General features: G+C 33.1%; 6 protein-coding genes across 9 annotated transcripts in view; 4 read left to right on the plus strand and 2 right to left on the minus strand.

Moving 5' to 3' along the window:
* LOC119832871 overlaps positions 1–7979 on the plus strand; it is an 18663-nt gene extending 10684 nt beyond the window's left edge. The window contains exons 2-6 of the mRNA XM_038356671.1: positions 1–99; positions 1223–1439; positions 5135–5262; positions 5819–6002; positions 6648–7979. The exon at positions 1–99 is cut by the window's left edge and continues 65 nt beyond it. Coding sequence (XP_038212599.1) covers positions 1–99; positions 1223–1439; positions 5135–5262; positions 5819–6002; positions 6648–6700 — 681 coding nt within the window. The 3' untranslated portion in view covers positions 6701–7979. The remainder of the gene's footprint in view (positions 100–1222; positions 1440–5134; positions 5263–5818; positions 6003–6647) is intronic.
* A 3677-nt stretch (positions 7980–11656) lies between these two features.
* Positions 11657–30528, minus strand: LOC119832873 (centrosomal protein of 164 kDa). 2 transcript variants are annotated; one of them, XM_038356672.1, is made up of 22 exons: positions 30345–30528; positions 29601–29712; positions 28475–28622; positions 27359–27803; positions 26885–27098; positions 26311–26588; positions 25784–25976; positions 24663–25584; positions 24377–24554; positions 23825–23982; positions 23368–23520; positions 22485–22585; positions 22090–22258; positions 20962–21058; positions 19862–19933; positions 18619–18685; positions 17742–17875; positions 17214–17371; positions 15324–15473; positions 12731–12875; positions 12216–12280; positions 11657–11782 (listed from the first exon to the last, which is right to left on the minus strand). In XM_038356672.1, the coding sequence occupies exons 1-22, from the start codon at positions 30409–30411 to the stop codon at positions 11699–11701; spliced, it is 4110 nt and encodes a 1369-aa protein (XP_038212600.1). In that variant the 5' UTR covers positions 30412–30528; the 3' UTR covers positions 11657–11698. The 2 variants fall into 2 exon arrangements, with proteins under 2 accessions (XP_038212600.1, XP_038212601.1); XM_038356673.1 differs by lacking the exon at positions 15324–15473.
* A 792-nt stretch (positions 30529–31320) lies between these two features.
* Positions 31321–33066, plus strand: LOC119832956 (26S proteasome non-ATPase regulatory subunit 8). The gene is made up of 5 exons (XM_038356788.1): positions 31321–31530; positions 31629–31804; positions 32087–32294; positions 32522–32692; positions 32881–33066. Exons 1-5 carry the CDS (start codon positions 31423–31425, stop codon positions 33022–33024), a joined length of 807 nt encoding a protein of 268 aa, XP_038212716.1. The 5' UTR covers positions 31321–31422; the 3' UTR covers positions 33025–33066.
* A 445-nt stretch (positions 33067–33511) lies between these two features.
* On the minus strand, positions 33512–49101 carry LOC119832765. Of its 2 annotated transcripts, XM_038356506.1 has the most exons (20): positions 48972–49101; positions 48385–48747; positions 48198–48301; positions 47896–47952; positions 47272–47298; positions 46884–46940; positions 46195–46401; positions 45306–45450; positions 44879–44902; positions 43936–44086; positions 43454–43525; positions 43128–43223; positions 42266–42500; positions 41691–41814; positions 40992–41208; positions 40113–40311; positions 39515–39687; positions 38701–38901; positions 33753–33865; positions 33512–33683 (listed from the first exon to the last, which is right to left on the minus strand). In XM_038356506.1, exons 1-20 carry the CDS (start codon positions 48998–49000, stop codon positions 33590–33592), a joined length of 2688 nt encoding a protein of 895 aa, XP_038212434.1. In that variant the 5' UTR covers positions 49001–49101; the 3' UTR covers positions 33512–33589. The 2 variants fall into 2 exon arrangements, with proteins under 2 accessions (XP_038212434.1, XP_038212435.1); XM_038356507.1 differs by lacking the exon at positions 44879–44902.
* Positions 33976–36946, plus strand: LOC119832766 (nuclear valosin-containing protein-like). The gene has a single exon (XM_038356509.1). The coding sequence runs from the start codon at positions 34082–34084 to the stop codon at positions 36677–36679; it is 2598 nt and encodes an 865-aa protein (XP_038212437.1). The 5' UTR covers positions 33976–34081; the 3' UTR covers positions 36680–36946.
* Positions 49102–51661: 2560 nt separating the features above from the next.
* On the plus strand, positions 51662–64590 carry LOC119832984 (insulin-like growth factor 1 receptor). 2 transcript variants are annotated; one of them, XM_038356830.1, is made up of 8 exons: positions 51662–51966; positions 53014–53202; positions 55931–56141; positions 58475–58615; positions 58942–59150; positions 59866–60012; positions 62037–62199; positions 62625–64590. In XM_038356830.1, the coding sequence occupies exons 2-8, from the start codon at positions 53180–53182 to the stop codon at positions 64473–64475; spliced, it is 2745 nt and encodes a 914-aa protein (XP_038212758.1). In that variant the 5' UTR covers positions 51662–51966; positions 53014–53179; the 3' UTR covers positions 64476–64590. The 2 variants fall into 2 exon arrangements, with proteins under 2 accessions (XP_038212758.1, XP_038212759.1); XM_038356831.1 differs by lacking the exons at positions 51662–51966; positions 53014–53202; positions 55931–56141 and having other exon boundaries at positions 58487–58615; positions 58974–59150.
* Positions 64591–72089: the final 7499 nt, after the last annotated feature.

Below are 72089 nucleotides of genomic sequence, written 5' to 3' on the forward strand. Positions count from 1 at the left end.
TGGGAGGTGACTTGCGGTTGGCAGACCTTGCCTAACGACACTCTGCAGTCCGTGCGTCTGTACAATAATGGCCAGCAATTTATGATATTCAGACCAGAAGTAAGTTGGAGGCATTCTTTTTGAGGATTTAGAGGATAACTATATTTATTTTTTATGTCACAGCGAGAAACTGAGCTAGCGGTTTGTATTATGGTAAGCGATCACCATGAACATTCGCAAAGGTAGTGCCTCCGCGCATGCGCTTCCCGCTTTAAAGGGATAAGAGATAAGTAAAGAATTAAGATTAAGGACTGGACTTGGATGGGTGAGGAAAAGGAAACGAGCCTCCGGCTCCCACACCATACGAAACACAGTGGCATGCCACTATTTCACGCCGGTCTTCTGTGAGAGTGTGGTTATACCCCGGTGCGAGCAGCCCAAAACGTTCCGAAGCGTCCTCGACTCCCACAAATTATATACCATTCTTAATGGAAGAAACAGGACACACGTCACGTGATGATAATGTGAATGTGCTACAGTATTTTTAGTAATCACTCCGTCATGTGGGTATATCCGCTATAAAAAAAGCCGCCATAATAGATGGACAGACGTAGTTATAATGTATAAGCACACTCTACGGGCGCAAACGGGATCAAAAGTAAACAAATAACCAAAATAACCGACGTCAACTACGGCGAAGTATCAAAATCGATTCTCAGATTTCACGAATGTTTTTATCTTGCCCAATTAAAGAAACACGCGTCAATAATTAATTACCTAACAATTATATAAATATCACAAAAAGCTAAATTACTCAAGAGCTTTAAATATAATTGACTCCAACTTTATTATTCCGGCAAAAGAAACATTTTCTAATTGAGTTCTTTTGTAGCATCTTTGGGGCCATCATTTATTCAGTTTTTAAGTGCCTAATACGTCTCATCCGTCTTCCACTGTCGGTTCCTGCTTATTGTAAGAGGGTATGATAGTCTAAATAGATGGGATGCCCACAATTAAGCATTTAAATTGATCATTTAGCTAGTGGTTTGGAAGTCAAACATAATATTATGTTAGAGTAAGAATAGGATCAATAAAATTAAGACGAGATTTCGTTCATTAAAAAACAAGTTGTGTTACAGATATATAGATGTATTAACAAAAATTTAAATTTTATAATGTGTACAACAAAATAAATATCCTTAACAAGCTTGATCAAAGACACTTATCCCATTGAAACTTCCAGAAACATGGGACCTCTCGAAGCGAAGTATTTCGAACGCCAGAGAACTTCATGAACGTGGATTGTACCACAACAGCGGACAGGGGGCAACAGGGGAAGTGTACCCTCATCCTAGAGCCTTACCAGCCACCGGTGTATGATTTCACATACACATGTGAAGTGAGCGGCGAACGACCAATGTTCAGAATTGGCAAGAAAGACTTTTATGTCAGAGTATTAGGTAAGTGCATGTTTATTATTCAAAATTAAGCCCTATATTGAAAATTAAGTTCATTGTTTTCCAAAGTGTGATATTGTGTAGCCTTTACATGACTTTATGTTGAAAGCGAATTTATAGTATATTACAACTACTTTATTTAACAAACCCGAGTTAAACTGTCTCATACATAGCAAGAATACATTTAAATGAAGTAGATTTAGGATTGATATCTCTTTCTGTGACATAAATTTTATATTCTCAGTCGCTCTGAATTCTTAACCTCCCATATACATATATTGAATGAAATTGAAACCATAAATAGGTAATTACCTCGGGCTTTAGCCCTCATATATGAAGCTTAGTTCTCTTTGCGTTTAATCATCATTTCTCCGCAATAACAATTGCACTTCTACATTACCCCTTAGTTAATCCATCATTCAAGCTAGACAGCTGTCTCGATTCACATTTTACCGAGTTACTACTAAGAGATGACTTTTACTTCTTGTAGGAAATGCATCGAGTCGTAAATCCTACTAATCCCACTAATATTATAAATGCGAAAGTTTTTAAGGATGTGTGTGTGTTTGTTGCTTTTTAACGCAATAACAAATGAACCGTTTGCAATGAAATTTGGTACGTAGACAGCTGGACAACTGGAATAACATATAGGCAACTTTTTATCCCGATATTCCTACGGTATACGGACTTACGCGGGTGAAACCGCGGCTAGTATAGTTATAAATTTATACTTTCATAAAAACTTTTAACACTTTTAATTCTCCATTTCATTCAATATCATTCTTGTAAAGCCTTATAATCTTATTTTAATCATTAGAGCATTTAGACATTTCCAAACTTATTAAATTACGACCTTACGCCCTAGAATTATAATCGAATTAATTGTATTGATATTTTGCTCAGCCCTTTTGATGATAGATACGAATAGCTATGAGAGCGAAAATTATGCTTATTTGTTACGATTTAACGCAAAAACTATTCGACTAGGTATTGTATAAATATATTTTATAACTGATCAGATCTTTGATCAGACCGAGTGACATCCTATGTTCTCTTATTTTTCGGTGTCAGTCCGAGTGAAGCTAAGGCGAATTATATTTAAAGCCTTCTTTGTGAGAAAAAAATAAACTTATATATAAAATTCTCGTGTTACAATGTTAGTTACCTTACTCCTCCGAAACGGGTGGGCCGATTCAAATGAAATTTTAGGTTAAGTCCGATAATCAGCCAACATTTATTTTTTATAACCCTAAATGATAAGAAGTAGGCAGAAGACCGTTTGCCGGGTTTGCTAGTAATGGATAAGTAAACAAGATGATTGATTACTCTCATTAAAAATAAATCATCATCATCGTCAGCCCATATTTGTTTCAGGCCCGAATCCACCACGTAGGCTAAGTGTGGGTTTGGAGATATCACATGTGGATAAACTTTTGATTCCATTTTTCTTCGGTTTCCTCACGATGTTTTCATTCATCGTTTCGTGAAGAATGTACAGATAGATACGTTTAAATATCAATTTATTTGTTGCACGCTCGTCTGATTTTGAACCTTAGACAGTGGGGCCCAGTGGACTGACATCGAAAAATCAGTCCACAGGGCCCCACTGTTAACATGATACGATGTAGGAGAGTTCAAAACTTATAAGAGTTATAAAAAAAATACACCGGTAGTAACAAGATCTTTGTTTTAATTTTCTCAAGTTTTAAATTAATGGGAACACAACTCTCAGCAGAGTTATTTTGGGCCTTCAATTTAAATAAATGTTAAAAAGTAAAAAAATCTTAGCAACAGATAATATCATGTTCATCTGCTTCCGACGTTGTTATGTTATACCAAATTTTTTACCGACCACCAATAAAAAGGGGAAGAAGGTCTTAGGAAGTTTGGTCTTCTATATTTGGCTGTGTTTTTTTTTTGTATCTTGAAACTATCGTATTATTACATATTATTTAATATAAATTTATATGAGACCATAAATCGAAAAAATCGATCACGAGGCGAGATTTTCGACGCGGGTTCGAATCTCGCCTCGAGATCGTCTTTTTTCTATATGAACTATAAAATATTTTTCATTTACACAAAGCATTTAAATTATATAACACTATTAATAATCCCTCAAAGGCCGTCTTCCATCGATATGTCCATAAAATTTAGTGTAACTAAATACAATTAGCTCACCTAATTATTTATATTTAGCACCGCAGACCGTATACGATTGATTTAATGTATTGTGGTCTATTCGATACAAATCACGCGGTGTTTACCGCAAAATTCATAGAACATTGGTGTTAAATAGTACTACGGAATATTGAGGTAATATAATGCTTGACTTTGAATCGCGGCTGACCGCTGAACGGTTTGCTATGATATTTCAATATTTTAGGGCTCGTGACAGATGCATGTGCCTTTGAATAAATGTTCAGTTATAGTAGGTATAAGTTGACAATCCGGCGACCCACCAGTTTCTTTGTCAAATATCTCATAAAAATCAGAATGGATGAAGCCATAAATTTACCAGTATCTTTATATTCCACAATTATTATATTTTCTAATTTAATTCTTTCTTAGGACGATTTTTTTCGAAGCAGAGCGTAACGAAATATCCATAAAATTTCCCTATTCCTCTCTCGGGTCTTAAATGCACTTCACTTGTATGAGTATACGTCTCCCGGGTGCTATCATCGCTGTAACCTATTTCTAAACTGTAGGCCAACTTATCTTTTCGTTCATCACATTGAATTCAGTTCAACGCTACCAAAAACTACACACTACGAGGTCAAGACATAAGACCTTCCATTTAAAGAAACTCATATTCAGGCAATCTGAAAGTAGTTTGAGAAGGAAGATATCGGTATAAAAGAGTTACATAAAGCATGTAATTAATTTACTTGTGGGTTGATTGTATAGATTGCAAATAGTCGTTAATTGCATTAACTTAAGCACAAAATAATCCATTTAAAACGTTTTGAAAAAGTTAACAGGTCTCCTACCAAGAGTCTAAATCTACAAACTCTATTCCTCAATATTATCATATCACATGTGACCTTTTGTAAGTCCGAACTCTTGTTACAAATAATATGTTTCACCTTAAATTAATAAACAAATATTTTGCATTTTCTCTCCTTAGAAATAAGGAAGAGAAACTGCACAACAACAACTGCATACAAACTACACTGCACGAAACGTAGAACGATTTGATTTATAGTATTTTATTATTATAAATCGCTATTATAATAGCTTATTATAAGCTTAGTTCTAGTTTTCCACCTGCGGATTTAAACTTCCAACAAATATGTTTACGTTTATTCGATTACAGATTAAGGACCAGTTTCATGATTTATTAATAAATTCATTGATAGAGCATCTTAACACATTTTGAAATTGACTTCATATTTTTTATTTAAAATTTATCATTTTAACTGACGAATAAGATAGACAAATTAAACAAGAAGATTAAAAATTAACATTAAACCGGAAGAATAAGAGGAATTCACTTAATGCGGTGGGAGGGTCAGGCGTAGCCCTCATCAGCGAAGGAAGCGGGTTCGAAGTCCGCCTTATAAGAAATTGGATATATTTCCTTTATTCTTTAAGATTTTTAATACGTTTATAGGCATATTAATGCCATAATGAAAAAAATATATACCAATAAGTTTAATAATGGTATATATCAAATTATTATTATTCATTTACAGTGCCACCATCTGACGCCGTGCTACACGTGAAATCCCCTGAAGACCCCACATCTCCTCGAGTGACTTTAAACTGTTCATCTACTGGACTCCCAGCGCCATCTTTGTTGTGGAATGTTGGTGGTGATAAGGTATGACAAAAATGGCTGATGTAATATCACTGTTAGGATGGCCTGGTTCTCTTCCATTTGAAAAAGATATTTTGTAAGATAATTAACGTCAAATACATCCTAACTGCTTTTCTGAAGACAAAAATAGTTATTTTCTATGCTCTTATAAAGGTTATAATATTAATTCTTAAGGGTCCGTAAGTACAGATTATTCGTTCTTGTAAAAACAACTTTAAAGGTTTTGGTTCTCGTTGTTCCTTCTATTTAATAAGCAATACACATTTTAATTGTCTATTTATTTTATATGTTGCCTGTAAGCTCTCTTGTTTTCTTAAAGTTATGATCGGTCCGTCCTTCGTGGCCTCGCCCGTGGTACACATATAGCCTTGCTCAATAAATGGGCTATTTAACACTGCAATATTTTTCAAATCGGACCAGTAGTTCCTGAGATTAGCGCGTTCCTAAAACAAACTCTTCAGCTTTATATTATTAGAATAGATAGGTATACTAAAAACTATCGCACTACACAGAAAATTTGCCCTTACCACTATTCAAATTAAACCAAAGTCCCTTACAGGTGCAAGCAGATTTTTCGAAACGGGACTGGAACGCAACATCCAAGCTCTGGCAGTCCTGGTCCACGCTATCCTTCACTCGATCTGATCTCTCGTCTACAGCTACTTGCCTGCCCGAAGTGAAATCGAATAACGAGACTATTAAGGGAAAAGCAGCTGTATATAATTCTGCTGAAAGCTTATGCGGTAATTACCTTTGAGATTTTTCGATTTTAATTGTCAATAATTAATTCATCATTATAATTTATTCACAACTACTTTATTCAGTAACCAAGTAACTATCATTGTAAAAGTACTTAAATAAAAGAGCTATTCCGAATTATTGGTATTTGATCATGGTTTATTAATTAATAAATGGGTCTGATAACATGGGCTAAAATACTTTATGCGAGTGTATTACCTTAAAGAATTATATATTTAAATAACGTATCACATTTGGCCGCGATGGACTCCTGAACTACTCAAACGATTTTAATCAAATTTGCACACCATGTGCAGTTTGATCCAACTTCAGGCATAGGGTATTTTATATTATTTTTATATATTTTCAGTTATTAGGCCCGTTTCCTTTTCCTCACCCGTCCTAGTCCATTCCTTCTTTCCAGTCGTTAATCCTTTCCTTTTCCCTTACCCCATAAAAGCGGGCAGCGCATTCACAGAGGTACTACCTTTGCGAATGTTTATGGGCGGTGGTGATCGCTTACCATCAAGCGAACCACCACCTCAGCTGCCCGCTATGACATAAAAAAAAAATTACGATAAATGACTACCCAGGGGGAGTCGGGGCGTATTTCTACTACAATACAATAAGTAAGGCACCTATGTTTTCAGGTATATTAAAACTAACAGTGTTCACCATGATGGCCCTCCACCTACTGAGCTGATGCTAAAGAGTTTCAAACTGGAAGTTACTTAATAAAACACGTTTTCGAGTTATTGTTTTTATTTCGTAGTACATCGTTGTAAACGATTTCAGTTGAAGTTACAGTGGGTTACCAAATAACAGTTACAAAGAAACAATCAGAATGATATTTGGTAAGAGAAGATCCAATGTAACTACAACTTATTTATTATTGCAAAGCAAAATAGAAGAACGTCACTGATGCAGAATAAATGTGAGTAATTTGATTCCAAATCTTCTCCTTTTATGGGTGCTTCTTAGTACGAGAAAATCAAGTAAATTTACAATTTGTTTGTTTGTTAACTTAACAATTTATATTGGCCGTTTTAAATAAAAACTTTGTACAATTATCAAGGATATGTGTCAATACAAGAATTTCACTAGCTCCTCTTATTATCCTGATTGGGATCGCCGGGATTAAATAATTTCCTCTCGTATACTTTGTATAAGAACAAGTGAGACAATTATGTTGATTCCATCATTAAAGCGTGTTTTAATTAGTTTTTTAAGCTATATTTCTTTACGGTAGGAGCATAGGTAAAAATTTTACTTTATCATATTCATTATGCAGTTCCTCTATTCTGCTTTGCTATTAATGGTTATAATATGATATATACATTATACATCTTACATACTTCCACGCTCATGTTTTGTTGTTTGTTCTCTGTTCATATGAAATGTGTCCAAACCTTTCACAATGCAACATTCTATTCTAAAATGCTTTATATTCTATTTAAAATTAAACAATTTATTAAAATGTATCGATTTAATGTACATATTTAAAAAATTCTTAGCATTAGTCAGATCTGTCCTCTACGTATCATAGTTAAAGAAATTGCTAAGACATAGGATAATATCCTCAATATGTTTAAAGAAATTAACATATTATATAAAATTCTATATTGGGTTTCATTGAAAAATTACAAGATACTGAACCTTTTGAATATAAGGTTTAGCTACAGTTATGAAAAGATCAGCTGTTAACAAAGATTTTTTCAAAGTAAGTCAATGGTAAAAGATATATAATCCCACCGAATATAAACGTTAAATTATACTTTACTGAGCGCGAAAGTACATCTACAATTACTTGGCATGTTTTAATATTTTCCATATTACTGTCACTTCACATATTTATTCAAACATCAATAACACAAAACAGAAACGATTTATACAATAGAATATTTCATGTGCGTTATTCGTAGCGACTTAAAATTGTATTAAATCCTATACATAATGTAAATAATAAATATTTTTGGACGAAACGCGTAATTAATTAATATCCTTGTAATGAGAAATTCAATTCTACCTAATGTTTATTGACTAGATTTTTACTACCGATTATCTAAATTCGAAGGAACGATAAATTTGTATTACATTCATTACACGATATATGAAGATATAATTGAAGTTACAGAAGATATAGTTTTGATATATGTACCATTTCATGAAGGTAGGTCAGCTCAAAGATATATATTGATGCTTTTATAAATTAAATTTGGTAGTGTTATGTTTATTTCTTTCTAAATATTAATAAAGAATTACCGAGTTGTTGATGTGGTTATAAATTATGACTTCTTTAATATACTCAGAGGGCAAGTTTTTTTTTTTATAATTATCATTAAATACAAAAAAAACTATTTATCCTTCCATCCCACGGAAAGTTAGTATAACGAAACTATAAATATAAAAGAATGATGAATGAAAAAATATAATAGACGCATCATTTATACACCTTAAGCCAACCTGTCTTCCAGATATAGAATAATTATCAATGAAATTCGAATCATTAACTATATTTATAATATTTACATTTACCTTTTAAATGGGATATTAAATATTATGTTTATAGTACATAGATACATTCGTTATCGATTCTATTGTATTTGAAAATATTAAGAATAGAAAAAAAAACTGGATAGTGAAGTGGGTTCGAACCCAGCCTTACCTTCTATTGTTTTAATTAAAATTTATACCCGTATTACAGTGTTGGAAAGAAAAGTGAACCACAGTTTAAAAAGTACATTGAAGTTAAGTTAGATCTATTTTTTTTGTTTTTATACTGTATTTTCTATTCAACTATTTAAATTTATCGTGATTATTTGATACGATTATTACATTCGCGAGAATAACTCGATACAAGAACGTTATAATCTAATATTTTACACAATTTTACCACATTATATTAATTAGGAATTTTTATTCCACTTATTAAGATATCCGTCTTAATAAATAATATATATATTATATGACAAAAATTAATCCCTCCATATAAAAACTGATTAAAAAGACAATTAGCACCAGAAAGCTGCGTCTGCGCTTGCTGTTGAAAATAACATAAACCATATTTAAAATCCGCTAAATTTATTATTTATTTTAGAATAAGATAAAATATGTATGTATAAAACCCCAATTTACATGAAAACCGACATTTTTAAATCAATTTTACCGGTTTAAAAATCGGTTTCAAATCAACCAATGACAGCTAAAACGTAAGTTGTGACGTTAATGTCACATTGTTTGAATGATTTGATATTTATAATGAACGAACACTACTTTATTATCACAGTACCTTTTCTTTCTATACCTTTCTCTGTCGCACCTGTATTCATCTAATTCATACTTCGGATTATAATCCTGTGGTGGATTTTAATGCCTTTTTTTCTAATATTATCATTCTTTCACAAGTCTTTCGTTTCACATACCTCACTTTTCGAATGTTTAAAACAGATCTAGATTATCTAACTAGCCTTAGCGGGGCTAGATACAAGTCTTTCAAGACAAACATTAAAATAAAAAATGTAATATATGTATATTATGTACCTTTAAAGAACGTACCAAATTTTGTGCGTCACCAAAATATTGATACAGCAATTATCTATATTAATTCTATACCCGTATATAATATTTTTTTAACACAGATAAAGTATGATTACTTAATAATAAAGAAAATAAATGCAGTTGAAAGTTTACAACCTCTTTTGGCTTTTAATGTGACTAGATAATAAGCGAGTTACCGTTTTTATTCGCAAAAAATTAATAACCCTTACGACACACTATTAAATAAGACAATTTCAGAAGTATTTTTAAATTATTTTAAATCGTCCGCAATATTGTAGCTAATATTAATAAGTACAATATGCATTTGCTAATTTTTGTAACCTTAAATTGAGGGTAGTTTCGAAAACTGATATTTCATTCGAATTTAAGCAATACAATCAAAATAATAAAGATCAGAATTGATTATTATTCATAGCATCAGCACCTACATATCTACCAATCACATTTCGATACATTTTTCATCTACCTGCTAATACCCTAAATCATCTTAGTGTATTTGGCCATAGTTCTCTTAATCGACATAAGGGCCTTTATGATATTTAAATTGTGAAGTTTATATGAGTAATTGTATACTCTGGAACAACTCAAACTTCTATAAAAGTCATTATGAAAACACAGTACGTATATACATGATAGTAATTTATATTTAAGATTATTACTATGGGAGATATATTCATTAGCAATACTTGTAATCATTAAGTATACAGGGTGTCCCGCATGTGATGTACTGTGCTCACTGAACTTCATGTTCAACATAAGCTGATAAAGCAAATTATAGTTAAACAACAAAACGACGTTATAAAATTTTAATTTTTTTACTTTAAAATTTATTATTATTTTTTTATTTGTATTTTTTAATTGCGCGGCCACAATTTACTGCACCACCAATGCGGTGTCTATATAAACATAATCTTAAACGTCTAAATTTAATTATTATTAAAGTCTCATTGAGATTAGTCCACCACATGAGGGACACCCAGTATATATATTGTGTTATTTCATATCGATCTCATATTAACAGTACAATATATGAATTAAATAGTATTAAAAACTTAATAGAGTTTTACAACGCACTAAATGACATATTTGCGTTTTAAAAGACTAGAATTACTATTTATAACATTATAAGAAAATGTTCACATCCAATATTAATATACATTTAAACATATTGTGCTATTTAAAACTATAATATAACAAGACGTAAATATAAAATACATCGATTAAAGGACACTTACAAGGAATGTAAAATAGACGGAAAAATATACGAAAGTTACAATAATGTCTCTTTATATGTAAATATGAAAGAAATCTTATTTTTAAATACATATTGTGAATAAATAACGCCAACATGTCTGACAACCAAAACTCGAGCCGCTGTATTTGGACCGGTTTAAATTTTGTGGACTTTTCTTATACAATCTATTCATGGAGTCAAGATAATATTGAAATGTGAGAAACAAATATATTCCTTATAGTTAATAAGGAATATAAATAAGCTTCATCAATAAAATTACTGAAAAATATATTTATATTCTATATTCCCATTTAGTATGATTAACATGGCTTGAATAAAATCAGAGCCGTTCGCTTTTTTTTTTAAGAAAAAATTAAATTTAATCATGAGACGGGATTAAAATTTTTATATTTTTAAGAATTGCTTATTTATGAAGCATTTAAAAGTTATAGAACTAAAAATAATCTGAAAGTCGTTAAAATCAAATGGCTTTGACATACTTTTTAATAAAAAAACTTTAGGTTAGAAAATATAATCTAAGCAAAACCCAGGACGGTTACCATTACGTCTTAAAGCAAAAATAATTCCAGTGTGGGAAAAAGATAGCTGTATAAATTGTCTGCCGCCATCATTCTAGGTACTTTTATGTAATAAGCATATGTGTAATTGGATTTCTTGCCTATAATCAATATGAATTAATACATAATTAATCAACTTAGTTTGAATTGTGTAAATTATTATAACGTCTTAGATTCAATATTAACTTGACTCTGCGAACAGACTATAAAAACATACACACGGATTTATATCCTACAATAAATTTAATTGCCATTGAAACTTCTTTTTATCTTTATCTTTTTTTCCAACTTGTTTGTCCGAATAATGTGCAAAAAAACGTCATTATTTGAATCACGGTGTAGTCTGTAGCCAAGCGCGTAACCCTTTCGCCTTTTCCGCCACGCTGTCTGAATTGTCTTGTATTGTCGGTTCGGGCTGTAATGAGAATGATAAATTTAATATGAAATATTTTCTTACACCACGCTATTAAAACTAAAAACACTTAGAGACTAATCAGCATATGCTGTATGTGCGAGGCAAACGCAGTGCTGATATTCAGTAGTGCTAATATTTTAGGTGGCCTTTATTAGACGTGGCATTTTTGAGCATTCATTCCATGGATTATGCCAAGAGCTGTGAGATCTCGATAATTGTGTAACTAGTCGTACCAATTAGTTTATTAAACAAACTAGCTTTCCGCCTGCGAGTTCGCCCGTGTTGTCAATGGAATTTTTCACATGAGGATGAGATCTTTTACAGTGGAAAAAGTAGACTTACTGTCTTCATAACTAACAAAAATAACATACCTAGTAATTTATATCTTCTGACACATATTTGCATGTAAAGAGATATAAAAAAAAATACTTACGGCTGATAAAGTCATCCTAGTGTGTGAAGTGGTTGGCATATTACAGGAACTAGTTTCAGGTGAAGCTGGAAGGACAATGAATGTATTAAATACGTATAAGATAGGTAGGTTTAATTTTACATTTTCTTTTACGCAACTTTGTAAGGTGTCATAAAACTGATAGGGTAAAAGGCGACGTTTCATATCACGTAAAAATTGGGAAATTTGGATACTTGCAGAATTAAATCAGGCCTGTTTGTTAAACCTGTCTATAAAGCTAAACCTCTCAACCGATTTTGGTAACAGTTGGTATTGAGATAGACTAGACCCTCAAAAAGTACTTAGTGTATTATTTGCAACGCGATTTATTCATTATATTATTAATCCGACTTTTCGAACACTTTACAGCGAGCATGACACGGGGTGACTAAGTCTTTAATTTCTAAATCATAAAATATCATAAGCCATAAAAATGATATCTTATGACTTATGATATCTTATGATTCATAAGTCATAAGATATCATAAGACGGTCACCCGTGTGCGGGCGGCGCACGTCGAGCGCCCGCCAGATGTCGCGCACGTCGGCGTGCAGCGCGCGTAGCGAGCGCAGCACGGCGCCGCCCGCCTCCGCCTCGTTGCCCGCTTCGCTGCCCGACGATGCTTCGCTCGTCGTCGCTTCCTGCAATTATTTCTTTGTATGTCACTATGTGTATTGAAAACGCATTTTCTGCACATAAAACAAACTATGTTTTAGACTGGTTATATACTAGAGCATTTGGTCGAACTAATGCTCGACCAAATGCTCTATATCTCTCAATGTAACATTCTTGCGAACGCTCTACGCTCTGTTCGGTGTAATGCATACAGCGGATGGTATTCAAAAGCCAGTAATAATAATAAAAAGTAATAAAACAGCTCGAAAGCCACTTCGATAAAATTTAATTGCGTCGAATGCTCGATATTCTGTTACAAGTCAACGCTATAGTCTAATAGTAGATAATATATTCTAATAAAGAAGCAAAAATTCCACACATAATGCATTCATGCATGGTTTTATGAAATGATGTGTGAAAACATCTAAAAGCAAGTAAAATTTTAAATATCAACAATGGAATTTTATAATATAAAAAAATTGTGAAAAGTAAATCTCCAAATACACAAATTAAATGTGGGTCACAACACAAAAATAGACACGTAATAAGTTTGCAAAATCGGTTTTTGTAAAAAATTTTTTTTTAATACGACAATTGCACAATTGCATTTGTCAATACACCATAAAGTTCACTAGCACATATTTATACATATGCATAGTACTTGTTATAATATTAACTATAACTTGCGCATTACACGTAATATTTTTAAAAGATACGAACAAATTTCTAGCAAAACAAACATTTACAATGTTTTCAATTAAACAATCATAATTATAATTGTTAGATTTAAAAAAAGCAATGCACAGAAAACGTCCAATGATGTATAACAAAACCAATTGTAAAGTAATTTTAACATTAGTATACAAATTAAGACGGATTCTCAACAATTATATAATTAAACAACAGCGTAAAAAATAAATAAACATTCACCGAGGAAATATAAAAACATACATAACATAATATAATTAAAAGAACTTGGTCTGCAAATCCATTCAATATCTGTGTAAAATTAAATTCGATGTAATTTCGAAAGGATGTTATTTATACATCATTCTAAATCACGCTCCGCGATTAAAATAGACATTAGTATAAACTTTGAAGCAACTAATGTAATAATTTATGATAAGAATTTAGTTTCTAGTTTTATAGAATTTAAATACTTAAAAAATCTGAAGTTTTTAAATAATAGAAAAAAATTGATCACAAGGCGAGATTCCCTTGGGCACATGAAACCGAAAGAGTAGAAGAAATACGATTGCTGAGGCGGGACCACGGGTGACCGAGAGGTTAGCGTTGCCATGTTTCGGCTAAATAAAGAAGGTTCGAATTTTTTCTATTCTTTAAAAAAATCTTATTATGATGAGCAGTACAATATTTAGAGAAACAATTAATCTTGTTCGTGTTTTAAATAGTTATTAAACGTTTTTTAAGGATAAGTACTTATACATAACATTAATAAAATGATGTTCTATAATGCTTAGGAATCATCTACAAAGAATGATATCGTGCATGATACAAGATCTCAACATCATAAATAACATTTAATAAAAAGTACATAAAAACAATTATTATAAAAGGCAATGAGTCGTTAAAACATTCAACAAAATATGACAGAAATGATAAAAAAACGATCTAACATCGAGAGCCAATATAAAAAATATTTTAGCGCACTGCTCCTTATAACTTTTTCAGTTTAGAAAAAGTCTACAACACTCAATGTGACTAAAATACCTTTTATAATATGAATTTCTAAAGAACATCAGAAAAGTAAACATTGAGTAGAAGTGTAAAAAAAATTACAAAATTAAAACAAAGCACTAATTATATAAAGGCTTTGTTAAAGAATGCGACACAGCAGGATTTTCCTTAGGTGTGGTACCTTTTTGGTCTGTGACAAATGATTCATATCCATAGTGCTTTATCCACTACTAAAAGGAATCTAAACCCAGTTTAGCAATGGTTTAACTTGTAACTGAAGAGAGGGTGCATCTGCTCGCTAGCTACAGTTGAAACCATATCTTTGCTAAAGCAAGCCATTGCTAAAGGTTGTTCCTTAGCGTAGAACATAAAGACAACAAAAGCGCGTAAGCATCACCTACACGATAGCAGCATTAGGACAAAGAGTTCCAAGTATCCATCCCATCCCTTAATCCGAACCGCAAGGAATTGGAACACGCTTCCCGAATCTATGTTCCAACGAGAAAAATGCCCCGGTACCTTTTTTTATAGCTAAGCAGGCAAACAAAATCTGATGGAAAATATTGTCCGCCGCCCATAACCACTCGCGCTGATAGGTGCATCACGAATGTGTTGCTGGCCTTTATATTTAAGCCCATCTTTTAATGTTTCCTTGTCGAAAACTAAATTATAGGAAATCGCGTCCCATCTCAGGCCGTATCCTAGTACAAGCGTTCATTGAGCTATAAAAGAAAGCCATCAGGTGTAAAATAGTGCACGGTGAGGCGCACGCGCACCTGCGCGGCGGGCGCGGCGTGCGCGGGGGGCGCGCGCGGCGCGAGGCGGCGCAGCGCGCGCTCGATGTGGCGCAGGCGGATCTCCTTCTCGCCGAGCAGCGCGCGCGCGCGGTGCAGCGCCACCTCCAGCTCCGTCGCCTCGCGCTCCTCCTGCCGCCCCACCACACACGCGTCACTCTCTACGCTTCGGCCTTTCGTTACAACTCTAATTCGAACTCAAACTCAAACTCAAACTTAAAACTCAAACTTAACTTAAAATTCAAAGTTAAAATTATAACTCAATCCCTATATCAAACCCAAACTCAAAACTCAAACTCAAATGTCAAAGTCAAACCCCAACTCAAACCCAAAATCAAAACACAAAGTTAACTTAAATCTCAACTCAAACTCAAACTCAAAACTCAGAACTCAAACTCAAAAGTCGAACTCAAACTCATATAGATAATTCAAAGTCACAATTCGAACTTAATATGGAAACTATTATATCAATGTAAACATTTACAAATGTAATGTAAAAAAAAACGCCAAGATACTCAATAATTACCGACATCAAAACGACGTTGTCGATCTTTGAGTATTCACAAAGTGGATATTATGTGACAAGTATCGGAACACTATCCTAAGACGCAGAACCCCCGATATTTTGGTATCCTATTGAGGGAATACATTCGACTAAGTTTTTTTAGATATAATATAAATAGAATTTATTTAAATGGTCGTGTTCTATATTTAACAATAGAACTCTTCGAAAAACAATACCAAACGACAAATAATTGCGCGCTTGAGAAATGAGCACTTATTTTGTATTAGATAATTTTTTTACGATTTGTTATCCCATTGCCATGTCTCAAGGTTGCAATAAGATTGAACTTAATACTGTTCAAAGCATTTCTCTCCCTTTTCTAAGAAACTAAATTGGTTTTGATTATGTACGTGATCCTAAAGTAGTTGGTATTGTCGATAAAAAATCGTATTCTGTATTAAACAAAAGAAATGAAAAAAGATAAAATCAAATTATCATTGTAAAAACTCAAACAATATAGTAGGATAAATAAAGGCGGATCTGCAAACATTCTTCAAAATAGAATAACTCTATACTTACCCACTTTTTGTTTCATTAAATTCTATATTACTGTTTCAAACCATGCGAGTGTGGGACAGGTTATATGAACTCAAATATGTCAATAGATTTCTCAGTTATTACATGAATGTTTAAGAATAATATGAATATTCATGAGGTAGCACAGTGCATACACCAATTCAAATTGCTATTGGTATAAAAATATAAAATACTCGGATAAATCTTTATCCTACGCTAACTAATTGTTTTGAAGTCTAATAAATACTAATTGATACGATATTCCAATAGCTACTGACGACTTACCAACATCAAATTGCATTTCTGCATCTAAAAATAATATGCTGTATTATTTATGATCCACATAAAAATGAGTAGTCATCTAGTTATGGACACTTCGAATAAACAAGAATCAAAAGTAGCCATTTACTTTTTGAGCTTTTTTATAATGCATAATTATATTTAAAAAAAAACTCTACTTTTAGATATCTTAATTCACTATCCACAGGCAACACATCACTGCGTAGCGCGAATTTAAGTCCTTTTTTCCTCCTGCTATGTAATCAAAGTTTTCTCTCAGCTTTATTAAAAAGAAACGTCAAATTACATTTCAGTTTTACAAGAGTTCAGAATCGAGCAAGATAATAGAGATGATAGAGATAGTAGAGGCGAAAGAGTAGTAGAGACGGTAGAGATATTATAGATTCTAGAAACAGTATATCCAGTATAGAGAGTGAAAACGGTAGAGACAGAGGAAACAGTATAGACAATAGAGACCATAGATAACAGTAGAGCATGTGCTTTACACTCACCGAGGGCGCTCTATGCGGGGAGAGCTCAGCGCGCGTCTCTTTGAGAGCAGCTCTACGACGTCGCAACACAGCACGCGCCCGCCGCATCCCCTCGCGCTCTACCACCGCACGGTGACGCACGAACTCTAGCTCGGGCGTATCAGCTCCACCTACTGACCCTGGAAAACGTGGAAAAATTCAATGAACTAGTTGATTATATGCATCGATTTAAAGTTAACAAATTTTCATTATTTAACATTGACAAATGTAACTGTGCAGATCTATTCGACAAACTGCATTCAAATGAGAATAAGAATCAGAATCGAATCCAGAATCAGAAAAACAACCTTATGCGAAGGATCTATCAATCTATCAAAGATTTTGAATTAATAGTTATTAGCGTCTGTGTGTTATTAATAAATGCTTTATTAATTGCACTAGTAACAAAAACTAAAACGAATTTCCATAGATATAGTTGTAACCCAGAAGAGACTACATAATATAAATTTTAATCAATGTTTTGGAAAAAGCTTTGTAAAATTATCTCACCCAGTTCAGCGAAAGGATACCGCAGGCTGTACGCGGGCTGACAAGCCAAATCCGGGAACTGATCTTCCAAATCGTCCAACTTCCTCAGCTGTTGGCGGAGCGATTCCAGCGGACTTGCCCAGCCCTCCCCGCGTCTATATAATAATTATTTATACAAATATATAGTAAATACTCAATTATATGGTGTATCTACAATAATATTATAAAAAGGAAACTTTTGCATCTTTCATGCTAAAACCACTGGACTGATTTCAAAAATTCTTTCATCGTTAGAAAGCTGCGGCTTCACTGAGTGACATGACACACTGAGGAGCGAATAACGTAGTGTATAATAAACATTAAATTACACAGAATATATGAATTTGTAGATATAATTGTCACATGCATTACCGGTTATAATTATGCAAGAATTTAATGGTTGAATATAATATCGCTCCACTTTGAATCGGGGCACATTCGTAGCGATTGTGCCTACGTGTTCAGACGTCGAATAAACAAATTCGACATCCGACCCAACTCCCCTCACATTATTCATAGTCTTTGGGCCAGTATTAATTTCCAGCACATAGCAATGTGAGAGAGAAGACCGATTCACTCTTATACGATTGTGCGTACGTGTGAAAGGGACAGATATATGAAACTTTAATATACGGCCAACTTATGTAAACAAGGTGATATCAATGCGTTCTATAATAAGACGCAGTGATGTGGTGTATGTGGTGTGGCCTCAAATAAGACATATCACTGAAAGTAATGAAAACAATTAATATAAATTCCAAAAGATGCTTATGGGGCTTATGATGAATAATTAATTCTGATTGTAATAAATTAAAATAGTTTGGTATGATAATATATATTTAAAATAAGAGCTACTCACTTGGGCGAATAATTTAATCTGGACGTTGATGCTGATTTTAATCTTGTAAATCTACGACGAAGGTGACCTGTAAAAAAAATCACATTCTCACTATAATACAATAAATGTGAAAGTGTGTTTGTCTTTCTTTCACATCGTAACGAAGCGATTTAATGATATGATAGTGTATCTAGAGATAGTTAGTAGCCTGTAGAGTGTTATAGAACACTCTTTATAGTGGCGAAGCATCTCATTCCTATTGCAATTTCCTTGGACTACGCGGGCAAAGCCGCGGTCATACACATGTAAATCATACTAACATTTAAAAGTGGAGTCCCGTGTCCCCTAGTGGGGTATGGGGCAGATGATGTATATCTGTTTCACTGATCGATTTTCTTTATGGACAAGTAGGTGATCAGCCTTCTGTGTCCTACCAGACCGAGACTTTTTTTTTTCGTCCCCACCGGGAATCGAAACCAGGACCCCTCGGTTCTAAGCTCACGCCCTAACCACTGTACCAAGGAGGCGGTCATACTTACATTTAAGTGCGCAATATTTAAACTCTTTAGTGTTCTGCATACAAAACGTAAATGTTATTGTAGAAATTGAAAAATTGTAAGCACATTTATATTATCCTGTTCGTATTCCGTCCAGATAAACAATATTAGATCGTTTTTTTGTTCTCCTAGTCGAGTTGTGCAAAGTTATTCTACTTTTTTGTTCTCCTAGTCGAGTTGTGAAAAGTTATTCTACTATCTTTAAGAATTGGTATATAAAATTGTAATAAATATGGACCTTCGAAAAACACTAATGCATTTATTTACTTTGTGTTGATATATCTCTAGCATTCGATATCGCTCTATTTCTAAATATATCATATTTTGGTGATTTCTCGTCATACCCAATCAAATGTATGGGGTGCAATGAATATAGAAATACATAAAACAAAGTAAGTTTACGATAAAAACTAATATACACGCAAATAAAAAACAAATATAAAAAAATATAAATAAAATATCGACAAAATAATTTTAAAAAGTATGCAGGTAAAAGTACATAGAAAAATATTCTTAATATATATAAACTACGTATCACGTTGTGTGTCCGCGATGGACGCCCAAACTACGCAACCGATTTTAATAAAAAATTGCACACCACGTACAGTTTGATCCAACTTACAAGAGAGTTTACATTATTTCCATTAGGTCTAACGACTACCCGGGCGAAGCCGGGGCGCGCAACTCGTATACATATAAAAACTCACCGTTAACGGCCTCTTTCGACTTCTCGTCAGCGGTGGTCGCGTCGGACGAGTCTTGGTAATCAGTTGTGGCGCCTGTGCAAATATTACGGTGTATGGTAAAACAATCTAACTAGTTTAACATTCCTTTAGCTCTGAAATTGCAAGCATATTTAAAAGCACAGTTAGTTAGACAGTGTTGGGAGAATCCGGAAACGGAGATGTTTAAAATGGACTAAGGTACCACGTATAGCTAGGCGATACACTTATTCGATATTATGGAAGTGATTTGTGATTTATATTTATGGAATAAATCAAACGAAACTTAATAATTGTGTTAACGTTTGGATTCGTCTTTATGCAGTTTTTTTTCCCCGTATGGGATATAAATATGTAATGAAATTATTAAAGAATCATAAGAGGAAAAATACGATTAGAGTTATAGTCCATTCGCGTTAAATGTTATTACATTACTGTTGGTAGTCTCATCTATGAAATAGATATATTGCAGGAAACTGTTAACTTTCTTATTTCTAGAATTCTAATTGGGTGGGAGGAGTGGCTTCACCGATAACTATTTTATTAACGCGAAAAGACTAAAGAGCGATTTAAATATATTTCCACGAGCAGAAGGCCATGCTTTCGCTTGGTTGTTACGAATTATATTGAGTAAATATTGAAGTCTCTACAAAATACGAAAAAGAAGTATAAAATACGACAAAACATTGAACTATTGAAACTGAAATATAATCAAAGCTACAATGGCTTAGTGGTATCTCTAAGTAAGAATGAGTAAATGACTTCGAAAAGATAACTCCGCTTCCATGCATTGTAAAATGAAACCTTTGTCATAGAAACTTAAATATAAACACAGATTAGTATTGCATTATCTTAACAACACTATACATTCACACGAATACATTATATACAGGGTGTCACATAAACAACAACAAACAAACAAAAATCTCGTAACTGATACTGAGGAAGTTATTTATGTGCATTGAATACATGACCAGTTCAACTATCTCCCCTTAAAGCCTGTAGTACCATGTCCCGGACACCCTGTATACATATTCTAAAAGAGAGTCACACAAACAAAAGATATTACATAGATATCAACGTACCAGTTCTTGTATGTCTAGGGGGTTCGCGGAAAGCAACGCCAGTGCGTCTATTACGAGACTGCTTCAATGCTGATGTTAAAGACGACACACCCGTTTGCTGCTAACAATAAATTCTATTTAAACATAACGTAATGGTACCTGATTGAAAATTAAGACGTTTTAACGGATTTTAAACGCGATTTATTCATTATATTATTAACCCGACAACGTTTCGAGCACTTTACAGCGAGCGTGGTCACGGGGAGACTAAATCGCGTTTTGAATCCGTTAAAAAGTCTTTAATTTCTAAATGTATAATGCTCGCGTAAAATCAAACGGATATCTGACTGACTTATCTATCAACGCACACTTAAAACAACTGGATCGATCTGGCTGAAATTTGGCACGTAGATAGCCACGTTTGGCACATGATGTTAAAATCCGCTACAAAAAGGGGACCTCTACCCCCAATAATTGAATAGGGGATGAGAGTTTGTACCATGAAAATTTATTTGGACCAGATGGGCGAAGCTGCGGGCTGTTACCCGTTAACTAGTTATTATGTTGCTAGATGAAATATTATCTACTAGCTGCGCCCCGCGGTTTCACCCGCGTCAGTCCGTATCCCGTAGGAATATCGGGATAATTTGTCTAGCTGTCTACGTACCAAATTTCATTGCAATTGGTTCTGTAGTTTTTGCGTGAAAGAGCAACAAATACACACACATCCTTACAAACTTTCGCATTTATAATATTAGAAGGATATTAGTAGCATAACATTAGTTGGATAGCAGGAAGTAGGATTGTCGGATAACAATTGTATTTTAATATTCTGTTGGATAAATAATTGTCATTTAATATACACATGTCGCTTTTCATAACTTGTCAAAATTCGTGTAGCAATCGAATGTTATAAAATGTCGAAACACTTAACAGCGTGGCGCGATCGTACGGATTGTGCCTTGATGTCTAAACATTGATTATTCTATGTTAATTAACTCTAAAAACTCTAAAAACTTTTCGTAATTTAATTTATATCCTATATGTGCATAATCCTAGGAATCTATTAACATACCAATTATTGTAAGTACATTGTTATCGTGAAATTCACATTTGAAGTCGTGAACAAAAAATGGTCCATGAACTTACATTATCTCGATTCTTCCATTCGTCATTATTATTGTCCGTTCTCTGCTGATTGCTCTCCGAGTATGACGTCTCATTGTCATTATATCTCATTGGATTATTGTTCAGTCTGAGACGGGGCGGTTCCGTTTCCACTATAGCACTGACTGATGTCTCGTTTACTTCTTTACATCTGCAATTATTGTTTGAATAATAAGATATTTAAAATTACCAGGTAAAGACATAACATTTATTTAAACATGATTTTAACACAATTTCTCTGAATAAATATTATAGAGAGATTTTTTGTCCCTTTTCAAAACGGATGGATATTCTTTAGTGCTGAATAAAATACAGAAACGAAAATTACTGAAGTATCAAAACATGCAGCCAATATTAATTAGAGAAATAATACTAACCTCTCCAAGGATTGATTAGCTTTGTGCGAATTGGACTTCTCAGTTTCCGAGCCTGTGGTCATGCTCATCTCGCGCCTCTTGTTGCGGCGTTCTATTGACATCTGCAAACGTATTACTTTAAGTCATACGTAACCAGGTATCTTCGAAATAACTCACTCCGGAAATGTCCCTTAACTACAAAACTATAGGTCAAACAAATCTCACTCTTATCAAACACTGACATGACGTAAAGCCTCTCATACTCTTTAAGGTAACGGTTGTCACGTATCCTTCACCCCACATACGTCACCGAGCAACTTCTAATTAATTCACTGAAGAAACTCCCCCTTAACAACCCAAGCTAAACCGATCTAGACCAGTAAAACTTCCTCTTTACGAACCTTAACGAAATTTTTCAACATCGCATTATTTATCTTTAAGGCAGTGATACTTGCCACACATCCAGCGCCCGTCATACGCATCTTCAAAATAGGACTATTCTATTCACTTAGGAAAGGTCCTTTAACTACTGAACTATAAGGTCAAAATAAACTACCCCTTAACGATCCAACCTTAAACGCTCAAGATCATAAAAACTTCCCCTTAACAAACCTAGCTAAACCGCTCAAAACCACAACAAAAAACTTCCCCTTAACAAACCTAGCTAAACCGCTCAAAACCACAAAAAAAAACTTTCCCTTAACAAACCTAGCTAAACCGCTCAAAACCACAAAAAAAACTTCCCCTTAACAAACCTAGCTAAACCGCTCAAAACCACAAAAAAAAACTTCCCCTTAACAAACCTAGCTAAACCGCTCAAAACCACAAAAAAAAACTGCCCCTTAACGAACCTAACTAAACTGCTCAAGATCACAAAAAACTTTCAACTTAACCCTTAACGAACCTTAACGTCATGCTTGAGTCTCGCATACTTTTCCTTAAGGCACCGATACTTGTCATGCAGCGCCCGCTCGTCGTGCCGCGCCGCGCGCTCGCCGGCGAGCCGCGCCCGCAACTCCTCCAGGTGGCACGCGTGCTGACTGCGCAGCCTTTCCACCTGCAATGACAGGAAAATCCCTTAAATATGGGGATTTTTCCCGGAAATTACTCATATAAAGTAGATCGAAGTTTCAGCCAATCTAGAAAAATAGCAGCCAAAACACCTACAATATACAACTATACTGCTTTAAAACCTATTTCGTAATCACAAAATTAGGTTTATTAACACGCTTATACTAGTTTCACGGTTTGCTTCACTTTATCGGATACCATTAATTATTATTTTGAACACTTGTCAAGGGTCGATGACAGCACAAATATATTTTTATTTCAAATATCATTTAAAATAAAAATAATCAAACCTCAGCTCTATAATCATGTCTCAGGTCCGTAATCCTAGCAGTATGTTCCTCTCTCAGTGCATCAATGGTAGTTCGATTTTCTTCGATAATACGGGATTTTTCACGGTATAAATTCATTTGGAGTTGATCACGAACTTCTGATAAAGCGCGTTCGTTTTCTGGAAAAATATAAAAAAAATAATGGCCTCTCTAAAGCTTCTTACACCGCAGAACACTTACACTCTTAAGCAGAGTGGCGCAGTGGAAGCGTGCTGGGCCCATAACCTAATAAAACGACGTTTTCTTAGTATCACTGCCGATGACAGATAAAAATTTATTCTAAAAACCATAGTTAAGTCACAGACAAAAGATTACAATTGAACGATAGTTGTCGCTAAATACATGTTTATTTGATGTTACCAGCTTAAATAAATATCTCATTCTAACAAGCTGGCTGAATAATAGTAAAATCATAAAATGCTATATTAAAATTTACATATTATATAATAGTTTTTTTTTGTTTGTTATATCATAATAGATATCCTTGATTGTTTATATATTTTATCACATTACCTATTTCCAATTCTTCCTTTTGCTCCGACAGCTTCCTAGCATAATCTTCCCGTACTTTCGCCATGTTGCTTTCGTGTTGCCTTTGCGCAGCCAATACGTCACATTGATACTTATTTTCTAAATCTCTTAGAGAATTTTCTAAAGCTTGCTGATGATTATTCTCACGTGTCGATAGAGTCTGAAAGAAGTTTGCTCTTGTTTATCATTGCATCTCATAGAAACAAATAACAGTTAAATTGAAAAAAATGTGTTTTTTTTTTACAAAAGGTGTAAAAAGGCACTATACCTCCTCCATTTCACGTTTATGTCTTTCCGTTTGCTCTGATAACCTCATAGACTTTTCGTTTAAAAACTTTTCTTCCGCTTCTCTCAACTCTGTCTGTAACTCTGCTCTCATTCTCCTCTCCTTTGCAGTAAACTCTACCCTAATCATCTCCAACTCTTTTTGAAGATTCAATTCCAGTCTTCTTCTCTCATCTGCTTTATTCCTTTCTACCATTTCTCTTACTCCCATATCTGGGATAGGCGACTTTATTTTAGGACTTTCATCTTGCGTTTCAAACTGATAAACAACAACTACATTATCTGAACTTGATTTCCCTTGAGACAACATTACTCCATCTAATCTAGGGCTTAAGCTTTTGCCTAGGCTACACGCTGAGTCGGATGATTTTAATGGCGCTATCACCGCCTTATTTAAAGGTTTAAAAGTAGATAAGGGACTAGACCACGGTTTATTTAATTCTAATCTAGGTGACCTCTCGGCACCTAGGCTGGGGGTGGGTGACAGCTTTAATTGTGGTCTCAAGTCTTTTGGAATGTCTATGCTATTTGATCTAACACTACTCTTTGGCTCGTCCTCTTTATTAGATTTCCTAGAATCTTCACTATCGGAATGTGCAAATTTTGTTTGTTTTGTAAAATCTAACTTTGGAATTTTAATTGATGGGATTGGAATGTTTAGATTTCTTTGTAGCGAATCTGTTTTCGAATACGACTTTTCGGAGGCGTCTTCAATTTTGGGTGATTTATCTTTTTCTATTTCTTTAGATTCAGTTTCTTCTACATTTTGGTTTTCATTTGAGTCATCAAGATCGTTGAGATCTAAGTTCGCGAATTCTCTGTCAGGTGAGTCAATCGACGTTTCAGATTCTATACTTTCCATCAAATTTATTGATATTTTGCTTTTCTGTGGTATAAGCGGTGATCTAAAATGTTAAAAGTCAATAATTTGAATATAGCATAAACTGCATTTTTTCTGTATAACATAATATCTTCATTAAAAACTAGCAAATTATAAATATGAGAAGATTATAACTTTTAAATATTATAAATTATCATAGGCAATATTATTATAATGGCAGTGTTAAATTCAGTTATAACAAAAACATTACGTATCATCCTTACCGTGGTCGAACTTCTTTATCAGAGGTTGGTTCGTCCAAATTAACTGGAGTTGGTTCAATATCACTCCTGCGTACTAGATCAGAAATCTTATGAAAGTTTTTCTGAAACAGCCCAGGTTTTATATAATCCGACGGTGGCGGTTTAACTAGTCTTCGACGTGGGGATGCACCTCGATTGTCACGATTTTCACTTGCTACAATAAAGAATTATTGGAAATCATATAATGATAATATTATGGTTAATTGTACTTATAACGATTGAGCTGGGAATTTGAATTGAATTGTTATTAAGACGGTACACATATTATGTATGATTTTTTTTAAATACATATATTGTAAAATTAATTATTTCTGAAACACAATATTAATCAAGTCCTTTTTACCTCTATTTATATTCTTCTTAAAATGACAATATATTTCAACAAAGCAGAAAGAGAACACACATCACCTATTTACATCGCTAAAATTATTAAAACACGCCCACATTTATTATTAAGTATATTAAATACATTAAAAATAAATACATACCCAAAGATTCCTTCTCAGATCCAGAAATGCTCTTAATCTCCCTGGGACTATCAATACGGGGTGGGATGGGGGGTCTACTAACTAGAGGGGACAGAACAATAGAATTCAAAGGCACAGTGGGTGGGTTTAGTGGTGATGTATTAGTGTTTGTGATGGGATTGAGCGGTGATGGGATTGGTGCTGGCGCACTTATGATGGAACTCTGACCGTCGTTCTGTTCCGACGAACTGTTAGAGCCGGGACTCACTGTCGGTTCGGGGAGGTTCTCCAGCTTGAATCTATGGAAATTCAAGGATTATTAAAAGAAAATAGATATACTGTTTATTGGATTTGGATAAATCTGTGTTATATATAATTTTTAAGTTTTTAAAATTAGCTAATTTTATATTCACTTAACGGTAATAATAAATAGATATTAATAAATTAGAATTCATTTCGTCTATATCGTCTATAATATATCTAAATATCGTCATATAAAAATCGTCAAAGATGACGCCCTGTAAATATAGTCTAAGGTTTTCTCAAAGTCTATTCAGAATTAAAATAAAAATAACATCTATTTATCTATAATTACCTAACACTCTTTTTATCTTCATCAAAGCTTGATGCTTGCTTATTTTTTCCAGAGACAATGTTTTCGATCCTTCTCTGAATATAGTCTGATGATTTCTCTCGTAAGATTCCCTTAGGAGGGTCACTTTTAGTTACAGAATCAAGATTCAAAGATTTCTCCGTGTCTGGACTTGGTAAATTAGACCGTGATATTCTCAGGAACATGTTACCTTTTCCTAAAATTACAAAATTAAATATAATTCACATGTACATTCAAATATTTGTGTCGAGTCGTTTTTGAAATTTAGAAAAAAGATTTCAATGAATTAAACATCTGAATTTTAAAGCGCATTTAATATACATGCGTTATAAAAACTAACTTGAATGAACACATTAAGATATAAGGCATTTTACGAAATTATCTATACATTGAACATATTTGAAACATAAGATTAAAGTTAAATTGTAGTAGTTATGCAAAAATTTGAAACCATACCTGTTAGTGGCAATCCCTTATCAACTTTAGCAGAAGACAACAATGGACTAAAATTCTCTTCAGGGCTGGACAACACGTGCATTTTCAAATCAATAATCTCTGATTGCTGTTTAAATAATGTTTTAGGCCGTTCAAACGTAGGACGATTTAGAATATCTCTATCGGATATATTTCTCACGAGATTGGGTTTAGACGATACTGGACTGTCTACGCTACGCCGTAAGGGAGAGATTCGTAAGTCACTTAGTTTTCTATCCAATCTCGATAATGGGCCTAAGGGTGGTCTTCCTAATGGACGTTTGCTACCCGCAGTTAAGGTTGTGTTCGCGTCTTTCACATCTGAAGGATGTTGATCACTGTCCGTTGTCAATTCATCTTCGTCACTTTCGACTTTAGTCTCGACTCTTTCAAGGTTTTTCGTGTTCTCTTCAGACGTTAGTAACTCCTAAAAGTTTAATTACAGAGTTTTTTTAAAAAACATTACGTTATCCGTTGGAGACAGTGTTTGCGAAATACTTTTAAAGAAAATATCCAGAGCTCTGTCTACATTTGTTTTTTTTTATTATACTTAAAATTCAAGGACAACAAATATGATTTTTTTTATGTCATAGCGGGCAACTTAGCTGGTGGTTCGCCTGATGGTAAGCGGTCACCACTGCCCATGAAGATTCACAGAGGTAGTAGTAGTAAGAGGTAGTGCCTCCGCGAATCTTCGCTGCACTGTCGGCTGCCCGCTTTAAAATATTACTAATAAGGAACATGGATTACTCTTTCGTCATATTATTGTAGAAGATACAATGTCAAATCAACACAATCTTTTACAGAAGAAACATTATTTAATAATAAAATATAGTGTTTTAATACTAATACACCTTAATGATTGAAATTTAAAATTTAATCTTGTTCGTATACAGAATATAAATAAGGAATTTTAGTATAATAATAAAAGCTCATGAAATTATTGTATAGAAATCAATCCTTGATAAGTGCAAAAATTTTGAATTAAATCTGTCCTTTTAAAGGGGGTCAGAATCGAGTCTAAAGAGGTTTGTTACATACAAAAACATACAGGTAAAGCTAATAAAAAATTAGTCAAAATATATTAATTAAACCTACCTGTACAGATGCACAGGTATCATCCAACATAGACGCATCTCTAGCTTTCTTAACAAGCTCCCTATAAACATGATCTAACGGATGTTCCCACTGTGTCTTTTTCGTTTCCTCATTGTAGTAATAATGACTTTGCAGTTTTTCATCATAGCTTTAGATAAAGTAATATTAATTAATATTTACATTCTATATTCTACAGTGCTTTTTTGGTATTGATTAGAAATAGTTTATTTTTAATTTAATAATCATATATAAAAGAAAATAATTGTAGGAATTCATATAAGATCTTTTTGCTAAAGAGAAATTAATATTTTGAGAATTAATTAGCTCAGATAGAGAACCTTTAACTCCGCAATTTGTGGCTTCTAGTCTATAACATCTCATTGATAAAGACAACATTTGTGATCAATAGTTTAACAAAATTAAGATACTTATTATACGTAGTGGTGGCTCAGTGGTGAGAACCTCGACTTCAAAATCGATAAGTCAGGGTTCGAGACCGGGCGAGAGTGCAGGAAATAAATTGATTTTTCAATTTATCTGCGCATGTGGATAACATCACCACTGCTTAAACGGTGAAGGAAAACATCGTGAGGAAACCGGCATGTCCAAGAATTAAAAGTTCGACGACATGTGACATCTACCAACCCGCACGTGGCCAGCGTGGTGGATTATGGCCTGAACCCTCATAGGAGGCCTGTATCCCAGCAGTGGGAACATATATGGGCTGATGATGATGATGATGAAGATACTTATTGCTGCAGTGAGATACTTAATTCCCATGAAAAAATATTGTGACCATGCGGGCAAAGCTACGGGCAACAGTACTAACTAGTAATATTATAATTTATGATAAATAATTAGATAATTACACTTGAAGTGGGATAGCACCCTATTGGATATGTATACCAACCAAAAAAAATTTTGATTACAATTTGTCATTATAAATTTAAGTAGCCTCAGAGATCAGGTCTAAATCATAACATCAATTGCATGACAACGTTTTATAAGATAAATTGATTTGATTTTTATTTTCATTCAAAATATAGTTCATTTACTAATTTATTTGGGACGTGATTTAGACAATTTATTTAAACAATATATCAACACCCTTCTACTTGGTACTTACTATGCTTTCCATGGTGGTGGTAGGGCTTGCATGAGCCCATCTCTAGCCAATGGCAACAAATGGGTTTCACTTTCAGGATCAATGCCAAGTTGACAGGCATATTCAGATATTTCTACAATTAAATTTAAATCTTTACATATATAATCTAATCTATAAAATTCTCATGTCACAGTTTTCGTTGCCATACTCCTCCGTAACAGCTTGACCGATTTTGATGAAATTTTTTGTGCTTATCCGATATCTACGAGAATCGGCCAACATAAATTTTTCATACCCCTAAATGATATAAGGCAGAACAGTGTTTGCCGGGTACAGCTAGTTTTTTATATATTTACACTGAAATATTTCAGAACATGGTAATTGATTTATTTCTTCTTGAAGGATTTTTATTTAAGTAGAACAGCATTCTTTTTTTTTATTTATGGTAAAATTAATACTTATCAATTATTTATGATTCATTACTTGGAAAAAATTGTGACTTAACTATATGTTCATTCTTACACGTTGTTTGTTATAGAATATTTAAGATGTTCTTTCCTAAATTCCTTAAATTAAATTTAAATAAGTAGTATTTTATTTAATTAAATAACCGATTCTAATAAGAACAAAGGAAATAAAACAGACGTAAATTTATAAAGGTAGTTATTATTTATACATATAATATCAATTTATAAATTAGCAAAAAAAAATCCTAAAAAAGTTATCGATTATTTTTATGAAATACAAAGTACAAACAAAACGAACCCTCTGCAGACGGTTGACTGTTTTCATCGAAAATTTCACGGCACGCCACTATTGATGGAGAATTCATAGTGAAAGCACATATTCTAATTCATTTTTAATGAGTTGCTTTTAATATTGCAATAAAATAGTTGAAAAGCCATTGCTTATTCAAATTGGCGAAAGACACCAACACCCGTAACCCGGCCGATTATCAGAATCGAATACCTTGAAATTAAAAATTTTGACATATCGTACTGTCAAAAAGTACACAGATAAACGTAAAGCTTACTACTATTTTCAAACAAAATAATTTAATAACAAGTTAATTAATAAGTTTGACCAAAATCTCAAAATTAGTATGGGGTACTTATAAAACAAATCAAATTTTGTTTATCTATGTTATATAGGTCTATTCACGTTCAACTTTTACAAGTAAAATATATAATTTAAAAATTTTACAATTTAATTCATTACAGCTTGGGTGTGTGGTTACATATTCTTGGGACTCTCCTGATAAGTTAAAAAAAAAACAAAACAAAAATGATACGACAGCTAAAGTAATTTTAATCAGAATATAAAATAGCACAATAAAGATAAATCAAAATTCCCTAGTAATACGCTTTTAGTTTTATTTATTACCTTTACCTAAATATTTGTACGTAACCGACTCTTTTGACTCGATTACATGCACTAACAAGTACCTATTAAGGATCCCTGACTATTTGACGATATATTATTTTCTTCTTTTTAAAACATTATTCTGGATTTAATTATAAAAAAGTTATATTATGATATTAGTACATATAAAATACGTCTTCATTTCAATTCCTCTATATGAAATGCTTATAAAAACTACCGATTACTCCATTAAAATTTTCTTTTAAAATACATGTAGGCAGAGAGAACCAAGTTGAAATGTTAGCAAGTATCTTTAATAAGTCAATATACGTTGAATATTCTATTTTTTATTTAATCTGTCTACGATTGTGTGTCTAATGTCAATTGTCGATTTGTCAAATCATCGTTGTTCTGCTAAAAAACTGTACCTACCTGTCTGAAAATAAATTTGTTATTTAAATAGAGAAAAAGACATTCAATAATGGCTTGCATCAAAGACGCCGCTACTTTATATCAAAATTTAAAAACGGAATGGGCGAAAAAACCACGTAAACTAGATAAATGCGGTGAACTTCTGAATAAAATAAAGGTGATGACTGCGCGATTCCGAATTGTTTACAGTGCATTGTTTTAAGGTTTAAAAACATTCAGATTTATCAACTCAAAAAATTTATTTATTTATTTCAGATTGCGCTGACAAATCTCACATTTCTACCCAGTAACAACACAGCAGCAAATCAAAAAGAACTGATATTGGCCAGAGATGTTTTAGAAATCGGGGCACAGTGGGCTGTGGCTGCCAAAGATGTTAAAGCTTTTGAGCGGTACATGTCTCAATTGAAGTGCTATTATTTTGACTACAAGTAAGTTCTTATATAATTTGGTTCTTATTTACATGGATTCAATGATTGTTCACTTCCTCCCACCTTCTTTGTTTGTTGTTTACTGCAATATTCAATTTTGTATTTATTGGTCATCATAACTTTTAAGACATCCACATTAAATGTTAAATTGAAAAAAAAATGATCTTTAATATCCAGTACTGTTTCATTTTTTCATTTTGCACCCTAAGATTGTACAGCATAGATTGCCATAGGCAAGCCCAAACTTTTGTCACATAATTTTCATATAAAAATTTTTTACAGAGATCATCTCCCAGAATCAGCCTTCATGTACCAGCTCCTGGGCCTGAACCTTCTATTCTTATTGGCACAAAATCGTGTAGCTGAATTCCACACTGAGCTTGAGCGTTTGCCTGTTGATGTGATCCGAGCTGATCCTTATGTGAAACATCCTTTGGCACTGGAGCAGTATCTTATGGAAGGAAGCTATAATAAAATCTTTTTAGCTAAGGTATGATACCTATTATTCAGTATGCACCCATATTTATATTACAATTGACTTCAAAGCTTGTTTTTCTAGCTTTTACCTAAGCTGTTATACTGGAAACATTGAAGAAAACTATTTTGGAGTTTAAATTTATTTGCATAAAAATAAACCTGAATAATTTAAATAAAATAAAAAAGTGATACTCATAGGCTGCTGTCAAAATACTAATATATCTACTTGTATCTCCTTAGGACAATGTACCAGCAGAGAGCTATACTCTCTTTATGGATACACTCCTTGATACTGTTAGAGGTGAAATAGCAGCATGTATTGAGAAGGCCTATCAGAAGATACCTTGTGCCGAGGCTGCAAGAAGGTTGAACTTGTCTTCACAACAGGCTGTACTTGAATATGGGAAGAAGGTAAATTAAACTTTGATTATAACATCCATAGAGCCAAAATTTTAGATAAATCCTTCTAGAGGAAGTAGTAAATATTAGTATTATGTACTTTGATGTGGATGTCAATTCTGATTTAGAACATTGGTATATTCAGTTTTAAATACAAGTTACAGTTTGTCATATTATTAACAAATTATTTGATTTATCAGCGCAACTGGGTTCTTGGACCCGACAACAGTTATCACTTCAACACCATAGAAGAAACCTGTGCAGCTGCCGCTGGCGTATTCCCCTCATCAGAACTTGCAGAACAAACCATTGAATATGCTAGACATCTCGAAATGATTGTGTAAACATTGAAATTAGTAGTAATAAATTTGCTTTCTATAAGAGAATCTTACCATATTATTTGTGACTTTCAAACCCATATGTTATGATGCATGACATGATACTGATTGAACTTTATGTTATTAAATATGTTCAATAATCTCAGCTCAAACCCACCTGAGTTGACTCAGGAAAAAAAATAAAATGAATTATAGCATGTGACAGATTCAGTAGATCCAGAGATTATCCTCTGTGATGTCCCAAATTCAGAAACTGTACCTCTTTATGATATTATTATAAAGAAAAATAGACAGAATAGTCTTATTCGTTAAGAATACTTTTTGTTCATCACTACTTTCCTTTTAATTCGAATATAATATTATTAAAACAAGAAATAAAACATTAATAATCATTTGCTTAAGGTATGCTTAAGCTTACTTGTATCATAAGAATGTAGTAAGGTACCTATTTAGATGTTAAAAAATAAAAAATTAAATATTATTTTAATCTTCATCACTTTATTATCTTATATTCGAATAAACCAACTGTAGTGAATGTATTTTCCGTCAATTTACACATATTCATGTATTATTATACTTTTAAAATTGCTATATTATCTAGCTTCAATAACTTCATGAAGTAGTCTAAAGCATTCTTTAAGTCCCAATTTTTTTCTTCTAAGCACCTGAAAACATACATTATATTATCGAGGACATCATAGTTTTAATTGCCAAAAAAAGAAATGCACACTTACTTTTTACTATGTTCCCACTTCAATTCAGTCAATTTCATGAAAATATTAATAAGACTCTCTTTGGTTTCGTCATCAAGGGGAGTATCAAAATTTAAGCTTATTTTGTTTTGGACCTGAAAAAATTTATTTCATCTTATTATGCAGTGTTAATTTCAATAATTATTCAACTGGTATCATCCATTTTGTATCTGTTAGTTACATAACTGTCACTCGCGTTAGTGACAATACACTGTCAATTTGTCAAATTGTCAAACATTAATTCGCGACTGAAACGGCGTGGGGTTCATTATTGTACCATTTTAATTAAATCTAAAAGAAACCAACTTGTTATGATGAAGAAACATCAAACTAGACAAAAGACGTTCAGCGATCCAGTGATTGTTTCGCGTGTTAAGAATTACCTAGCTGAAAATGTAGACAAAACATTTGTAGATGTTAGTCAAATGGCGCGTTCTCTCAAAGAGCGCTATCGTGAATACAGTAATAGGAGTGACAACGCTTTCTGTCAGATGGTTGAAAGTGCTTACAAAGTAGTGTTACAAAGTTATGGATTAGACGGAGCATCGACGTCCGAGGGTTCAGAGGAAGAATCAGACTTAGAGTTATTAGATGAAAATAACAGCGCCTTGAACGACCGTTTAATGGTGATGTATGGAATGGATAAAAAGCGGCCGGCGGCCTCCCGCCGAGCGACAGACAAGTCTGGTGAGCCTATAGACATAATTAGTAGTGACGAAGAGGGCAGTGCCGCGCCAAAACTTCCAAAAATAAGTGATCAAATCACCATAACCCCACATATTCCAATTCGAAATACGAATAATTCAAATGATAACCCCTCTAAACCTGCGCCCGTACAAAATGCGACAGATAAAAAGCGCAAACCAGATGTGAAAACTGCACCTGCTAAGAAGAAATATGAGGTAGGGCCCAAAAATGTTAAAGTCAGTTTTGAAGATGTTGGTGGTATAGCAGATATGATAACACAAATTTGTGACTTAATTCTACATATGAAACACCCAGAAGTTTATGAAAAATTGGGAATAAGGAGTCCCAGGGGAGCCTTATTACATGGACCTCCAGGTACAGGAAAGACTTTGTTAGCACATGCCATTGCAGGAAAATTACAGCTTCCCTTTATAGCCGTAAGTGGTACTGAGCTAGTAGGTGGTGTGTCTGGGGAATCAGAAGAGAGAATTAGAGAACTCTTTGAAAGAGCAGTTATGGAAGCTCCGTGTATATTGTTCATAGATGAAATCGATGCTGTCTGTGGTAACCGAATACATGCTCAAAAAGATATGGAAAAAAGAATGGTTGCTCAGTTATTAGCAAGTTTAGACAGTTTATGTGAAGAAAGCACATCAGTCCTGGTTCTTGCAGCGACAAACAATCCTGATACCCTTGATCCTGCCTTAAGAAGGGCAGGGCGCCTTGAACAAGAAATTACTTTAGGCATTCCATCATTAAAAGCAAGAAAGGAAATTCTCTCGATTTTATGTAAAAAATTGTCTCTCAGTGAAGATATTGATATGAATGTGTTAGCTCAAATTACACCAGGTTTTGTCGGAGCAGATCTACAGGCGTTAGTAAACAAAGCCAGTACTTATGCTGTTAAAAGAATATTCAGAGAAATTCGTAATATGGAAAAGGAACAAACAATTAAAGCTATTGAAAGTATTAAGCCTCCAGAAGATACTGTTGCCATAATACCCAATGGAGACAAAGAGAGTGAAGAACCAGTCAAGGAAGTAGAAAACGATACAGATGCTGTTGCAGTTCAAACACTGCCCACAGAAAATCCTGATGTACCTGAGCCAGAAGTGACTACAGAAAATGTGATAGAAGAAACCAATAATACTATTGCTCCTGAACATGTAGATGTAGATCCAACTGTGGAAGTCATGGAATTACTAGAAAGCACTACTGCTTATTCATTTGAGAAGCTAAAAGGGCTTGCCATTCGGCAAGAAGATTTTTTGAAAGCGCTCAAAACTACAAAGCCTTGTGCAGTTAGAGAGGGTATTGTCACGGTTCCCGATGTTACATGGGATGATGTTGGCTCTTTAAGCCAAGTCAGGAAAGACTTGCAGTTAGCTGTATTGGCTCCCGTCAAGTACCCTGAGTTGATGAAAAAATTAGGGTTAGCAGCGCCGAGTGGCGTATTGCTCTGTGGACCACCAGGTTGTGGTAAAACCTTACTAGCTAAAGCAGTTGCAAATGAAGCTGGAGTGAACTTCATTTCAGTGAAGGGTCCAGAGTTACTCAACATGTATGTCGGTGAGAGTGAAAGGGCAGTTCGTACATGTTTCCGACGGGCACGTAATTCAGCCCCATGCGTTATATTCTTCGATGAATTTGATGCCTTATGTCCAAGGAGAAGTTCACAAGATAATAATGGTGCAGCAAGAGTAGTTAATCAATTGCTTACTGAGATGGATGGGATAGAAAGTCGTGAAGGCGTGTTCGTGCTAGCAGCGTCGAACCGACCAGATATCATAGACCCAGCCGTATTAAGACCGGGTCGATTAGATCGCATTATGTATGTTGGTATGCCAGCGAGGGAAGACAGATACGACATATTACAGAAACTAACGAAAGGTGGTACAAGTCCTCAGCTAGGGCCTGATGTTGATTTACAAGTCATTGCAGAGTTAACAGAAGGATACACAGGTGCTGATTTATCTGGTTTAGTGCGATCTGCTGCTACAAATGCCTTAACTACACACATATCAAATGGCTCTATGGAAGGCGAGATATTCGTAACATTCGACGATTTTAGAGCAGCATTAGGAAAGTGTAAGCCTTCTGTGTCATCCAAAGAGCAAGCGCATTACGAGAAGTTGCGATTAAAGTATGCTGGAGGTATTGACGAAAAGGAAATGGAAATGGAAACTGAACCCACAAATGAGGAATCTATGGATACTGTTTAGCAAAGTGATTTAATTTCATACATGAGCCACGTCCTGTATTTTTAATGATAGATGTAATAGTGCCAATATGTTTCATTTTAAGCTAAAAAAACATTAAGGCGTCAATGTTTTACCTTAAGATTAAAGTTCAATAAAATTTGCCTTATATTGTACCAAATTAAATATTCGTTTTTTTTATGCAGAATAAATAAATGCAGTGATTGTGTACACTTGTAGGTTTAATGGTAATCTTAATTTGCATTATGAATAAACTATTTTAAATAACAATATTTTTATTTTAACTCTATAAAAAGTTTAGATGACACATACTAATAATATAGAAATCCTATAGAAGATTAATATAAAAACTAAGAATGATATTATAAATAAATGTTTAAAGTAAAAATATTTATCTACATATTACATTGATTCTATTAATCATTATTATTCCAATATTTAAATATATATAAATTAATAATACTTTATTAAGGTACCGAAGTAAAAAAGAAACTACATATTTAAAAACTCAAATTAGGACATAATAATATACGTTATTAAATGCCTTTATATAATATGGAATGAGAAATTCAAGAAGCTCAATGAATACGTTAAAAACTTAATATCTGTGATAGATAAAATTTCCTGAATAAATAAAATTGTGACTTTCAATAAGTTCATGGTTTTATATGGGTAAATATAGTTTATTGAAATTTAATTATTTTCTGAAAATAATTCATACAACTAGCTTATTCATTCATAGTTGGATTTATAGTAATGAAATTAATGTTTATATTTTCCGATTCTATATAGATGGAGCTTGTAAGTTGTTTTTTATTTTTTTTTTAAGTTTGCTCAGTGTTTTCCACCAAATTATTTTTGTTTTTGACATAGTACCCATGTCATTCATACAGACAAAAATTGGTTGCTGGATGCACATTCACGTTACTATTATTTAGAATTCTGTAGTATAACAGCTACATAATATACTTTGTGTTACTGTTTTTATCAAGTGTACCTACTCGTCCTATAGGATAACGTGTGCAAAACAGGCCATTTTCCTTATTACATATTATTGTCTATGAGTTATATTCTTGGTTCTGGGTCTAAGATGGCCTAACATATTGTAGTAGCACCATCCCTGCATTGTGCTTGAATCAAGCCAATCGTATAATTACAATAGAACTACAATTAACGTGAGTTCGCAAAATCATAGATTTATTTATCCTACAGTCATAGCCTATTTGCATTCATGTTATATTAATTATTATCTTATATTTTTCTTTCTAATTAAATAGGTGACAAGAAAATATTAACCATGGTATGGTTATATATAGGCATATTATGAGTATTACTCGAGATGTTAGGGTGCAGCTATGTATATTGGAGAAGCATATGAACAAAATATGAAGTAAGTATTTAAATACCTTTTCGAATATGGGAACTAAGATCATGCGGTAGTGGGTTCACAAAGAAATGATAATAGCTTCTATTGACGCAGTAAAAAATTTAACAAACTTTTATTAGCTTCACCTGTACGTTTTTATGTAAGCGACCTCTTTAGACTCGGTTTTGACCCACTTTAAACGGACAATTTGATTCAAATCGTGTGCACTTATCAAGGATCATTTATAACAATAATCTGTATATTATGATCAAGTTACATAATTTACTTGATTCTATAACTAAAGTGTATTTGTTTTATATTTCTTACTACATTTATTATTTAAAGTTGTTTTTAAAAATATACAGTAACTGTGAGTGTGATTTAATTTTAAATAACTAGTTCAGTGTGCAATAAATTCATCTCATAAATATACATCCCATATATAATTATTTTGCCTATTGGAATTACTGAATACCTAATTATTCTCAAGTACCATGCCTTTTTATAATATTTCTCGTGTGTATACAATTCTAAATGCATATTAAGTTAATTTTTTGGATTAGACCAAAAAATACCCGTCGGGCTCAAATAACAAAAATTCAGGATTTTGTTCCTCTGACTTAGACTAAATTAAAAACATACCAAAATGTATACTTACCAAAGCTTTCTTAAAAGCGGATCTCGCGTATTCTTTAGTGGGCTCATCCCAAAACAACATTTCGTGACCAATCTTATACTCTACACCATTACTGTTCACTAGAAGAACAGTTCTAGTGAATGCTATAAGATGTTCATCTTCCGCCAGAGACGTGGATGTTAGTCTCAAAATACCCCCAATTCTAAGAAGAGTTGTGTTTTCCTAAAATTTGGGATCAGTAGATAGATGAGACTTTCTGATAAGAGATTGTCAACTATAAGTATTATATGGTATGCTACAGGACAGTTTCACAACAACCCACATGAGTACAAGGATCCTTTGGCACTTGGACGACACTGGCAGGAAGGGTCAAAGGGTTAAAATAAGGGTTGCCAATTCAATGCTTTTATATGATCTAGATCAAGCTTATCTCGTTGTTATATGCCCCTTTTTATGTTTAAGCGACTCGCCTTCCAGTCAGTGTGGTTCGTCTGATGGTAAGCGATCACCACCGGCCTGGAACATTCCAAGAGGTAGTGGCTATGCGAATGCGCTACCCGCTTTTTAAGGGGAAAGGGATAACAAAAGGATTGGCGACTGGAAAGGAGGAATGGACTAGCAAGGGTGAGAAGAAGGAAGCGGGCCTTGGGCTCCCTCACTCACTGAACGAAACACAGTAGCATGCTATTTCATGCCGAGTTTCTGTGAGTCTGTCCAATTCGTACCGAAGCCTGCTCGTCTTCCACAATTCTCTCAGTTAAAATGACAAAAAATGTATGATAATTAACGAAAAAAAAGCGGTGATACCGGATCAATATATATATCAAATACATACATCGTGCTGCAATACATCCAATGTGAACGATGTGGGGTCGTGTTGTATATTCGGCCACTTTTTGTACAGTTTGACTATTTTATCCGGCCCCTCGATTATGTCAATTTTGTCTTCTTCCAGACTACTCACTCTCAGGAATAAGTTGCGTATATCTTTCAAGTCTTGGTCGTAACCTGTATAATATGACCATTAATATTTATTAGTGTTGGAAGAAATAGATTGTTTTATGACAAGTTAGATTTTTAATGAAAACAGCAAAAATATAAATTGTTCCATTTATAAATTAGAAAAAAACTATTTTAAAGTTATAAAATAATTATAATTTAATTACCGCAGAAGATATTAAAAACAGATTTATTTTATTTCAGTTAGATGGTTAATGTCAAAAGATAACTTACTAAAGTTATAAACGCGAAAGCTTGTATGTATTGTTGTTGGATGTTAAGTCACACAATTATTAATAAAGTAAATTCACAGAAAAATGTCTGCATTCTACTCACTGCCAAGTACCATCAAAATCCGTACAGTGGTTTTCACGTTTTCACATTCCTACAAAGTTTCGCATTCATACTATGAGAAAAAGAAAACATATACTCACGCAACTTCCGCTTGCACGTTATGCTCAACGCTGCATTTTTATGATACAAATGCATTAACTCCACCCGGTCTTCCGGTTCCTTGTCCAACAATCTAAAGAATACGCCCAGGAACCTCTCCGCGATGGGTTTCGCATCTTTCGGACAATAGTTCCGCTTGAAACTTGGTATGTCGCCTTTCAATGTTATTGGCACGCCATCCTGTAGGAATATAACTGTGAGAAAAAATCCTACTTATATTATAAATGCGAAAGTTCGTCAGAATGTATGTGCATGTGTATGTTAGTTACACTTTCACGCAAAGGTTACAGAATCGATTGCAATGAAATTTGGTACGTAGATAGCTGGACAACTAGAATAACACATAGGCATTTTATCCCGATATTGCAACGGGATACAGACTTAATAATAATGTACCAAAAATATGATTAATACAGCAGTACATGTTCTTTTATTATCACATAAAATAAAACGAAATTAAAAATATCTCTCGTCATCTTGCTTTTAATGGAATGCGACATTCGTAACATTGCGTGGTTTTGTTTATGGATAAAAATTGCCTTTAGTTTTCCAAGTGGGCTTGAATACTATTCGTACTAAAAAATTATTATTTACTTATCACAAAAGATTTAACCGAGTATAAATTTTCAAAATTTAAATAAGTAAATGGTACCTCACGGGAGGCACCCGCTATCAAATAAAACAGAAATCATCAAAATCGGTTCAGCCAATCAAGAGTTTTGAAGCAATAAATACAAAAAAATTGAGTCGAATTGACAACCGCCTCTATTTTTGCAAAGCTAGTTTGTAAAGTTTGTTATTTTTAATTTTTTTTCGATCATCGTTTCCATATAATAATCATATTCTGACGCGAAACTTACCAATACCCTCAAACTGGGGAACATAGTCCTGGCAACTTTAACATAATAGTCTCCGTCCACATAGTTCAGACACATGGGGTTGCCCTCCAAAACCAGAGACCGTAACGTCAAATCGCGGCACGGCATCAGCACTTTTATCGTTTCAAAATGGTTATACGATACGTTCAGGTGTTTAAGATGAGGTGTGTTGTGGAGAAGATCGAATCCTTGTAGGGATCTGTAAAAAAAATATCTCAAAATTGGTCAAGTGCGAGCCGCACTCGTGACTTCCGGGTTCACGGGTTCCCTTCAAATAAAGAGCAGGTGCGTAACAAATTCGTCACCCATCCAATTTGTGACCGTGCCAACCGCTGCTTAACCTTGATTTTGTTTAAAACAGTATGCAAATTTATTATGCAGTTATAGCGGAAAAAGAAATACACGATCTCTGAAAATTTCAATAATCCCAACTATCACGGTTCATGACACAGCTTGGTGACAGACTATCTGACGGACAACGTACAGAACCATAAAAGTGATTCAGGTATTTTTGATGTAACAGCCATACATGCAAATTAAATTGAACACAATATAAGCAATTATAGGCCATTGTTCACAAGTACAATTTTCAACATAAATTACGTCTTCTTAAAGTAATTTATAAATAAATTAATAATATATGGCAACACAAAAAATAAATACAAAATAAAGATCGCTCACGTTAATCTATTGTACGAAAGGTCCAATTCTTGAAGATTATTCCAATCCTTAAACTGCAGTAGATCCATCAGTTCCCGTTGATTCGAGAGACGGTTCAGTGGAAAGTAAATAAAGTGGCTCACATCTGAAATTATCGAGTGAAATAATCTATAATAATGTTATAATTAGCTTCTTTAATTTATGATTAGCTTTTTTTGGAGCTTCTTCAAAATAAAATTGGTTACTGATTTCAATATATTATATATAAATTTTCATAATAATCGCTTGATGTTCATTTTTAATAGTAAGCGATCACCACCGCCTTTGAACATTCACAGAAGAAATGCTTACGCGAGCAGAGCTTGCTTTTAAGAAGTAAGGGATAAGGAAAGGATTGACGATTGGAAAGAAGGAATGGGAAGGGTGAGGAAGAGGAAACGGGCCTCCGGTTCCCCCATTCACCGTACGAAACACAGTAGCATGCTACTATTTCACGTCGATCTGTGCGGGTGTGGTGTTTCCCCGGTGCGGAGCTGACCCAATTCGTGACGAAGCGTGAAAAACCAATACAAAGTAAAAGCTAACACATATCTTACCTTCACTCAGAGTGAATCCCGAGAGATTCCCTTTCCCATCCTCAATGCACATATCCAGTCTGTTCCTCAAAACCAATCTAGGTATAAAGCTCAATTGTTTAGTATTCAACAAAGTCACAGTTATTGTGATCATAAGTTCAACATCGCCTTTACGTATCGAGAAACCTAGATGGTGTAGCGCAAGTAACGCCGGGCGACATCTGTTTACGAGGAATTTGCATTGTTCTTGTGTAAACTGTGGAAATAGTGGGCATATTTTATTTATTTTTACATACAATATTGTAATTGTTGAAATAATGTTTCATATTGGTTGAGATGGTTCTTAATCATCTCGATAGGTGGCGTGGGGTGCCCCTTAGGCACATGAAACCGAAAGAGTAGAAGAAATTCGATTTCTGTGGCGGGATCACGGGTGGCCGAGAGGCTAGGCGTTGCTACGGTTTGGCAAAAAGACGCGGGTTCTCGCGAGAATTAGAATTCTGCCTTATGAGATATTTTTATGATTTCTACTTCGTTGTTCTAGCACCCAATCTTGCAAATTTCGTTCTTATTCGTATTATAAAAAAGCATACCATTCATAGGAAAACATTATTTTTTTTTATATTATATAACGATTTAATGTTACACACCAAATCAAAAATGTTAAAAGAGCAAGCAAAGGAGCAGATGGGCCACCTGGTGTTAAGTGGTCACCATCGCCCGTAAACAACAACAATACTAGAGGTGTTACAGGTGTTTTGCCGGACTTTCAGAGACATAAATTCTTTCTGTGTTAAATAGCCCATTTATTGAGGAAGGCTTTCAGGTACTACGTGTGTAAAACCGCGAAACACAGCTAGTATAACATTGAAAATGAACATACCTCGATGAAACATGGAATGAAACTAGATCCCTTTATGTTTTCTAGCAGCGTGTCAATGACGTTTTCCTTTGTCCACGAAGGCGGGTATCCTTTAACCTATAAAATAAAAAATAAAAATTATTTTATTATAACTACATAGTATAAAACAAAGTCGCTTTCTCTGTCTGTCCCTGTGTCCCTATGTATGCTTAAATCTTTAAAATCTACGCAACGAATTTTGATAACGTTTTTTTTAAATACACTATGGCATGTATCATTCCCTTTTACCTAGTAGGAAATATTTTGGAGTTAGCATTCTGTAAATATTAACTTTTATGTATACTTACCGCAACTATGATAAATGCGACATTGTTACTATAATCCTCCTCAATCTGTTCCTTTTCCATCATCATTACAGTCTGAAATAAAGTACAATGTAAGATATTTTTTTATTAATAAAATCTATAAAAATAAACAATTTTGGGTTAAAAGACAACTTTAAATTAGATTATATTCTTCTACTCCAGTTTAAACATGGGTTTTCAACGCACAAACGACTGACTTTTACAAGTTGGAAGTATCGCTGTGTGTGTATCTCGTCAGCGGCTCGTAGCTCGCGAACGGATTAACCGATTTTGATTTTGTTTCAAAGAAGAATTAGTCAGGAGTGTTTATAGCCTATGTTCTATAAATCGATCTAAGCAAGCCGCCGCCTCAAAATTGTATATGAAATATTTATTCCCAAGTCCCTCAATATGGGTATTAAATGAAAGACCTTATATAGTTCGGAAGTTTTTTTCTTATTCAAATTTATTTATCTTGCTGTTACCTTAGAAGATCTAGCAGTGACACTGCGTTTTGTTAGAATCGTTTTCTTCCATGGCCACTGATCACGATGTTTGACTACCGTAGCATCTGTACTATTTATTATATCCTCTCTCTCGTGCACTGGTATGGACTTGGCGATTTCTATAACCTCTCTGAAAGAACCAATTTATACCATATTTTTTGTATTTTTATAATTAAAACACTGTTATATCTGTATAGTAATCTGATGTAGAAAATGTAAAGTGCAAAAAAATACTCCTACATTACGAGAACACGTCATGGTGACAATTTCTGAATCTAAAACTTTATGCAAGTCTATAGAAATTCTTGATTCTTGGCAATCTGTATTTATAGCATACTGATTAAAGAATTTTGGACATAGTTCCATACTATCCTCGCATTGACACGTTATAAAGTGAAACATACTACTAGATATAATAAACCAGTTTTAGCCCGCGGCTTCGCACCTGTTAAATTCGAAGAAGTTTAATAGATGTTTAGACGTTCCTCTTAAATCACTCTATATATTAAAAAAAAAACCATCAAAATCCTTTGTGGAGTTTTAGAGATCCAAGCATACGTACATCTAAGCGACTTTGCTTTATACTATGTAGTGATTAATGTACGTATAAAATCTCCAAGTTCAATAAAACAAGGCATATGTAAATACGTATCTAAGTCTTATAAATATAATAAAAGAGTTATTATACAATAAAGCTTATATGAACTGAAAAGATGAAAAATATATTTTTTTTACAAAGTATAAGTAGTTCACGTTTTTATCAGAAGTGTTAGGGAAAGACTGATTATTGTAAAATGAAATGGCATTTAACCTACAGTTAAAAATAAAGGTCACTGCAAATATGCATAAATCAAGCGATTAATTAAATTTAACGAAGCGAAGCGTTAAATTTTGTTTCAGCAATTTTCGAATAAGATTTTACCTATTTGGCGTAAGAACATCTTCCCTGAAATCACAATTATATTATTGTAATTAATAAGAATTTTATAATAATACTAACTTATTTAGTTATAAAAATTTTCGTTGTTGCATGATAATTTTATCTGTATTAGAGATTTATATATAAAAATAAGTCGGGTTTTCCTTTCTGACGCTATCACTCCAGAACGCACGAACCGATTTCCACGGTTTTGCATTTGTTGGAAAGGTCTCGGGCTCCATGAGGTTTATAGCAAAGAAAATTCAGGAAAAATTTCAACAGAAAAGCGGGAAAATCATTTTTCACATACAGCCATCTGGTGGCGAAACGGAGTTCGCCGGGTTTGTTAGTGACTTATAAAATTGATTAAAATCTAAGACGATTTCGAATTCAACCTCAAGGACCAACAAAAGTGACAAACACACTGTACCTTGTTTCCTGGTCTCTATTGAGGCATAAATTTATAGTTAACTTGGGTTTCTTGGGTTGCGTTTGCGGTCCCAATCTTTGAAATGCGCTCAAACGCTTCTGTTTGTTTTCTAAAGCATCTGGAGATTCTGAAGCTGGACGCACTTCTGGAATTGAAGTAATTCATTGGGCATATTGCAAGGTTTGCAATGAAAATAATATGATAGTCTGACCTCCTTGTATCTGGTATTAGGTGCCTTATGTAAAATATCCTATGTCCTTTTTCGGATCTCTAACGATATATGTGCTAAATTTCCTCCAGATCAGTTCAATGGACTAGGTAAGGAGAAGAGTGAGACAGACAGAGTTACTTTGGTTTTTATAAAATTAGTAGGGATTTCTTTATTTATTCATTTGACTTCAGCCAACTTGCAGTAAAGTTAAAACATCTTAAAACTATCATCTATATAAACTTAATACTAAAACTTTGTGGACATTAATTATTAAATGTACCGTTTTATTTTTGTTTAGGCCAAGGTAAACTATTTATATGTTATGTAAAGTATGTTTTTAAAGGGACCCTCAAGCTAAATTAATATTATGTGAAAGACAATAAATGCGATCGCTTTAAAGTTAAACGTTTTCATACATTGTACAGGATTGAAAAGTTATCATTAGCTCAAACAGAAGCATCTTTAAAACTCATCAAAAGCCAGTGCATTACAGTTTTAATACACTTCAGTTCTAGTCACAAATCAACCAATAAAATGCAATTTTTTTGTAGTAAATAATGTTCATTGAGCATATTTAAAACAACAAAATACATACAACACGATACATGTCATACATGTCACGATACAGTCCATATGCTTACCCCACCCAAGCATTTTGCTCTGGTTTATTATACATACCTTCAATAACTTCATCATACGCTTCAGTTGGTGAATATTGCTCTTTGGGAACATTGGTGTCCTCCAAATTTACAAACATTTCTCCACTTGGATAGTATGGGTATGGATTCGGTAGATGACCTGGGGCATATGTGTTGGCCATTGTGTTGTATGGATTGGCATTCTGGATTTGTGCCATAACAGGTTGCATTTGCATTTGGTGTGGTACTATACACAAAAATAATATATGTAGTTACTTTCTTTTTTACTTACAAACTCTTCCTTCATCTTCTATAGGTATTGGTGCATTTTTGTATTTTTGTGATGTTATGTATATACGAAAATTGAGGTAGATAGGGTATATGTTTAGAGAAAATGGGAAAAACTTGGACATTGACTTCTAGATCTGAAGCTAAAAGATAAAAGCAGAGAAAAATATGGTTGTAAGAAAAGAAAAATAGGGGGCCATAGGGACGGCTACAGAAAGCGGGTAAAAATATGAGTGGAAAAGTTAAGTTGCAGCTTTCAAGTGTTGAAAAATTTTGAAATCGGTTCAGTGGTTTTTGTGTGTAAACGTTACAAACATACAAAAGTCACACGTTATGCCTAGCAAGTGGTGATCCTCTCAACGTTCAAAAGTTTATAAAAATAAATAGGAGTTGTGGTTTCTTGTGACACACATCCAGAAACATTAAATGCTTCTAACTCACCTTGTTGTGGTCTGATAGCTCCTATATTCTGACGAGCTAAAAATGACATTGGTATACCTGAAAATATAAACATTTTTACTAGAATCCTTAGATTAATAACATATAAATGAATACAGTAATTCTAGTCTGATGGTTTGCCCACGCGAATAAAGAGTATTTAAATATTTAAATATATATACCACACCAATGTTTGAATATAAATATAAATACCATACAAAGTTTGAAATTATAATTGTATGTATATCAGTAGACTATATGTATATCAGTAGATCAGTAGAGTCATTGCAACGTGAAAGAACAACAAACAAAAAATTTTTTTCATTTGACATTAATAAGGATTTATAGTTATAGTATGAATTCAATAACTTTATGTATTATAACCACTTACCTCTTGGTAATGACTGAACTGGTTGAACTAGAAAAGAAAATAAAAAAATGTTAAATTGAAAAGGAATGTATGCAGTACGATTCACAAATTGACAATTGAATATGACTATACTATAATATTATCATTTTACGGCATCAGGTACAGGAATTTTCGTCAATTGATTTCATTTCAAAAACTAATATATATTCTCCACTATTACTAATATGAAATTACTAATATTACTAATATCATTCATATTTTTATTAGTCCTTGAATAGTCTTTAAAGTATAATTTATACATACATATATACAGTTGTTTATGGACTCCAGGCAAATTACCAAGTTTGGGAGCAGCAATGGGTTAGTGGTGAGGATGTGAGACTTAAATCGCAAAGTTAGAGGTTGGAGACCAGACGCGCATGTGTAATATTTTTTTTAATTTGGTTTGCTGATGTTTGAAATGGAACTAAAACATATTGAGGGAACTGGCATGTCAAAGAATCAAATATTTGAAGACAGGTGACATCTGCCAACCTGCATTTCGTGAATGTGCTGCATTATGGGCTGAATCCTCACAGAAAGCATGTGTTCCTGCAGGGTAGACATATGGATATGATGTAAGTTTAAATAAAACTATTAACTCACCAGGTGCAACAAAATCAGAACTATAAATATCGCTAGTTAGTTCTGGAGTTTTTGATGCTGAAAAATAAATAGCAAGTATATTCTTTAGGATATAGTATACTTTTAATGATTATAGGCTAGAAATTTACGAAACATATTGCTTTGATAAATTATTTTGTCTCAAATAGCTTTTTATAAATACAATTAATTCCTCAAATAGATTTTGTTTATCAATTAAAAACAAGCTTACGATAATTTATGATTTTATGTAGACATAAATACATAGAAACATAACACATTGAATTATCAAATATAAATACTACCTCCTTGCTGTTGAGTTTTAGCAGTATGATCCAAGATTGTATGAATGTTTCTTGATACTTCACCAATTCTTTCCTTTTTTATTGGATACCCCCTCTGTCTCGGTCTGTCAATATTCATAGATAATTAACAATTTTTTTTACTTACGAATGCATTTTCATTATAACTTTTATCAAGAATTATTCTTACTCAATTGTATTAATTGTTCCTTGGACATTTTTCTGTGCCACCTTCACTTGAACATTTGGTTTCTCATTCGCATTTGCTTTAAGAATATCTTTATTTTTAAGTCCTCTCTTATTCATTGGGACATTATCGTTACTATTATGAGGTGCAACCTTGTCACTACTACTAGCTGCATCTGTTTTAAGCACTTCATTATGAAATACAAGGGTTTCATTAGATTTTATACTTGCCATATTGTCTTTGACTATTTTCTGGGGATCAGCTTTCTCAAAGTTTAAAAACGGATCACCGGGCACTTGAATGTTTCGATTGATTTTTTTGAATGCTTTGCGTTTTCGTTTTTTGCCCTTACCGGTTTTTCCCTGGCTGGAAATGTAACAAATCGTTTAAAGCAAGCATAATCCGCAGTGTTATTTTAGCACAGAAAACGCTACATATATTATGTCAATTTTAGAGATTCAATAAAAACATACATCAATCATAAAAATGACAACTATTTTGTGTTTCAACAGTTTTATATTATAGGTTTGATGATTTATAAAACGTATTAGGTTAAAATGTAAATTATTTGTTATGAAAAAAGTTCTCACGTTTTTACATCATTATCTGCTTCATTCATAATCTTAGCAGTATCTTGATATTTCGTAGGCAATAGATGTTCCTAAAAAAAATATAATTTTCAATCAATGATATTAGTAAACAATCATCTATCGTACATTTGACAGCTTTCTGACATTCCATGCTGTTGACATTGACATAACGTATATAGTTTAGAAATATTGCTTTTTATAAATATAAAATTGATTTCTTTCTATACTTTTGGCGGTCACTCACGCACATGCAAAGCTCAGCTTACACCTTACGGACTGTACCCATTGTCTAGACCGTAAAACAGCAAAAACCGCGAAACCGCACCAGAATTAATTTTATAGAACTTATATTGACGGTACACAGATTTTAATATTTAACCGCAGTGTGTGTCTTTGTGCAGCCTCAACCTTTCGATGAATTTAAGATATATAGGACTCAGTGTGTTGGACACCCTGGACTATGGCATGTTTTATATGAAAGTTTTTAATTGTATTTACAATAAATTTGTAGATATAACTAATGTAATTATTTATCAATTGCTAAAAACTTTAAATATGACATGGAGGTATTAGTGAGTATACTAGTTGTAGTAGATGTGAGAAAATACTTTTCAAAAAGAAATTTTATATGTATCATAAATAAACGCGCTTTAATGATAGTTAACGTTCATTTGTTTCACTTGCTCTTATACAGAGTCTGAATCAGAATGAGAACAAATAAACTCATGAAATTATTGACTGATCTTTGATAAGTGCATAAACTTTGAATAAAATTTTTATTTTTTTTTGAAATATATGCGTTTAAAGTAAGTCAACATCGATTATAAATCAATCGCTTACAAACACACAGGTCAAAGGTGAACCTTATAAAATCCAAATCACTGCTGCACTATTTTATGCATAGTTCTCTAACCCTAATCGACCTTGTTATAAGACTCTCTTGTAGAATACGTACTACACATATTTTTAAACCATGCGGTCAAAGTCGCGGGCAAAAGCTAGTACCTTCGTGACAGTGAACAGGTACGTTCTAGGGAAGCGCGCTTCATATCAGGCCACATCTAAGCGTATAAGCAGGTGAGAGCTTCTGTTTTGAACAATAAACAAAAACAGTTAATGATTAAATAAATTAAGTACGTCCCAATGTAGAACTAACAATACCCCATAGTTTTATTTGTATTTCATTCTAAAACTTTTATCCCCTAGGTCCATTTCTATACTAAGAATAAAGAGCTTAGGATTAGTTTGTTTGAACGCGCTCTCTATCTATTCTATTATTCTGTTCTATCTTTTCTCAGAAACTACTAGACCGATTGAAAAACTGTTTTACCGTTCAATGTTATGTGCGTGATCCCTGATTGCTAAAGTCTATATACATATAACACACCGTTTAAATATACTACATATTAATACTCAATGATTTTTTTTTCGTAACTTCAGTAGGTTTTGTAAAACTAGCCTTGCAACAGGATTTCATTTTTATTTCATTCAGAAACTTGCATCCCCTGGGTAAATTGGCACTAATTTTCATCAAATATTTGTATTTCTAACTTCATTCAGCTCTGAACTTAGACTTTCATATTTATAACATTAATACGGATGCTTTCCGTTCTCCAGTAATTAATTATTACGGGCTGCCTTCAGTTTTAGCTGTGCTCATTGTTCAGTTGCCCGTAATAAGACGAGTTAGTTCTTGACGTAGATTATTATACAACAGGGTATCATAAGATGATGCTTAAGCTTCCAGCTATATCTTTATACAAGCATGCACTCAGCGCTTTATGTACAGCGTACAAAATGCAATATTACTTGTTAAGCCCACTTGACCTGCGGGCCTTCGTTATACGGGATGCTTTGTAATCGCTGACTTAAATATATTTATATATTTTTAAAAATGCAACATTGTTTCGACTATTTCTTTTTGATTTTGTTTTATTTCTGTATTTGTTGAGCAATTGTTAACACGATTAACAATCGATTCATATTTTGTACTTGTTTTTAAAATTGCCAGCTAAATATTCAACTTTTTTCTTTTGTAAACATAGGGAAATTACCTACTTAGTTGATGCATAGGTTGTATGGAACAGAATTAGAACAAGGTCAAAGTGAATTTTTTATGTACCAGTACCTAATTGGTCTGCCCTGAATTTGGTTCAATCTCAGGGTTCAGTTTACTAACTAGGAACGGCAATTAGCTCTGCGTTTTCTCATTCAGGTAAAGTTATAGTTTTTAGCAAGAAATCTTAGGATTTAATATTTTAATATTCCAATATTTACATTAGTTAAGGAACTTCGATAATGAATATTAATCAAAACAAAATTAATGAATCTGGAGTATTAAGAATTGTTTTTCATTTATAAGGAGAGCGAAGTAATATTCTTTAAAAGTGCTTAAAGGGTTAAAAGAAAAAAAAAGTCAGAAGAATTAAGCAATCAATCGGTTCGTTTAAATATCTCGTTTGTGCTTCCAACAATAGGTATCACAAAATTGTTGTTAAGTTTAATAATCTTAGTTAAACGAATTGAGACATTTAATGGAAAAAATTAATGGGGCCTTTAAATCCCATCAACCTGTATAATATCGGTGACCTTTTTAAGGTCACGGTCCTAAATTAAGAGCCTATCGAATCTTCACGAGCATAATTAAATAATTTGCACTAACTCGATGTAACGTTAGTCGCAGTGGCAACTCTAATTCGTTCGGGCGCATTTCATAAATTCAGTGTTATTTTCCTTGTAGATAAGTTACATTTATAATTAGACTACCTAGATGTAGGTCTCTCTAAAACCAATCCTTAGATATCAATAACAAAGTTGAAAGCACCCTGTGCACGAAATTTTTCGCAATTTGGGCGCCATCTTGTTTTTATTTTTTTTGTGTCGAAACGTCTGTAATCTTTCTCGCTTTTACTTACCTACAACGTTTCAATCTTTTGTTCGAAATTTTAATTGCAATAGCGTAATACGCGAGCATTTTGAGCTGAATATATAGAGGGTAAGTAAATACCACGTATTACTTGATAAAAGCAATAAGTTTTGAAACTTTAAACGACGTTATTTTGAAAGCGGCAAACTGGCTAAGTGCAGGTAGGTTGTTTTTGCCCGACTTGTTCCGCCAGATTTGGTTAGTTACCGATGTTATTTTGTCTTAGCATTTGATGTATTTATGAAGTAATATGACTCAATTTGCATCTTTTAATACATAGTGTGTTTCGGCATAATCTTTATTAATTTTTGTAATAATTCCATGTTGTAATATAATGAAAGTGAATGACGATACATACCTCTTCATAAATATTGGTTACAGTTATGAGTATTTAGAATATCAATTTTCTAGGTATGTAAAATTATAAAAATATATTATATTGTGGAAGTGTCTCTTAAATTATGATGACAAGTTTTAGTATGCAGATTTTTTTTTAATTATTTAAGGAAGTTACTATAAAGATATTATTTTTGTGGTGTCTTTCGTAAACCATCACCTAAACTTACCATCTAAGAGGTATATCTACGCAGAGGAAAAACAGAAATTCCCTTCTTAAGCTTGAAAAATGAAGACTAAATCCTCTGATCCAATTTAGGCATAGGTCCACATAAAACCGTGGAAAAATATCACAGGCTAAAATATTTTAGTTAAAGTTCGAATTACTTATATAAAGAAAGAAGTTTAGAAAGTGCCTATAACACTTTTAATCAAACGGGCTTCGATGAAAAATCGTAAAGATTTTCAGGTTTCTACTCTATGCTTAAGAAACGAAAGCTTTATCCCGATAAATAAAATATCTTCTTAAACACCGCAAAAGCTTTTTGGAAAGAAGTTTATTTAACTTCCATTGATAAATTATATACACGTTTTTGTACGACACGCCTTATATAAAAAACACAGTTATTGTGAATTATTTGCCTCAATTGGATAGGTTTTCAATATAATTCAAAATCAATAGAAAATATCAATTAGTCGTATATATACTTCTTTACTTGTAGTTTTACGTGTATAAAGCATTACGTAACAAAGATAAATATATCAATATCTTATAAACAGGTAGTAAAGGAACAAATGTATCAAGAGTCTCAAAAACAATGTGCCTTCCGTGTGGATCTAATGTGTATTTGAAGCTCCTTCGACGTTCATTGTTCAGAAAAAGATTGAAGGCGCGGAGTCAGAAAAAATACCAAAAGTTCGGTGGTCGAGACAAGTTCAGAGTATTATGGCGTCGTCAGCGGTAATTTGGTAATTACTTGCTTTTTTTATTGTAATTATAAATAATGATCGAAGGGGAGCTCGGTTGAAATGCATGATGGGGTCTCCTTCAACGAATCAAGCATTGCGAAACATGGCGACGACGGTTAAAACATTGAAAAAGTGCAATAAGTTTCAACGTAGTTCTTATTAGTCTTATTATGAAAAACCTCCATAATATTTTGGTTGTATGTTCTAGATTTTTTAATATTAATCTTCTATACTAAGAGCTAAGAGTTTATTCGTTTGAACTTATCTCAGGAACTACTGGACCGATTTCAAAATTTGTTTTACCATTGGATATTATGTGTATAATCCCTGAATGCTGTAGTCTATATAGTACGGTCGAAGCCAATGTGCACCGCTAGTCACTGTTACTGTACTAGTAGCTCTTTGCTGAGCCGATGGTATCATGATCGTGTATGATAAGCCAAGAGCCAGAAATTACGTCCCGCGTAATACAGAGGATTGCACGTGCTTGATCGCTCTGAATGACGATTTATTTTTTTATTTCGGCTTAAGATAATTTGGTCCAAAAATTAACAAGTCAATCAATTTATATCACGTTTTTATAAGTTTCACATGTATGATGGTATGTAACTAGTTATGATAGAAGATAGATAGAAGAAGCCTAGGCTTCTTTTAGATTCGATTTTAAACCGCTTTAATCTGATTTAATTCAAACTTTCTACACTTGTTAAGGATCAATTCAATTACTTCATTAACGTATTTTATTTTCCTGATAACGATGAAGACGATTCTATCAATTAAGTGTATTATTTGTTTTCTTTTGTATTTAGGTCTTATTGATATTAAAATTAATGGGTTTATATAATATATTGATATTCAATCATCATCATCATCATCAGCCCATATATGTTCCCACTGCTGGGACACAGGCCTCCTATGAGGGTTTAGGCCATAATCCACCACGCTGGCCAAGTGCGGGTTGGCAGATGTCGCATGTCATCGAACATCGAATTGATATTCAATAGAATTATTTATCTGACCATCGTGACCTCTATCGATTTAACATGTTTTATATATCTTAAAGGTACCAAATATGACGATCCTTATTATTGTATGATACGATTTATTGTCTGTAGATATTTAGGAGACACGGACACACGTCGTCTGTCTACGGACACAACGTGAGTGACATAGGCAACTTTTTACCAAGGTGAACACCTCATGGGTATTTCCCTTGATAACGCGAGCAATGCTATGGATGGGAAGCTAGTTCATATTTACATACATTAATTAAGGGAGGATTCCCTTGGCATCAGGATTTATTTGCGAAAAATCACTTAAATTTACATCATTCAGTGTCCGTGAAGGACAAGCAATTAATTACAATTATATGAACCGTATTATTACGATAGTGTTATATCTACTGATTACTCATACAAGAATTCTATTAGAAACGGTTTCGCAATTTATTGCATACCTGGAAACAGAATAATCTTTGTAATCGCAATATTGTCCTCGGATGCCACACACGTTTGATGTTATGTGAAATGTGAATCATGCCAATCGATTATGATAACAATATTCTAGCAGTATCGCAAAAACCAGCATAATAAGAGCTCGCTGTTGTATGTTGTATCATAGAGATCAAACTATAGCCCCTAATATCAGACATTTTGATATATTTTTAGATACAACCTTAATTCTCTTGATGCAAACTGAATAAAGAAGGAAAACGAAATTGTCAATAGAACTTTAAATTTTATAAGTTGTTTTTATATGGTTACTTGATTTCTAGAACCATTTATATTAAATGATATGGATATATTTCAAATAATACATTACGTATTATAAAATATAAAAAAATACTTTTATATTTCTCGTCACAATCCTTATCTCAATAAAACCAGGATATGACGAAGAAACATAACATATCAAAAGCACGTATAGTTTCTAATTAGCTGCTGTTAATATGAAACACATTCATTTTAATATTTTATCTTTAGGTAACCTATACAAAAGTCGTTGAAGTCTCCTTATTATTTATTCCGAGCTCTAGTTTTGACCTTAACGGGTGAAGAAAATTCAATTTGTAGGCAATTTACGGAGCAAAGGTCCCGGGTATCAATAAGTCAATGTTTTGAATTATGGTTAACGAATCGGTATCCTCTATACTAAAGAGAGGTTGGTACGTAAGCGATGGTACCTATTAATTATGTATTACTTCCAGGCCATGTTATGAATAACTTTTTATTATAAAATGAATATATATGAATAAAACTTATCGCAGTATAGTGCTGGCATAATATTTTCATTGTATTGGACCTAGGGCGTTCTCATTTTTTTGTTCTATAAAATTATACAAATTAAAAAAGAGTTTTTTTTATCGTAACATAATTTATTCAAAATTAATCTCGAAACAGTATACAAATTTAGTATCTTGATAGGAATTTTAAAAATTCCGTGAAGCGATGTTTATATTTTTAGGAACTGACGTAAGGCTGGCGTTGTGCACCAATACATTTATAAAGAATCCCGTTAAAAATAAATTGTAGAATAAACACTGAATATTAAATCTAAGACTGCATAATAGGAATTGTTTTGATCACAAATCGTCATCGTAAAGCGCCTAACGTCTTATTTATTTGACCTTTGTTCGCTTCAAAGAAAAGTGGCTACGTTCCTAAATATTATACAATGTTTTTATTCTTTTGATCCACCACACAAAAGTTATCGAAGAAGGTTATTACAGGCTCACATTATGCACACTCATTGGATCGTGCTCTTCTTTCAACTTACCATACGAATACCACGGTTATTGTACAAATATGTTCATTAATAGACTAAGCTTACTCCACAAATTGCAAAACTGTACGATAATACTGGGGGATTTGAAGATAACATTACTGGAGAGGACGAACAGGAGTCACTTTAAGAACGTCAGTTTTCCAAATTTGAAGGAGGTAAGTAATTCCTTTTATCTTTTGACATCCATACAGATAGCGCCGTAGCAGAGCTAATTTCGAAGTATGTTATGAAATGAAACAAAATTCTAAAGTAGAAATATTGCATTGATTGTTTATTATAATATTTGCATTGCAATCAGTTCAGTACTTTTTGCGTGAAAGAGCAATAAACGCACACACATCCTTACAAACTTTCGCATTTATAATATTAGTAGGATAGGATATACTAGTATATTGGAATAATTTATTAGAATATTACGTTTAATTTATTGTAATATTATGTTTACGTTAGTAATTTCTATCATACATTTTTTAGCACAAATGACGCTATTGATTTGTATCCAATTAATATGAACAATACTTACCTTTGACTTTTACAATCGGAATTTTTCCACACGTGTATACTTTTGTTATGTATTCCTAATCTTGTATAACTTTACCTATCCATCTCTTTGGTTCAATTTCAAGGATAGTATGAACCATAAGTTCCTCAAGTAATTCTGTTAGCATTATTACTGGTACACTGGATGAATAAATTTCAATAAGAGTTCCATTGTGGGAATATATTGCGTAAAGTATATTGTCGGTTATATTACGAACTCGTAAGATTGAAGATGTGAATAGCTATAGTATGGAGGATGAATATTGTGGTCGGTTTTGTGATTTTATTTATAGAATTTCACCTACATCTTAATGAAAGCCGTGTTATTAGTAACAATCTAAAATATAGAGCGTAGCTACCGCTGCACGGGCCGTATCAATGATACGAGGGCTCAGGACGAGGCGTATAGTATCTCTGTTCCTATCGTATATTAACAAAAAGTGCCTAACTTTCCATTCGAAAAAAAGATTAATGGTTATTACTTTGATTATGTTGATAATATAATTCAATTTGCCAAATATTTAGGAAATGTAACTAGTAGTAGACATACAGTCCCAGGATCTTACTGCATAGTTTCCGTTCCCGTGCGATTTCTGAGATAACAACTATCCTATGTCCTTTCTTGGGTCTATAAGTCGTATCGTCCACATCGCTTCAGTGGTTTAGGTGTGAAGAAGAGACAGACGATGTGTCCGTGTACTTTCACATTTATTATATTTGTAGGAACATTTTGAGATCATGAACATATATTATTTAAAATGTTCCTTATACTTTATATATATAAAAACAAATTTGATCGAAAAAATATTATTCAGCCTCGAATTCATGACAGGGAAAATAGTTCAGCATTTTTATTAAAAACGCACATGAAAATATTAAGACAGCTATAGGAAATTGTTATTTTGGGGATTAATCCAAAAATAAAACCGTTTGATCCCGATACGGGAACTTTCACCGATAAAAGGTGAACGATTTATCAAAGCTGAAGCGTTTAAATCGTTGATCCATTTAGTTTTATAAATCGTTTCCAATTCAAACGGAATGTGCATTGGAAATTCTAGTGAAGTTAAGTTTCTAGCGTCTAGGTTTCCTGATAGGTTTATTGTCGGATTTGAGCGGTGAATGGAAATACTTAGGGCTCAATGAATTGGAATTGGGTATAAATTGGGAGTGTTATTCCGTATACGTGTTTGTACATATTCAGAACTAATAAATCCGCTTTGTATATGAGGATTTTCTTGCACAATGCCGGCGATGCTAGAAAACTTCACGTAGTTTACCGTATCTGGGTCAACTGATTTTACCACACGCTCCCTTAATGGTACTAGTTTATAGTTCAATAGTGGAAGTTTAGCTTCAACATCAATGGGCAGTCTTCTCTGAAAAACTCTTCTATCGAATGATGTCGAATAGCAATTAGCACAATACTTTTACAATTTTACGTAATGAGAGAGTGTATGCAATATATATGAGCAATTATTTTGATTAATTACTATCCTCTTGTTGTCATTCAAAACAGCGCGATTTAAGAGCTCTCATATTGGGAAATAATATGACACTAGTAGTAGTTGCCGTATATGCTTATGTGTAAAAAGACTATTTATTATATTGAGTGATATATTATCTTACGTGAAGAATGGTGGAGGTCTTATATATCATGTGAATATTTTATTCAATGAGCAAAGATCGTGGCGCACGAATTACATTTCTCTTTTTCCCTTTTTCCGAGGAGTGATGAGATATGTGTAAATAGATTGTAATATTTTAGCAATACTTGCTAACTGTTTTGCAAGGATTTGATGCAAGTCTTGTCTTTAATATCGCTGTTTAAATCTGTAATCTATAATCTTAGTCACTAATATCAAATTTGCATAATATGTTAGTGATTGTATCTTCTGTGGTGCTATTACATGCTATTTCTGTGTTTTGACTATTTATGTATTTACAGGTCACAGGATTCGTAGTGATGTATAGAGTTTTTGGTTTAGAGTCAGTGGGAGAACTGTTTCCCAATCTAATGAGGATACGAGGCAACACGCTTATAACTGACTATGCTCTGATCATTAATGACATGCCCAAACTAAGAGAGGTAATATTAAAACACAGAATAATATGGATTGGTAAACAATATGAAATACCTTGTATTGACTAACAACTCATTCATATTACATTTTAAACTATGCTTTAATATCACACCTATGCGATTTCTCAAATTAAATCGTTGGGTTTCGCTTCGCATTGAAATAAATAATGGTGCCTTTGTCTGTATGAATTTAATTACATGTTATTTTTTGGTGCAATGAATCAATTAAGCAAAATTCAGCTTTTCCATAAAAATTTAATAAAATATGGGCAAAATTGCATATCGCTTAGAAACTTTTTTTAAGAAAAATCTCTAAGTACCTTCTTTTTCAGATAGGTCTTTCAAATCTGCTTAAAATTGACAGAGGCGGAGTAATCATATGGACTGGTCCGTTGACATGTTACGTAGATTCCGTGAATTGGGGTGTTATTGCCCCAAACGCAAGACACGTTCTTAGTGCCATGGACCCTTATAATAGCTGCAAAACCATACCTTGCACATGTTCAACTAATACCTCCACCAACTATTGCTGGAATAACAGGTAATTTTGGATTGTATTAGTAATATATATGAATATATAGTTACACAACTTGTGGATATGGTATGAAAATATATTTCTAACAGTGTTGAAAATGCTAGTCATGAAATTAGCCCTAAAATTCATCAAAAATATTTATATTAGTAAGGATAATGTTGATAAGAGGTTGACCGAAGTAGAATGCTCAAGGGAAGCCCTTTTATCGTTGCATGATGTTTGTCCAAAAACAGCCCATATCACTTATCCTCCTTAATAAAAAGTATTAGGAACATACATGACTACTGTTACTTTTATTCCATCAAGACTATGCAATTTCATCACCAATAAATAATTGGTGATAAATAGATGAAATTGCCAAGTCAATAATGTTGCTTTGATTATTATCGATAGATTTTCACTTGTTCGAATGTGAACAGGCAGCGTAGAATCCAAAAAAAAAAAAATTAATATGTTTCTTTGGTTTCTGGTTCTTCTTTTATTTTATTCTAACAGAGAATGGCAATTGATACATATATTGTTCATATTTCTAATATCATATCAAGGATCTATATTCTTTTAGAAGCGTTTCCATATGGGTGCTTTTGACCCCACTATGATTATCCTCGCCCATTTGTCCACTATACAAGTGTTCCAGAAACTTACACATTATCATTAATAATACAAGCTAGTGTAAATTTCAAACATAATACATAAAGATATTCCCACTCCCCGTTGACAGGAAATGTCAGCGTTTCCTCGAAGGGCCCGAGGCTGAACAGTGTAGCCCCGAATGTATTGGATGTCGCAAAACTGATGCTAAGAATTGTTCCTTGTGTCGATATTTTACGTATCGAGGGATGTGTGCGCCAACGTGCCCGGACGGAACGTGAGTATTCATGTGTTTGTGCGAATTTTACACTTGTGCTTGTCACGTGATTTGTTTATAAGTAGGTGAATGTTTTGGCGCCTGGTCGCAAGCAGCGTGTAGTCTTAGTAGTCAAAGAGCAGTAATCTAAGGTACGGTTAACATATGGTTTTAATATATTTATTACCGCGCCCCGCGGTAGGAATATCGGGATAAAAATTACCTATTCCAGTTGTCTAGCTGCCTACGTACCAAATTTCATAGCAATCGGTTCAGTAGCTTTTGCGTGAAAGAGTAATAAACACACAGATGCTTACAGACTTTCGCATTTATAATATTAGTAGAATTATGTATATGATGTTGCTGATGTATGATGTATGATGATGCTCAATTACGAGTCGAAAAACAACAACAGGGCCAAAATATTTATTAAAAGAAAAGAGTAATGTTACTGAATGATATATTAGAACACATGCACAAATATAAACATTGTGTTTATATACATGTGTGTGTGTTGTTATGTAATAATTACTACACATACACACACTATTTTAAAATTGAAACACTAATAATCTTTCCAATGCGATCATAATTCAATAGATTCGTCCAATAAATTGCTTTAATCGAAACCGTTTCAACTTGACTAAGGAAAAAATAAAACATGATCACGTACACCGAAAACAAGCAATTCTAAGTACCTCATTTAGAATCGAAACATAGCCATTATTCAGGATTTCACTTGGATATCGGATGTCGAATTCGAGAGAATTACTTCGAATTTGGATACAGATATAACGTCTCCGTTGTTCAAAAACAAAGTATTTTAATTTGTTGCTTGTATTTCGTATCAATCGTTTCATCGCTTCTCTGGTTAACATTTGTTTTAAATGTACGTTTTGTTGAAAAATTAGTAGATGTAACATTTTAACAGAACATTTTTTAACAGTTGAGTAATCAGTTGTAATTATTAGTATGTTGTTTAGGAATATATATATACAGTGTTATGTGTAGCACATACTGAGTAGTTACGCTATTTAGCGCACACTAATTAGTTATTGTATATAACGAGTTGACTGGAATTAAAAGTATTGCATTCAGAAGATTGGTTAGGCTCTGCCAAGCTCACAGCTCAATGTGTGTAATTTAAAAAATTAAGGACAAAAAAGCTGTTGGGTACAATTTATGTAATTATTTTCTTTTGGTTATTTTTTATTTGTCTACAATTTTAGTTATTAAGTACGAAACAAGAAAATATAGCAAAATAATATATTTAATATGTAATTAATATAATTTATATATTTATATTTTTAGGTCAACTGATTTACCATTAGTGAGATCGTGATAATACGTACCGACGTAGTATGATACTTTTGCTTGAAGTTAATTTTATCGTCCATTTCAGTATACATATTTTACTTATTTTCATTCATAATTATTATTTAAAATGCTGCTAATAAGTTATGCAGCAGTTAATTTCATAGCCGTAAAGTTTGAAGTCGGTTCGTTACGTTGTTAAAAAGTTTCCTCGTTATATTCCATTTTAATTTTTTACATTTAGTTGAAGGTATATCGTCATATTAGTATATTCATAACAACTCTTAAAAATAGTGTCTTCTGTCCAGTTCGTTGTGATATCTTATTTGAAATAAATTATATCCGATACTGTAAAGTTCGTTTCTTGCGAAATCTTAGGTTTTACCAGTATATTCTAAGATTTACCGAAATCATTTTTTTGGACATTTACCTTTACTTTATTGATATAGAATTTATTGGTAAACGCTGATTTTGGGAATACTGTTTATCTACTAATTATATTCTTAATTTTCTTGACTAATGAACTTGTATTTGACTACATATATAAGTATTGTTGTGATAGCCTAAATCTCTAAATAAAGTCAGTAGAGGAAATAAGGAGAAGTTAACAAAATTATTTTTCAAACTAATGAACCTTCATTAAATGGTAATAAAATAATCTGGGTTCTAAATTTATTCATGCAAAAATTAAGACTAGTCAGGACAAAAGTTAATTGTGACGTTCATTTCAGGATTGTACTAACAGACAGTAATTACTGTGTGACAATAGATGAATGTAGACATTTGGACCGCTGGCCGTGGAGCAATAAATGTGTTTCCGATTGTCCTGAAAACTATGTCAGATTTACTAAGTCAGGATTGGTAACTTGTAAACCATGTGATAATTGTCATAAGGTAATTTTATCAACTATTATTTTAAGCGAACATATTTATTATCGAGGTTAATAGTTGTTTTATTTACAATATGTTCATTAAAAATTTTAAAAAATATTTTATTGTGTGCCCAAAAGGCAAATATCAAATGCGTTACCTAATGGTTACCGACAATGAGATCCGGAATATTTCTCTATGGCTTTGATGTTTTAAGGCATTTTATAACATCAAAGAACCATATATGAATCGGGGTTATATCAATGTTATGTTTGATTATTTTGTGAATAATGGGTATGGTTGTTGAGATGATATCGTAAGAGACGACATAAATAAGATACAAGTATTGGAAATCTTTATTATGTTGTACTTCAATTTTCAAATATTAAATCTATAAGAAAATTAATAGTATACATCTTCTTTATGTTTAAAAATATATTTCTTTCCAGACTTGTTACAACTTAACTGTGCAGACTTTAGCGTCGATCCAAGCAGCTGCTAAATGCGTCTACGTAAAAGGCTCTTTAACTATTCATATAAGAGCTTTACCAGAGGCTATGAACGAGCTTAGATATTATTTGAGGAGCATCCAAGAGGTATCGGACTTTATAGAAATACGAGGCTCAATTGTTGTGACGTCTTTGGAGTTCCTTCCAGCCCTGAGGCGTATTCGTGGAGAAAATTTGTATAATAATAAATATAGTTTGGTGGTTCATGATATGCAAAATCTTCAAACGTTGTTTCCTCAAAACGTCACGGAAAATTTAAAAGTAGATAGAGGCACGATGTCATTTTACAGAAACCAGATGCTGTGTATGAATAAAATTGAAAAACTAATTCGTGTGTTTCCGAAAACGCCTAGTTTATTGGACATACCTCAAGGGTTAAACGGTTACAGTGGGAGCTGTGATGAAGTGTCTCTAAACTTGACAATAAACGTGAAAAACGAGACTGCCGCCATAGCCAAATTTTACCCCCAAGCTGGAGCAAATATTCACTATACCATTTTATACGTAAAGGTTCCTCATGGCTTACACAGTATAGCCGTCCCTGAAGCTTGCAGTGAATCCGACTGGAATGCTGTTAGCATTCACACACCTGTCGACCATGTAGTAGAATTGGAATTAACATCTCTTGCTCCAGCTACAACCTATGCTATTTGTATTGAAAAATACGATCCTACGCATCGTCACTTGGCAAGAAGTTCAGTAGAGAAGTTTACAACGCTAGTTGGAAAACCCAAACCACCTTTCATTATTGAATTGGCCGCTTCACTATCTGAAGTTGTCGTCATCCGATGGGTAGATCATTTAGACTATCTTCCATACATTGTTAGATATGAATTAGACGTAATGTTGATTGATATACATAATGCTGATATTAATTCGCGAGATCACTGTTCGAATAATATATACGATTGGGAAGAAGATTATTCAGTACACGCAAGAGTGATGAGGCCTCCAAAGAATTATGACAAGAGTTGTGAATCAATGTGCGGTATGTTATCAATGGTCACCATTGGGGCCATGGTAGATGAATACTTTGATGTGTGTCATATTCTTCGTGATTGTGACTATGATACCGAGAGACCAAAGAACGCGACAATGGGCCCGTATATTAAGAGTTTAGTTTTAAATTTGATTGGTACAAGAAAAAGTTTTCAAATTGGGGGATTGGCGCCGTATAGGGATTATCGTTTTCATTTGAGAGCATGTACGAAGGACGAGTGCAGCCAATCTGCCCGGAGCGTTGTTAAAACATTGAAGTCGATGAATGCTGATATACCTACTATTACATTTCTCAGTGCAAATGAAGTCGGTTATGTTTCTGTAAAATGGGACCCACCTAGTACTATAAATGGTATAGTATTGTCTTACACAGTAGAAGTTTCCCCAGCGATTAAGTTTAATGATTATAGTTCCCTCCTTCCACATGCCGTCTGCGTTCCTGGAAACATAACAAGTTTGGTAGTTGAGTCACAAATTGCTAATAAATATATTGTGCGACTGTGCGCTAAAACCCTTGCCAATAGTTATTCATGCGATGAGAAGAAGAAAGTAGTTGTTCAAACGCTAGTGAGCCCGAGCTGGTGGTTAACAGGCGTTCTTTTTGGAATTTTTATAAACGTGTTTTCTTTTATAATCGGTTGGCGATGGAAAGTTAGAAGCAATGTAACAGATGATGTTCCACTGGTTGATGCTACATCTATGTATCGTAATGAAAGTGAACCGCCTGCTATAATGATGTCAGATTTTGCACCAATTTATAGTATACCTCTAAGAGATACTGTTCTAGAATAATGTGTACCAAATGGTAAACAATGATAAGAGATTTCAACTATGGTAAGAGTTAGGATAAAGAATATAATGACAATAATGTATTTACTAGTCTTAACTGTCGATAATGAATAAACACACTGTATTTATACTCTTATACTTTTATTTTACATAAATCTTTACAGCGTAATGTAATGAATAAAGATTATGTGGTTTAAACATAATCACGCTACTAATAAAATAATAAACACACCTACGTATTAAATATCACATGAAGATAAATCACGTATAAAGAGACAGACAGTCACTAAATAATGTAGAAAAAATATCTGGAAATTTAAATCGACTTGGCTGTCGTTATTCTCATCTGCGAGCATCATGTTAAAAAATATTTATCCAATAAATTTTATATTCAATAAAAGCAGGCATTCAATTTCCTTGATGAAAAATTGCCCGTAATAAACAAGTTGATGCGAAACAAAAAGGATTCCGGTCGAGTGGACAATCCCGCCGAGTTTCATCTCGTCTAATGGAAGGAGAGTAAATGTTTTCCAAAATATCCTTGCCATAACTTATTACTTTCGTAATTAAAAGTGGGCCCGAGTTTGCTTGTTAATAATGCCTCAAGTTCTGGAAAGGTATACTAAGTGTTTGAGACTTAAATGGCGTTAATCATCATAATGCTTTTGGACGCTTATAACTTATACATGAATAATGCTGGAATTTATTACGTTACATTATATTTTGGATTATTTGGTGGCATTGTTTATTGTCCGTCCATTATGGATTAATGTGGACTACGAGAGAAATACTTAGTTTTGAATTAGAAAAAAGGTAAAAGATTGGGAGACGATATTACATGTGAAATATTCATCCGTTTCACAGATCGATTTTTTTTATGGACAAGTAGGTGATCAGCCTTCTGTGTCCTGCTAGACCGACTTTTTTTTTTGTGCGTCTCCACCGAGATTCGAACCCAGGACCCTCGGTTCTACGCTCACGCGTTAACCGCTATACCAAGGAGGTGGTCAAATTATTGTGAATGGTATTGACACGCTATTATAATTTGCCACAAACCTAAAAACCATTTTTATAATCTGCTACAATCTACCTTTCGTATAAGATAATTAGTTGAAAATTAAAAAGTTCCAGTATATATAAACTGGAAAACCACCCATTAACATTTTCAAATGACGACTTATTTTTAAACTCTTCAATGTTCTGTTACGATTAACTTATGACATTTCATCTGAAATTTCCTCAAACTATATTATATAATTTTTATACAGTTTCAGTAATATGTGTACAGCGATGGAAGTTTTTGTTGAAAAATCGTAAAGAGTAAATAAATATTGGTAAACCTTTGTATTCCATAAAAACGTGACAAGAATAATTCCACATTAAATATACTGCAAGTTGAACAAACTTAAAGTTATTTACAAGTTGTAAAAAGTTTGTATATTTTGTTTTCTTGAGGTTTGCTACACTGTAAACAATTTTAATGTTTAACTAGACATCAAAGTAGTTAGTAAGACTTAGACAGTTTATTATATTACAACTAGCAATATTAAATGTGGTTCTTGGTATACCAGCATTTCGTAGAAGGCCGTGTATGAGTATATTCAGATATCACAGCCCTATTGGGTAATTTGTATTTGTATGTATAACCGTATTTCTTGCTCTGGTTCGATTCCTGGCAAACATGAATTAAAATCCGATAAGCCTGGACACAATACTGTCACAATATAAACATGAATACAAAACCAATCATTGAAACATGTGCAATGCGTCTAGAATGTGGACGGTTAGTCCGCTTTTGTTTTTAATTTACGTAAAATAATCTGGCTTCAGCCTGTAGAAAAGATATAGTAATAACAAAATTTTTATTCTACACAAAGAGGGAACAATATAAAAAAAAAAAAAATACAGCATAAAAGAACACATACAGCAGACGGTCTAATTGCTCGAAAGCGATTTTTTCCAGAAAACCACAAAACAAAGTAAAGCTGCAGAGGAAAGGAGTGGTTTAAGAATTTTTTTTTTTTAATTTCAATTATAAACAAAGTAATTATAAATATTATTAACGATATTTTCAACACATATTCTTAAGTATAAAGCATTCAATGATAATGAAACGTAATTCAAAATTTAATCAGATCGCCACTTCAGTTCTATTTAATTATTCATTTATTCATTACAATCCCCTTAAGCCACATCAAATACGGTACATTCATTATACGTTTTCCAGATCGAATCATGTAATTGTAATCTACCCATAATCCACTATCAATTGAAATTCGGCCAAGCATACTCCCGTTCGACAGTCAACCGTAAAATCAGTGTTTATCCTGACCCCGCTGATCTTTTGAGATAATTAAGCCTTAGAGCGATCTCGAAATTTAAATTTCGAACCCTAGTTAGGCTGAAAGACTGCCAATCTAAAACTATTCGTACGGGATTGAATATTGATTTAATAATCCCATATGAGGTTGCTACCAAATTTATTTTTGGAGATTTATGTATTCGTTCTTTATTGAAAACCTTTTTCTTCTATTAAAACTTTAATTCGTTGAGTATTGGTAACCATTAATCATGCCAAGTATACCTACGTTATAAGAGTATTTCTATTTGATTGTAAACATAATTATTTATATCTCTGGAACATATTAAGCCTATCTTTATTTTTCTACAAGCTATTGCTAGTTTTACTTATTTTTTCTACAAGGCATATTTTTATATAAAAAGGCGCGTCAATAGTTTGTTTTCACAACTTCCGTCAGGAATGGTACATGATTCATTACAAAAAAACATGACTTTCTATACCATAGTGACTTAATAAATCTGCAAGCAATTATACAAGAAAAAATCACATAGTTCCTACAAAACAAATGACAATCGACCGTTCTAACAGTTACCGCCTGGATGCTTTATATATCTAATTAAAGTTCACTGGAAGATTTAGCAGCCACCGATAACGTCTCTCGTAATTACGAACATTCGTTGTGCTAGCTGCGGTTCTGCAGAATGGGCACTATCTGGTCTTTTATGATGCTGGAGTGACTGTGACTTGCCCTAATGATCTCCTGTACGGGGAAACGTCATTAGAAGAGGTGGCTTCCTAAATATATAGGTCTAAAATGCGACTATGTAATGCATAATTATTAAGTATAGAGAAGAAAACTTTTCTTGAACACAACATATTTAGCATATAATTAGCATACAAATAGTTGCAGTTTCACGTAGATAATTTTACATAAAAACAATGCAATTGCAGACAAAAGACACGCAAATTATACAAAACTGTCTAAAACAATATTTTCAATTCGAAAATTCTTCAGTTAAATATCGTCCATTCTCCTCACAAAACTACGAAAACTTTCCACCGGCCCGCGCATGTTTATAACTTGTTCACTATTTGTCTTCAAACTTGAAATTTCGCCAATAAAGTTCATATGTGACTTCGAGTAGCATATTTGAGTTCAGTAAATAGATTTTTGCCGTAACTCCTTGTTGACTGTTCTATATTATAAATTGTACGCGCAGGAAATTTTGAAATATAAAGATAAAAGATCTATGAACAATTTTGACAAAAGGTATTTGTAAGGTTTTGAGATGGATTCATGAAGTACATAGACGTATGTCGTTGTAATAAGGCTTCAATGGGATGAAATGGGTGATATAAATCTTTATAGGAAAAATGGTTACGCAATAAATTTAAGAAAATACATGCTAAACGTTAACAATAAGTACAATAACGATAGAGCATGTTTGATGTATGTGTATAATAGTCCAGTCAAATAGACACATAAATTAAAAATACAAACAAAATATGTAAAAAGAAGGTATTACAAAATCTGATCAGAATCTGAATTTATAATTTTTGATAAAACTTACCATTAAAAAAAAAATCCAAGAAACCCTTATAAATATTGATCTTTGAGTTTGTCTTTTTAACACAAATAAGATTGATGGGAAGTTTTGACCCAAGGTCTGCACAAAAATTTGATACAGCCCCGTTTTTAGTTACCATTAATTTTTATGTTTAGGTTGTCTGCGAAGAGAACTGTGAACTACTACTATACAAATGCATTTGAAATTAGGAGTTTGTTTACGATAGCATACTGGAAAACATACATTTTATGAACAGAAACCAGTTAGTGAAACAGAGAAAATATTCAAGACAAGAGTTCGGAGAACATTCGTATTTCGCGAAAAACGCAATTAATTCACATGTTCTAGAAAAACTTTCTATTTTACATTATAGCGATACAAAACGAACATAGAACTCTTTAAATTATCATATGTTATTGAAAAATATGGGCAACTACGAGGCATCTGGAATTTGCTCATGATATAATATATGCATTACAAATAGTTTTACATTAATAACACGATACAATTCAGGCTTTTTTGAGTCTTTTTACAATCAATAAAAAAACTTTTATTACAGTACCACCGTTTTCACAACCAATTTTTATTGATTTGGTCGCACATTTTTATAAACATATGCCATAAAAAGTATTTTCATCATGTTATGTACATTTAAAAAAATCAAGTTCTTGTAAAACTTTACCCAATTGAACCAGATAGTCCTGTAAGCTAAAAATTTGTTTCTAAAAATTGTCAAAGTGGTTATATTACTGTTAACAGCGGAAAGTCTTACATTAAATCGTAAAACGTACGCGCGTGCTTAAGATATTTCCAGAAAATCTGCTTCGAATGCACGATTCGCTATTCGCTTTCTTCAAACAAAATCAACACACAGTCTGCATCATCACGCATTGTTTGACTTGAAATTGAAGAACTTTCGCATTGGCATCTTAAAGAAGGAGAAAATTAGGTTAGTCTTTCACTAAAACTTCCATAGCTTGTACATTTATTTCTTCAGTCTAATTAATAGATACAATTTATTACCGGAAAAGAAAGAAACGGTAAATAATACAATAGGTGTCTAAAATTTTAAATATGGGACAAAAAAAAATCTTCTCTTTCATATTTAATTAAAAATCCTTGAAATGAAACAGATAAGGCATTTCTGTTTAAAAAACAAAATTTTGATAAAATCAGCAAAACCTTACTATATACCGCGTTTCACGTGTAGATAGATGACTACAGCAGGTGGAATTTTAAATTAAAAAACAAAAACTCTACAACATAATGACACATCAATGAACTCGAAGACCAATAAATAAGCTTTTGATGCCGCTCTGGTCGATTAACTTAGATTTTCGCTCGAGTGACCATTTCATCTGAAAATAAACAGCATAGCAGTTCGCTCGTAGCAAGAATGCATCAAAATAATTTATCAATTTGCTTATCCGACGTTTCAGCTTATTACAACAAATAGCCGAAATCAATTTAACTTATAAACCATATCACAAACTGAAATTGTACCTGCCAGTATTTGAAACTTTTTGCCAACGTAGACTTCCGTACGTATTACTCTAAAAGATTCTTGGGCGATTGCCAGAGCGTCTCTTTGAATAAGCTGAACTCTTTAAGCGTTATCGCTTATGTAACCCTATCATTTATTGGGTAGGATCAACAGATTCTTAAACGTGCTTGGTTTGGGCTCTGCGTGTAATTAAATGCATTTGCTTTATTGAACCCAATTGGCTAGAACTAGAGAATGCTGTTACATGAAGATTTTAATTTTGTTTATTGTGGTTTTACAAGTATTGAACATTTTTGATATCTATTTTACATTTTGAATTAGGTCCCTTCTCTTACAATGCTGTGTATCTAAAAGTTTAGTAAAATAAATCCATATACATTTTATTATTAATCAAACAATTCCAGCATCAATCTTTTTATTACCTAGATGTTGACCCCGGCTTCGCCCGCGGTACATATATAGCCTTTGTCACTCAGCAAAGTTGCAATTTTCTAATGGTGAAAGAATTTTTAAAATCGGTTCATTACAAACAAACAAACAACAATATAAATTCTTTCTCTTTATAATATCAGTGTTGAAAATCCTCTCTACCTTCATATTTCAGTGGAGCAACAAGCGCAATCAAGTGTCCAATGATACATGCGAATTATCCAGTTCAAGACTCCATTAAACACAAACAAAGATGTCACCGCAAACTTTTTGCATTATCCACCAACCATTTCGACTGCTCAATTTTGTGCAGATCTCATTACAACTTCCTATAGTTTAATTGGCTAGACCGACGTTCACAGAATGGCAACAACGTGTCCAATTTAAATGTAACCCTCCCTCGTTTTATTATCAAGTAATATCATCTCAGATTTAGAGCAGGTGCTGCGAAATATGTAGGTCTTAGTATGATGGTTTTTGATGCAACATTGTCGCGTTAGTTGTATAACTGAAATTGTTGTTTTCAGTGCTTTGAACGCATGAAATTGCATGAATGTATCTTATGCAAGGTTTTGTTGTGGTGTTTACTAGTTCAGCTTTCGTGTTACATCTCATTTGTAGTCGAAACATCGTCTGCAACATTGATGTTTATTAGTTTAAGTGGTTAAAATTTAAAGTGTTTAAGTAGGTACTTTTAAAGGAAAGTAGTTTGTATGTGAAGGAAGTGGTTAATGGGGTCCGGATTTAATACGGTTTTGCAAAAATAATTAAAAATTACACCTTACACGTTTAAATTCTGTTTAGTCTACAAAAAACATAATGTTTTTTTGCTAATCTTATTTTGTTTTTATTGCTACTATTTTTTAAGGAAATTTGATGTTTCGATTTTTATAAATAGTTGTTGAAGTATTATGTTATCTGTGATCGAAGATACCCTTAATATATTATTGGTGTAATCTGAAACGAATTAATATTTCTTTAAAATTGTACATTTTACACACATGCGATATACTATATTAAGACTAAATTCGTGTCCATAAACAGTATTTTAATAATGTTGAAAACTCAAAGCTCTGATTCAAATCCCCACTTTATTTCCATTCGGTGATTACAGTTTTCAGAGGATTATAAAAAGAGAAGCGAAACCTTTCAATATCGACTGTTAGTACTTGTGAAACTAACAAAGAAACATTGGCTTATTTTGCATTTTCAACGGAATATTAAATCGCAGGCTTTGTTCTTTAAACTTTTATATTTCAGTAGCAGCGCACAAGTTGAAATGCGAATTTAGTTGGTGTGTTGTTAACTGTGTTGAACAATGAACAACTAGTAAAATCATTGGGGCTGGTATTTTGCGATCTTGTACCTAATAATGTAAGGTAATTATGATAAGTTGCTAGCAAATTGTATAATACCGCAGTTTATAAACGATGTAGTTTACAAATGTTCTTAGTTTTGTGTAAGTTTTGGAATTTGGAGTCAGATGTTTTTGGTATGATAGGTTAGCTTACTTTCGATTGCTTTTAAAACTACAGATATAGTAGGCTCTATCGAACCTGCTGGCGCATGACACAGAATAATAAGTACAAGACAATGATGCCAGCGTTTGTAAATTGACGATGCTATTTGGAACGGTGATATCTTACAATTTGCCTGATACATTATATGTTATGATGTGAGGTTGAGACGATGAGCGCAATCTTTAAAATATTCTACTCTATTTAACATTATAAATGCGAAAAAAAACATTGTAAGGATGTGTGTGTGTTTGTTGCTCTTTCACGCAAAAACTACTGAACCGATTGCAATGGCAT

This window comes from Zerene cesonia, chromosome 16 (genome assembly GCF_012273895.1).
Source record: "Zerene cesonia ecotype Mississippi chromosome 16, Zerene_cesonia_1.1, whole genome shotgun sequence".
In the NCBI taxonomy this organism is placed as follows: Eukaryota; Metazoa; Arthropoda; class Insecta; order Lepidoptera; family Pieridae; genus Zerene; species Zerene cesonia.

Excerpts from the sequence above, each read along its gene's own strand:
- LOC119832984 (XM_038356830.1), top strand. The coding sequence starts at position 53,180 with ATGGCGTCGTCAGCGGTAATTTG. Across the intron at positions 59,151-59,865 it reads AACTATTGCTGGAATAACAG|GAAATGTCAGCGTTTCCTCG; the intron begins GTAATTTTGGAT and ends CCCCGTTGACAG. Across the intron at positions 62,200-62,624 it reads CATGTGATAATTGTCATAAG|ACTTGTTACAACTTAACTGT; the intron begins GTAATTTTATCA and ends ATTTCTTTCCAG.
- LOC119832956 (XM_038356788.1), top strand. The coding sequence starts at position 31,423 with ATGGCTTGCATCAAAGACGCCGCTACTTTATATCAAAATTTAAAAACG. Across the intron at positions 31,531-31,628 it reads AACTTCTGAATAAAATAAAG|ATTGCGCTGACAAATCTCAC; the intron begins GTGATGACTGCG and ends TATTTATTTCAG. Across the intron at positions 32,693-32,880 it reads TACTTGAATATGGGAAGAAG|CGCAACTGGGTTCTTGGACC; the intron begins GTAAATTAAACT and ends TTGATTTATCAG.
- LOC119832873 (XM_038356672.1), bottom strand. The coding sequence starts at position 30,411 with ATGAATTCTCCATCAATAGTGGCGTGCCGTGAAATTTTCGATGAAAAC. Across the intron at positions 27,804-28,474 it reads ATACCTGTGCATCTGTACAG|GAGTTACTAACGTCTGAAGA; the intron begins GTAGGTTTAATT and ends TTAAACTTTTAG. Across the intron at positions 22,259-22,484 it reads GCTAATCAATCCTTGGAGAG|ATGTAAAGAAGTAAACGAGA; the intron begins GTTAGTATTATT and ends CAATAATTGCAG.
- LOC119832765 (XM_038356506.1), bottom strand. The coding sequence starts at position 49,000 with ATGAATGAAGCAGATAATGATGTAAAAAC. Across the intron at positions 44,903-45,305 it reads AATAGAGACCAGGAAACAAG|GGAAGATGTTCTTACGCCAA; the intron begins GTACAGTGTGTT and ends TTGTGATTTCAG. Across the intron at positions 41,815-42,265 it reads GGGATTCACTCTGAGTGAAG|ATGTGAGCCACTTTATTTAC; the intron begins GTAAGATATGTG and ends CGATAATTTCAG.
- LOC119832766 (XM_038356509.1), top strand. The coding sequence starts at position 34,082 with ATGATGAAGAAACATCAAACTAGACAAAAGACGTTCAGCGATCCAGTG.